The 71,870-nt window shown below is 42.4% G+C and overlaps 3 protein-coding genes across 4 annotated transcripts; 1 reads left to right on the top strand and 2 right to left on the bottom strand.

Annotated features, from left to right (window-relative positions):
- Window positions 1–23,410: 23,410 nt before the first annotated feature.
- Window positions 23,411–25,537, bottom strand: mcl1b (MCL1 apoptosis regulator, BCL2 family member b). The gene is made up of 3 exons (XM_085803028.1): window positions 24,891–25,537; window positions 23,970–24,220; window positions 23,411–23,745 (listed from the first exon to the last, which is right to left on the bottom strand). Exons 1-3 carry the CDS (start codon window positions 25,375–25,377, stop codon window positions 23,629–23,631), a joined length of 855 nt encoding a protein of 284 aa, XP_085659154.1. The 5' UTR covers window positions 25,378–25,537; the 3' UTR covers window positions 23,411–23,628.
- A 5,144-nt stretch (window positions 25,538–30,681) lies between these two features.
- On the bottom strand, window positions 30,682–38,455 carry ensab (endosulfine alpha b). The gene is made up of 3 exons (XM_085803029.1): window positions 38,258–38,455; window positions 35,673–35,795; window positions 30,682–30,953 (listed from the first exon to the last, which is right to left on the bottom strand). Exons 1-3 carry the CDS (start codon window positions 38,312–38,314, stop codon window positions 30,783–30,785), a joined length of 351 nt encoding a protein of 116 aa, XP_085659155.1. The 5' UTR covers window positions 38,315–38,455; the 3' UTR covers window positions 30,682–30,782.
- A 1,164-nt stretch (window positions 38,456–39,619) lies between these two features.
- hormad1 (HORMA domain containing 1) lies at window positions 39,620–51,079 on the top strand. Of its 2 annotated transcripts, none has more exons than XM_085803030.1 (15): window positions 39,620–39,716; window positions 40,374–40,518; window positions 40,610–40,673; window positions 41,154–41,190; window positions 41,291–41,311; window positions 41,450–41,476; window positions 41,587–41,654; window positions 42,733–42,881; window positions 44,058–44,215; window positions 45,927–45,992; window positions 46,303–46,363; window positions 48,581–48,633; window positions 49,236–49,319; window positions 50,359–50,406; window positions 50,858–51,079. In XM_085803030.1, the coding sequence occupies exons 1-15, from the start codon at window positions 39,684–39,686 to the stop codon at window positions 50,951–50,953; spliced, it is 1,110 nt and encodes a 369-aa protein (XP_085659156.1). In that variant the 5' UTR covers window positions 39,620–39,683; the 3' UTR covers window positions 50,954–51,079. The 2 variants fall into 2 exon arrangements, with proteins under 2 accessions (XP_085659156.1, XP_085659158.1); XM_085803032.1 differs by having other exon boundaries at window positions 39,621–39,716; window positions 50,356–50,406.
- Window positions 51,080–71,870: the final 20,791 nt, after the last annotated feature.

Consider the following 71,870-nt stretch of genomic DNA (forward strand, 5'->3'; position numbering starts at 1 on the left):
TCTTATTGCTTTTATATGCTTTTAATTTACTGTATTTTAACTTTCACTTTCTTTATTTTACTGTTTTGTATCTGTTGTGCAGCACTTTGGTAACTTGTGCTATACAAATAAAGTGGATTGGATTGGATTGGAGCAGTGATGTAAAAGTTTTGATCTCAGCTCTGGGTTTGATATTAGTTTGATATTAACAAGCTGCAGCACAAGAGAGACGTCAGACACACACACGCCCCCCAAGTTTGATTGACGGGATGTTTTGACACCATGGCGACGAGCCCTTGGAGACGGAGGCAAATGCAAAGATGCTTTTTATAGCCTTTTGTCATTATTAAAATAAGCTCATTTATCACTCCCTTCCTCTCTTTCTCTTTTATTCTCTTTATACTTTGACTTTACAGGAAGAGACACACCTCCGATAATCACCAGCCATTACACACGCGCACACACACACGCACACACACACACACGCACACACGCACACCAGCAGCAGCAGCAGCAGCAGCCGCCTCTTGGCCACAGCTGCTGCCGTTCTCAGTTGCATTCAGGCAAATTTATATCAGCAAACCGAGGTCAGGATAGGTCAGCGACTTTGCCTCAGGTTGCAGTTTTCTGTTCGTATACGTTTTTTTTTTTTTTTGTTAAATGACAGCAACTTTTAGGTACTTTCCTCCCCGCTGAAAAAAAACACAAAGCAGCTGATATGGGCCACTACACAGCCAGCGCTCCACCCCTTCAACTTGAGGTCGAAACTTATTCAATAGACCAAGAGACTGTAAGACAGAGCAGTGCAGGTTTTTAGATTTAATGCACTCGCTTTTTGCGCCTTTTCTTTTATAATCTTATATTTTACTCTTGCAAATAATGGAGAGATCAAAGGTCAAATGAAATTAAATGCGTCTATTGCATCTTTCTTCTCTCATCTTCATTAAGTCTGACGATCTGGATCTTTCTTTCTTTCTTTCTTTTTATTCATTCCAACCAAGGCAATTTCACAATTTGACAATATCATCACAACATTTCTGGTTTCAGGCATGGACGATCATCTTGTTTCCAAGGCGGCTTCGACCACAGATACAGTCACAGTAACAGATACAACATACGCAGAGGCTCTCATATACACACACACACACTGATCCAAAACCCTCCGTCCTCCGTATGCAGCAGAATTGTGTCAGACACAACTCTGCTGTGGTATTCACAAGTTTCTTTATGACATTAGTCATGCAATTAGCTTTAATTGGGCCCTAATTGCATTAATTGAGGCTTTAATTGGAAACCTCAGGTGTTTTCAGTACGGACTGTCTAACCTGTTTGATTAAATGCCCTTAAAATTGAGCAGGAGTTTCTCTGTTTTGCTGCAGAGTCTCAGCTCCAAGCCCTCAAATTAAACAGTCACAGTATTTTTTCTTCCAACGGCGGATTATGAGACTTGAGAAGATTAAAAAAAAAGAGTCAAAAGACGACAAACAACACTCTCTCTTGTACATTTTGTTTCTTTGTCTCTTTGTTCTGCGACGATCACGTCATGCAGGCGCTCAGGCCCAGAGGCGACCTCATCCCTCATCCCTCAATGTAAATAAACTGGTGCACTAAATGAATGAAGCGTCGGCCTTGTTGGTTGTTTTCCATGTTTTCTTTTACTGCTACGACTGAGGGAAGTTTGTTGTTTCATAGATCAAAACATCGTTAGAGTTGTTAACGCTGAGGAGAACAGGAGGAGGGGGCTGAATCTCCGACCATACGCTGACGATGCAGCGCTGTCTGTTACTGCACAACCCGGTGCACACACTTTGTTGTGATACAGCAGGGAGTCACCAGCTTCACGTCTGAGGTCATGGTGGGAAACCTCTGGCTGATATCGCTGCAGGCCCGTGTGAAGCTTTTACTAAAGATCTGAGAGTTTCGTCTTTAGTCAGAGTTTGGATTTAATAATTTCACAGGCAAGAACTCGTCATTGTGTGATCTCGCTTCTCAGCTACCAGACTCTTAGTCACTGGAGACAGTTATGTTACCAGCTCTAAGGGTAAAACATATGATAGAAATGTTGATGACGCTTGTATTGGCGAGGCTGTTAAGTTACACCCACATGTGCAGCGAGAAGTCACCGCTCCTGATGCACATTTTCTCAAGAAGTGGCAGAAACGGGCGGCGATGAAGTGTCGAACCAAATGCTGTGGTGATCAAAACCCCAAAAACCTCTTCCTACATGTTTATAGTTAAGTACATATTTTTTTAAATACAGTAGTTGCACAGTTCTGACTTCGGGTGAAGCTTCGCTGGAAAAACGTCACGTCGGTGCTTCTGTGTTTCACAACACAGCTGTGGCGGGTTTGTTTACTAATGTTGCACAGTTACTGTAAATGCAATCTACCTGATGATCTGATATGATGATGGTCTGAATAAATAATAATTATGACTGGTCCAAGCTTTCCTTGTTAACGCTGCTGGTATGAATCATGGAGATTTGAAACTTTGAAACAAACACAAAACACTTTCTTGAGAATCCGTTTATCCGGTTTATGAGGAACCGCCTGCACATCTGTCATTTCTCTTTAAGCCAGCTGTTTTCTGATGGTCAACTGAAATCATGAATAATTTCTTCATAGTTAAAGTTCAGCAATAAGATTCAGGCCTCTATGCAGACCTCAGGGTTTTCACCAATCACACACACATACACACACACAAACATGTGCGAACACTTGAACCACTCACATCCAAACACTATTAGACTTTAAAACTATACTCCATTACAAGGTGAAGTCCTGTGACTTGTTTTGCTCGCACCACAACTTTCCTGTTTTGCTTCACTCTCACTGCTCTCGTATAGCGACGTTTTCGGCGGCGCCAGCTGCTGTTTTTGAGAGAAAAAGAAAAAACAAACTTTACACAACCTGAGCCACAGAAACACAGTCAGACAGACAGACAGCAGACAGTGAACACAACACAAGACAGTGCAGCATTTAGCAGCAGAGGAGCCACATATTCCCCCTTTAGACGTGGGTGGAGACCAAAATCAGAGGTTAAAGAGAGGAGGAAGGGAGGGAGGGGGGGGGGCTATATTCATCAGGTGGACACAAACAAGTCTCTGTTGGTGTCGTCCAGTCATTTATAACTCGGTGGTCGGATCTTAAGATAAACAGGAAAGGGGAAAAACAACTTCTTCTGCACAACCTTCCTTTTTTAAAAGGCTTTTAACACTTAAACGTGCTGATTTTGTGTTATGTAGTTATTATTATGTTGCTGTTGCTGTTTCTGTCTTTCTAACTTTATTTTTTATTGTAAAGTACTTTGGTCACTCTTTTGGCTATAGGCTATAGAATCAACTTTGATTGATTGATTGATTGATTGATTGATTGATTGATTGATTGATTGATTGATTGATTGATTGATTGATTGAGCTATATTCTTTGAATATGGAAAGTTTTATATAGGAGTTTAGAGATGAAATGTCTCTTTTGGCGACTCTAATAACAACTCAGACGTCCAGAAGCCCGGCTACTGTAGCTACAGGCTGGCTCAGTCTGAACTGTTAGTGAAATGTAATACAGTCCTAATAAATGCACTTGTTGCCTCCGTCTTGCCCTTCAGCGGTGGTAAACATGTGGAGGTGTAGTTATATCTGGATGTCAACAGTCTGTCCTCTCTGAGCTGAGCTGCTGTTTGCCTTCAGTCAGCTGACGTTGTTTATCTCAGCGCTGCTCGCTCTTGCTTATGAAGCTCATTTTCCACAGTAATGCGTGGGAATAGTGAGCAGGCTGTTGCTTCACGTTGCACACGAATTACAGCTCACACACACACACACACACACACACACACTCATATAGCTACACACACACACACACCTTTGATGTGTACCCAAAACAAAAAGGAAAACTGACAACTGGAAAAACCAAAACTCTGGGTGACTCCGGTCGATGGGAGAACAGGTTGAGTCTTGACGAGACGCTAACGGCGGTTGGTTGCATCGGCAGCTGCTCGGTTGGATTTCTATTGTTTTTATTCAGGCCAGTGCGACAGAGTATACACCTCACTTATTGAAAGGGCTGAAAGGGCTGTAAAGAATCACAGCTGAGGTACAACAACAACAAAAAAAAGCTGCTTCAAACAGCCTCCACAAACAAACACACACACACACAATCGCTCTTTTCATTTCAACCTGGAGATCCAGTCGTGCGCTGCTATACACGCCCTCGTGAAAGTATATGAGTTACATTAGAACTCAATGTTCTCATTCCTCCTTTTTCCCTTTCTCCCCCCCTCCGGCTCTCTCTCTCTCTCTCTCTCTGAACCGACGACGCCCGCCTGTATCCTAATCCTCATTCCTCCCATTCCTCCCAAAACAACACAGCCACGAAACTCCTCTGTCTGTACTTTGTGAAACTTTTTGCAGCCTGTTATTGGAGACACTGTGCACTATAAGGTCAAGAAACTAAGGTGTTTTTTTAGAGAATGAAAGAATGAGCTAACATGCATTTACAGGTACTATATGACTTTACCTGAGACAAGCCTGCTCTTGTAAAGGTTTTTTGCCTTTCAAACGCATTCCCAAAGTAAATTTACTTTGGGAGGAAGCAAACACAGTCAGCTGACAGACAGAGGACATCCTGACACGTCGTGAAATGACATCAGGCAGTGTGTGTGTGTTTTTTTTAAGCACTTGAGGTTGAAATCAGAGGGAAAACGTGTCGTCTCTGGCTGTGTCTCTGTCATGAGTTTGGAAAAGCAGCTGATTGTGACAATGCACAAGCAAACAAACAGGAAGTCGTCAGCAATCATGGCAAAAAATGTAATGGGAAGTTGAAATTGTGAATTCTTGTTAAGTTTTGCTCTGAAGGAAACAGGAACAGGGAAGAGAAATGAAACTCAACGAGATGCGTCAGAGCTGCGGCGGCTTGGTCTTTTGGGGGGAGACTGCAGAGCTGAGAATCCAAAAATCTAAAAGAGATTAAAATTCAATCATGAGGTCAACCACTTCCTGTGGAGACTCACTGTCCGGCTGCATCATTCGGGATTCTCTTCTGCTGACTAATCTGATTTACCACCGGGAAGAGGGAGAGGGGGGGAGTGGGGGTTATAGAGGAATTTTAATTACTGTAAACAGGATACAGTTCACATGGACATCACCTGACTCATCAGCCGCGTGTTGAGGCCTTTAAAGTCGACCTTTACTCCACATTATAAAAAAAAAGTTGCTTGTTGGAACAGATTCCAATTTTTTTTTGTGTTTTTTTTTTTCTTCTATTTCTATTTTTTACAGTGTAATAAAAATCAAGCCAGAAAGTACAACCACTTGGGGCCCTCACAGGATAAAGGGGCCCATGATGGTGTCATATTGGCCCTTAAACCTCCAATCAAAGCCACTATATATACAGTGGAGCTCAAGTCCTGTATGTGAGGCGTTTAGGGGACATCTGTTAATTGGAGCGTCCACCATGGCCCCTGAAATCCCTATATGAATTGGTTCACCCACCCCTTCGCTCCTATTGGTCAGATCTGCTCCGTCCTAGTTCATTCATTGGCTGCTTGATGCTGCAAAGAAACAACCATCAAAACAACATATTGAACTTTTATATTTTCACCATGTTCGTGTTTTTTTCTTGACTTTTGTGCACAGTGTATCCAGTCCTTGTGCACATGACACATGAAGCTTTTTTCTTTTTTTCCTCTGACAGATTTTCCTCATTGCACACGCTCAGCAACTAAAAACTTAACTCTCAGCAGTCACTTTATGAGTCCAGAGGGAGTGAGCGTTGAAAAAACATGAAGTTAAACAGATTGATTTGGGGTGGAACCGCACTTTAACACAGCTGCTCTTATCAGCAAAGGCAAAAAGCCTTGTGTAGGAGTGTCGCTCTGTACTGTTGCTTTAAAGAGCGTGGGCGAGCGAAAGAATGTGAGGAGGAAGCAACACACACACACACACACACACACACGTACACACACATAACACACACCACACTGTCTGTATTGAATCGTGTTTTTCCCCCATCCACAGACTCCAGTGTCGAGCCCTTTAAATGTGCGTGGGAGGTAAAAACTTGGCCCGTGTTTCACCCAAAACACAGAAGGTGTGAGATTCTTTGCAGGTAAAATAGGGAACAGTCCCTGTGGGGGCCGATAGAGCAACACACAGAGCTGACAGAAAAAAAAACAACATGTTTTCTGGATATGACTCGAGGCCACGATGAGGAAATGGTTGAGACTTAAGACAAAATATGTTCAGGCAGGCGAAACGTCTTAAACGGGTTATATTTACATGCAAGCCCGAGACACATACCTAATGCTTGAGACACGGTTTGGATGCAGCCTCCCGTATCTGACGGCTGTTATCCACCAAGCCACAAGAAAGGTCTTTTTTTTTTTTTAAAAATCAGCAGAAACCAGGAAGGAAAAACACTTTTCTTCCAGAAAAACAAAGGGAACTTGTTTACATAGGGCTGTGTGTGCATGAAAACCTTTGCTTCTCCATACTTGGCAGATTTGAGGTATGCACTTTTGGCTCAGGTAGATTCTTTAATAAAAGGTGCAGCAATAAACCACAAACATATCAGGAAAAGAAAAACACCAGTGTCCCTGCTCTCTTTATGTAAGCTGCACAGCGTCTTCAGGGTCCAGTGAAGGGCTCTCTGCATTCCTTAGCGCTAAGCTCTTGTTTTTCCTGGACTCACAGGGGCACGGCTGGACGTCAGCGAAGCCTGAGAACGTCTCGGATCACCGAGCTAATGCAATGCAGGTCGTGCGCACTTTCAGGCAGCAGCTCTGCGGGCTGTGACCACCTGAGCTGCTCAGGTGAAATGCAGGCCACAGAGACCTGAGGTCGGACCCGCAGGGCCTGCATATATATATACTGCTTTGTTATTCTTATGGATCTGATTCTAGGAGATTTCTTTGTCCAGAGGAGTGAAATATCTGCACGGACTTGAATAACTTGCAACAAGCCTTAGATTTCTACATCAACACAAATAAAAGAAAGTAGATGGTAGCCTATTAAAATGCGAAGCTATACTGCGGTAACTGCTAAAGGAGGTTGTTGAGCAGCAACACAACAACTCTGTGAGGCTGCACTAGTTCAGATAAGGGCTGAATGCCAGCATGAGCAATGCAAAAAACAAACAACACTAATTTCAAAGGATGAATGTCATTAATTTTGCTAATGGCATGAAGTTGATGGCATGATATCAAAAGTGATAACAACTGAATTTCAGATATGATTGGCTTCTTGTGTCTCAGAGGTTATCAGAGGTTTGGGGTTGGGCCTTTACATCGGCTCGTTAATGATAAAAAATAAACAATAGCAGTTTCAATATTTGTCAAGATCAAGATTGAGATCTAGATCTAATATGTCAGGCCAACATCTGCAGCTTTATAATGCACCTGTGCTTAAAGCAGTTAGTTTACACTCTGTATAGGAGGATCTATATGCTTTTCTACAGGGATTATGAAGCATATACTGTTTACTCTCTGCACAACAACAAACAATATCAGCCTGAACAAACTCGTTCAGAGACCGGAGGAAACGGTCAACAAGAAAAACAGGTACAAGGTTGGTTTTGCAATGAGAACAGATATGTTTTCAGTGACTAGCTACATAAAGCAGCCTGCAGGAGTTCAGGGCTGCTCCTTGACTTTGTGTGGTCGACCTTGGTCGCCGGCCCTGGGAACAGACACTAATCTCTATTATTAATCAGCCCGTGTTGGATCGTGCGGTCACATGGGACGCTTCTCTCAGGAACTCTTCTTCCCATCTATCTCACGCCTATCAGGTTTCAACGACCGAACCCGATACAGTTTCAGTCGTCAACACCCATTTCCTCAAGTCATACTGTTCAACCTGGGTGTATTGGTTGCAGTGCTCACGGGCCTCGCTGACCTGCCTGTGCTGCAAGCTCCGACACAGAGGAGGAGATAAAAACAACCAATAAAATAAGGATGTTTGGGGGAAAAGTCAGAACTTTGATTGTCTAAAATCAATTGAGAACTTATCACAAAGACATTTCTAGGTGATAAACTATCAAAGAAAGGCCATGGCAGCGCGATAAGTTGGTGAACTTCGGACATGGTCACACCAGCTCCTGTGGAGATATGGTTCACATGTTTAACTGCATGGCCTCATGTTGCTTATTATAGGCTACTGTTTGGTGCATATCTTGAAAAACGTGACATTAAGACTAAATGAATGGATGAGATAAGTTACTGGCAAAGAAACAAGCACTGTGTCCACAGAAAATGTGATTATTCAAAGTTTCTGAGTCAGAAAGTAGCCTATTCTAAATCCAATTATTGCTATGATTCAATTGTTAAATTGTAAAATGCATTGCATGACATGGCACAAGTTGCACATCACCACTGTCAACACAACTCGGCTGCAGAGAGTTTCACTTTGAGGAATCTAAATGGGCTACTTCTTGTTCTTGTTGTGAGTCGATGGCAAAATTGTGGATCTTTTTAAGATCAGTTGTATGCAAGCTAGCTACAGTTAGCCTAGCATAGCCTACCCTACCACAGAACTTGAAACCAAATGAGCAACTATAAGCTGTTATGGATTGTTATGTTTCTTCTTGTTTTGGTATTCTCTTTTAAGGACATAATGTGCAATAGTAGAGCAAACCTGTGTTAGTTTTTGAGTTTGGCCAGTGCGACTCTGAGCTGACAGATGTAAACAAACTGCTCAACAAACTAGTGAAAAAGACCATGAGGGGAATGGAGGTGCTTTACGGCACTAAGGGGGATAATTATATGAATAGAGGTTTCGGTTTCTAGATTACGGCATTTCAGGCCTCATCTGCTGTACTGTAATTGTAAGCGAATTTAAAATGAAAACAGACAGGAAAGCAAGAGACAAGAATCAGCAGCCATTTTGCTCACTGAGGTGGGTTCAGATGGGGTCACAGGAAGTGGAGTCAATTCAGAGAATCAAAAAATGCACCTCGTAGCACAATCGAGATCAAACATGCAGCGAGAGCGGCAGTTTGCTCTCACAGAGGTCAGATAACCTATCAGTGATTTATCGCAGGGATCTGCTCTCAGTCAGCAACAACTCAAGTTTTTCAAAACGAAACACACAGTCAGTGAGAATAAAGTTCAAACCAATGCAACAGAGGTTTTTACAGCCCAATTGCATAAATTTGAGTCACAAAATGCTCAAATCATATAGAAATGTATAAGATTCTACAGTCCTAAAGGTTTGGTAGCTATCAAGACTCTAAACAGTTTCCGGCTTCATGGTCTGCACTTGTTTGTGGTCATAAAATTTTAAACTAGCTAGCTGAGTGGAGAAATGACATCACTCCCTTGTTAAGTGTGATATTGTCTTCCTGCGTCCTTGAACCCAGGTTTGTGTGTGTTTGTGTGTTCGATGGGTTGTGGGTAGGCTATACTATCCAAGCACAGTCATGTGTGGGCGGCTGTTGTTTACTTCTATTTCCGCCAGGTAAGGTAGTAAAGAAGTCAGTAAACATTTCAAGAATTCCCTTTGTCATTGTGGGGTAAGGGTTAATTTTAAGAGCAGATCTGCAGCAGCAACATTCCCCGATGGAAGATAGAAATGCTATGAGGTGTGTTTCCTTTTACCTCTGCAGCCCAGAGGGAGTAAACCCCAGCAGAGAGTATTGGTGGAGCATTTGATCTTCCCCCTGAAGGTGGCGAAGTAAAGTCAGAGCTCCAGTGTAATCACTGATAGGCTACCAGACAGCAAACATGGAGCTGGAGCCAACAGGTGGTTAGCCTAGCATAGCATAGCATACACAATAAGAATGAAATCTGAGGGAAAACAGCTCACCAGGCCATGTCCGAATGTAACCCTGCAGCACCACTGACAATCACTCAGCCACGGTATCTCCAAAGTGAAACAAAGCAAAACTTGTTGGTGACTTGATCCAGTCACCGCACTGGTCACTGCCAAAAAACAGTCTTACATGAAGCCAGAACTCAACATTTCTACACTTTCTGTACAATAAGTTGAAAGCTTTAAAGGGATAGTTAAACATTTTGGCAAATTGGCCCATTACCATAATCCCTAGTCTTACGAGTAAGTTTGTTACCTTTAATTGTCGTTGCAAGCTATTTTTAGAACGGCGGAGCAGAGCCGTGAGCTGCTCAGAGCTACGCTACGGAGGCTCATGGGATTTCTTGGTTTCTCTCATCAAACTCACCAAATACACAATCCAACGACTCCAAAACACTCTGGTGGACAAGTTGTGACCTGCACATTCACCACGCTATGAGATAATAACAGAACGTCATGAGACAGAGTTGTTTTAGAGGTAAACCACTGATGCGCATCAGGGGCAGTTTTGCGGCAAGCAGTCCCTGCATTTGCAGTTGTTGGATTGTGTATTTGATGAGTTTGATGAGGGAAACCAAGAAATCTAGAGCCTCTGTAGCGTTCTCCGCCGTTCTAAAAATAGCTTGCACTGACAATTAAATTTAACTAACCTACTCCTAAAACTATAGAGATTATGGCAATAGACCAATTTGCCAAAATGAACTATCCCTTTAAAGCTGCTAGTTGGTAGATATTTATTTACCTTTGCAAAGAAAGCTAGCTTTTTTGTCTTTTCCAATCTTTAAGCTAGGCTGAGCTAAGCTAATGTTCCATGTCTATTATCAGCAGTGCTTTTAGTCATATCATCTGATATCTCAAGTCTTCAGGATTCCTCAAAAAAAAGAAACCTTGTTGGTATGAGAACTACATGATAAAATCTGATGCCCGTAGGTTTAAGCAAGCCGAAAAACAGTCTTAGCCTACATATTGTATTGCATGTCCATTAAGCCAGAACTTGCCATTTCTAAACTTTGTTTTTTGTACAGAATACAAGATTTAAAGCTGCAAGTGGGTGGTTTCCCCTTGTTTCCAATCTTTAAGATAGGCTAAGCTAAGATAATGTTCTGGGTGCTTTTAGTCATACAGTATCATCATATACGACAGCCTTTAACACAGTTAAAAATTCCTCAAAACCAGCCCATATTGTTGGTATGAGAACAACATGATAAAATCTGATGCACGTAGATTTTCACCTACAAGTACAAGTAGTACTGTACAAGTCAAATCTCCACTGGCATGCAGACAGTCTTCGTCATCTGGCCATAGACAACGTCTCACAACCAACGTCATCTGAGGTTTAAGTTACTATCAAGCATCTCGACATGTAAAGTACAGACGTGGTGCTCAGTCTGATGCTCAATTATGATGAGTTATTCACTTTTCTGCTTCATATACCACAGCTAATGATCACCTCAACATCCCTCTCACACTTTGTTTGCACAGGAAATTAATTTGTGAGAGATCTGCTACCTGACCTGAGATAACTGGCTCTTTTTTTTTTAATCTTTGACTTCCTAGTTCCGCCGACAAGGAGACATGAACTCTGAGAACATCGAGTGCATAGCAATTACGCTAAATCACGTCAATGTACGTAGGTTAGAACAGAACATGCTCAGAACAATATTGGCACAGCTAGGGCTTTCTTCTGGTCAGCTGATTATGAAAACATGTGATGTGTATCTGAAGCTTTTGTACATGTATATATATATATTATTTTTGTGCAAATGCAGCTCCGCTCAGTCAAACAAACACAGAAATGCAAACAAGAGCTCCTGCACAAACAAGCTCAGATCAGATGACATGCTGTAGACTCTAGAGCTCATGGCAAACATCCTGCATGCATATGCACATTTCATGCTGCTGCTGCACACCTGGTGGATCAGGTGTTTTTTACAGCTTGGACATTATTGTTCATTAAGTAAATAAGTCATGAATCAATTAAATTTATGCGTGAGATGAACAGATCATCCACAAACCTTGACTCACAGATGTTAACGTCTTAAGTTAATATCCATTGCAAGAATCTGAATTAATTTTTCTGCATTTAAAATCATTTTCCAGATTAGTCTTCCTATCAACAGAGGAAAACAAAGACAACATAATAACCAAGACAAGCACTAATCTAGGCAGAATGTCAGTAATCTATTCAGTTAACATCATAATTACTTTAGATACCCTCAACATGATAATCCCACCACCTACACAGTCATTTCTCTGGGAGTTTTCCCCCCATACACGTGCCCTATTGATCTGATTTACTGCCCTGATAAGCCGCAGTTTCGTGGAGAAGAAATATTTCCGTATCTGATTCACGCCAACAGTTTCCGGTTAATACCATACCGAACATGTGGAAATGCAAATGTAACAAAAGTAATTACACCCTAGGCTGATTTATACTGTATGTTTTCAAATGGCATTCATTTATCATAAAATATACTCTCTGCTAATAACCACAGACTGCAGCTTGTGTTGAATCTGTTGTTCTGAAAGGGAACAGATACAAGGAAATTCACAGCATTGATCAATGTTGATGAATCATTAACTGTTGTTTTATCCATTTTTAACATCCTACAATTAACCAATAAAAACATCAAACTGTCAGTTATCAAGGCGGAAGTTGCAGATCTCCAGTGTTTACAAACAAGTTTAAATTAGTTTACCATTCAATAATACCTACCATACTGGTAATCATTTACATTTATATTTTTAGATTGTACATATAAACGAACATAATTATGTTGGCTTAACGCTGCTGTTTAAAAAAAAAAACTAGAATATTTTATTGTCACTTAACTTTCGGAGCCTGATGCCCATTGGTTGGACATTGGTTGCAAATCTTTAAGAATAGATAATTTATGGTTTAACTGTGCGTTCATGGCAGTGACGGAATCTGTCGACAATGAAGCTCTACGGCGAGGAGGAGTAAGATATCAGATTTAGTAAGAGATCAATACATCTCGTGTTTTGGTCTTTCCATGACATTTGTAAACAATAAAGATATTGCTGTCCATTTCCTTGAAGGTGTTGCTCAAAGGAACTTCAAACAAGACACAAGACTATTTATGGACACCCATGCCCTTTTACTAAAAGGCCAAACTGCTTTTCCTGGTTTATAGGAACTTTGATTGAATTCTACTGCAGGAGGATTTAGATGGTAAAACCGTGGATTAAGCCACTGGCAGACGGTGCAAAATATCACAATTATTTTTGTATAAATCCATCTGATCGGCATTCATGGCAGAAGTTGAGAGGATTATCTTTTCAAAGAGCAACACATTTAGCAACCTTTTCTTTGTTTCAGTGGAACGGCAGACTAACAACACAGGGATCAAGCTTTTACCAAACAGCCTTCTTTCTGGTAATATGAGGGCGACGGGCTGGAGCTGGCAGATCTCTTTGTGTCTTCGGTTATCAACCGAGCGCTTATTTTGTCTGTGCTGTAATCCTTCCAAACGTCATCCATGGGGGAGGATGAAAGACTTCAGCCCTGACCCAAATTCACAGAAAGACCCTGAGAGACAAAACAATAGCAAAGCTACAGAAAAGCCACTAATTACTGTTTTTTTTTAAAGGTGTACGAATACGCTATGTGGCATGCAACAGGGGAACGACTGCAACCAGTAATTTCATCTGCTTAGTAAAACATTTATCAGACCTGGCCTGGGAACAACGCCACCAGGTCATTGTCTGGAGATAATACTTGGCCGGGAACAGTTTGTGCCAAGGATCTGGTACATGAAATGTACCGGGTTTGGATCTGGAACAGCAGGATGTCAGATTCTGGACAGGGAACTGAACAAGTGGTGCTTTCCCTATTCATTACTACTGCTGAGGCGCCCCTAAGAGTGAAACCACACTTGAAGCCCCAGCTGACTGACAGCTGAGTGGCCAGTATCCAAAACTGTGGTTTACCTGGTGATAATGTAACTTCAAAAGGATTTGGATGATTTATACATTTTCCTGATGTACCATAGATACCTCATTGTTTAAACGGAGCTTGTAAATGTAACTCCAACCGACACTAACAAAACAGTGCTGTCATAAAGAGAAGGGTATTTATGTCAGGTAAGATAATAGTTGTAAAGTATGCTGCCAAAATGTACTCAGAGAAAACCATGGCAGACTGATTCTCATGTCACATATCTTCTCATGAAATTACAACACAGGGATTGGGTGTTTGTTTTGTTTTTCTTGGTTGAACTTCAGACACCAAAACCTATTGGGTATTAAGGTATATTGTTCTTTCACTGGAAATTCAGTCATGCTAATGAGATGCATTTAAGAGGAACTACACCTGTTTTAAACATTACAAAAGTTGACAGTAATGGAAAAAGTAATGGGGAAAAAAAGGCTGTCTGTCTCTAGTGTGATGATTATCCTCAGTGTTGTTAGCTGAATCAGTGCCAGTTGAGTCTGGAAACTTTATGTTCATGTCTGGGGGTGGAGAGTTCGATTTGATATATTGGTGGACTGGTGAAAGCCAGTGGGACTCGGAGAAACTACTGAAATATGCATCAGCCGGTGTTGATTCTCAGTGGGAACAGGGTTAGTAGTAGGGTTAGTGTCATTTCATTTCACATTGTGATAAACAAAAACATTTCTGAATAGAAGCTGTAATGGACCCTTAAAATGCAATCGCACCTAAAAACAGTACAACAGGAAACAACCTCATATAAACGATAAATGGTCCTTTTGTTTACTGAGATGAATTTCTAGGGGGTTAATACCGGTAAGTGTGAACCTAAGAAATAAAAACAGACGGAAACGAGTGGATCAAAGTCAACTCTTGGCCTGGCCCAGGTCACACCAAACAAAGTGGAGGTGTGATCACACCACGTTAAATTAAAACTTCCATGTGCTCAATGTGGTTATCAGCTGCTTCATCAGAATTAGAGCAATGGAAACAATTTTTGTTTTTAACCTTCGCTGTAGGGAGGTCACACAGAGTCTAAAGTGAGAATCCTTTCAACAACATTTCCTTGTGACTGTGATTAGATCAGGTTAAGAATTAAGCTAATGTTTTGATGCGCTTTGTCCCTCTTTAATGTGATCAATGAAGCAGCTTAGTAAATGTATCATTGATTAGACATTGTTTTCACAGTTACTGTTTGTATTTGAAACCATCAAACACTTTAGTTCATTAGCCTCATATAAACTCTATCTATATTTTATATGAGAGTATTGTAATGAACTTTTAAGCCTCACATAGAGATATTGATGATAATTGAAAATCCTTATTTGATTGTTTTTGTGTTGAATTCACTTTATTTCAAATGACCCGATTCTGGAACATAGATTTGGGCGTCGCTTCTTTTTTTGTTTGATCCTTTTTATCAGTTGATCTGTTTCGGTTAAGTTGTGGTTTCCCTATGGGCAATGCTAGGAAAGCCCCACAAATTCCTCTGGGCACATCAGTTCTTGTAAGTCATTGCGCCAAAAAAAAAAAAGAAAAGAAGATGTAAACACATGGTAAACCATTCTCATCGTTCATTTCAGCTGAAATCTGTGCAGCAACAGTAAAGACATGGGGAAAACCACACCAAGTGTTTGTCAAAGAATGGATGGAGAAACATGGCATTGCCTCAGGTCTTGTGAAAAGGTAGATGCTCTCCTCCCATCCTTCAGCTTTCCACCACTTGTCTACCACAGATCCCTCTGTGTCTGCTTTTAATAATCATTAACAACAACTAACAATGATTAGATCAATGCCGAAAAGTGCCAAACAACTAATGTCTGCAGGGAAGTCCGGTATCTCAAAGAAGTTAAGGTGCATTCCCATTTGTGCTTCCTCCTTTTTTTTGGAAGAACCGTGGTTGGTATATAGGTGCAAGTCTGGTCCCAGAGGTTTTTTTGTGTTGGGTTTTTCCACCAGTTGGACAATACAAGCCAATCAGACGTCTATCAAAGCCATAAAGATATGGAGAATAGATCCTCCTGAAATGTTCCTTCAATGGAAAGGGTCTTAATGATTTTACTTTACAACAACACAAGGAGCTGGGTTAGTGGGGGCATGTGACTTTAGTTACTGGTTACACAATGGAATATGATCCTTGTAGTCCTGTTTGAGTAACAAATTGCATGGTAAACAATCGACTTACAGCGGTCATGTAACAAAGTCATCCAACACATGTGACTGGCCACTGCAGCGTCTTAATGGAGTGCATCCTGTTGTCGAGCAGGACTCTTTGCAAAGGTTGAGTCGGCAGATGACCCTCTGCACACTGGCCCAGGTCAAATGAACCAAACAGCCTTTATCTTCCCGACCTCAACCTCCCAGCCTAGAATGGACTCTGTCTAACTCAGTCTCATCAGTGATGTGGTCCAGAATAGATCCAATTGAGATCTAACTATATTGCCATTGAGAGGAACCCTCCTTTGCTTGGCTTGTCAAAATCATCTACCTCCATTGATGGGCTTAAGGCGAAACAACAGTGCCCCCTATTCCGAATTAGTTCCTTTTACACCAAAATGTGAGGTGGAATAAAGGTGGAACATTCCTTTGTAAAACGGGCTATTATTAACATATCAGTCCTCCCTATAGCACTGATGCTTGCCTGGCTACCCATGGTCTCAGAAGTCTCTGTTCTTACTGTACTTTGTATTTTCTTTCTTTCTTTTTTTGCTGACCAAGTGGCAATCCCAGCCTCACAACAGGGGGTTTATAATTATCCAGCTCACGATGATATCATCCCTTCAACTTCTCCTCAAGTCATCCCCCAGCTGAAACAAGGATTTCAACACACTCCAATCCATTCAGTGAGTGCTGAGGCAGGAAAAGGCATGTGATCCCCGAGAAGCATGACTCCACGTTTGCTGTGGCGAAGCGATAATCGGTCATATGAATTACGTGCCGCCACAAGCTGAGCCACTCCAGATGACTACATAAATGGATGACTATCAGTTGTTTTTTCTCTTTTTTTTTGAAAACAGTGCTTCTCATTCAACTGAGGTCAATGGCCTTTGAACCACCACTGAGCTCCACAGATTATTGTGAGGAATGTTGGGAGGCTGCAGACGTCAACAAACCACCATCAATGCTCGGCAAACATGTAGCTTCCAAACAAAAGGTGAAGCCCGGGGGAGGTGGTGGCGGCAGCGGTGGGGGGGCAAGGGGGGTGGATGACAACTGTAACTGACACTGACCATTTGACCCTCCACCCACCTGATGGCTTATCCAGACATAACAATATCACACCTAGGAGCACTCAGGTCAGACAAGCCCGGACCTGCCACAGTTTGACCCCCTTCAAGAAAAGAAGTGAATGTAATGGGCTCCTCACAGCTCAAGTCATGATGCTTCTGCAAACACCACGGAAGGAGGAACCGGAGCGAACGCATACATACATATGCGACAGTTCATATGGGTTCAGTGGTTACCAAGGAAGTGGTTGACCTACTTCTCATATGTTTGTCACCTAGTTTCATTGTTAGGGATCTGTGTCAACCAAATGTTGCCCATCTCATCTCAGTTATAGAACTTATTTTTGACCACTGGTATATTGAATGGTCTCGGTTTTCGAAAAGCACCTACACTGTTTGCCGTAAAAAAAAACCATTCAAGTTCCCAAACTGGGACAGTTGTGACGCAAATTGGGGATGGTTGCATTTTTATCAAAAAACATGACGTTTCCTAGTTACTGTGAAGTCCACGGTTACATACAGCTGACTGGTCTTATCTGAGCCAGACATTAAGTTTAACCAAAGCAGGGGATGCTGTACGTATAAGGGGAAGTATATGCTTCATTTTGAATAGTTCAAATTTGAGATATTTCATATTTGTAGTTGGGAGCTGTTGCGGTTGAATATCTTTAAGTTTCTTTTTTTCTTAAGTTGTCTGTGATAAAGAATTATTGAATTTTACTTTCAGTTTTATTCTGATGTTTGACTTATTTACAGCTGCTAGTAATGATGTTGACACTGATGTTTCTCACCCCTGTGGTCTTCGCTGTGCACATGAAAACATGTAACAACCCCGTTAGAAACCATCGCTCTTTCTTCACTCAATTTATTCTCATTTGTTATTTTCTATGCTTTTATTTTATTGTTATTCCATCTCGTTTTACATTAATGTTTTTCACAAATGGCCCCAAATGGCCGCCTGAAGCTTTAGACTCACTACATCATTGAGAACATGCATTGAAGTGTGTATTGTGTTCATTAATTGTCAGTTGTGTCCTCATCAATGAAGTATTGGTTCTCTGCAGACTAGAATAAGATGTGTGTATAAAAAGAAAGAATGAAGAAGAAGAAGAAGACCGGCATGCCAAGACTTGATGGAGCAGAAAGATATCTGCATGTTCCAGTTTAGGAGAGTCATGCGTACACTGGCGGGGCCGGGTATTTATTCTTAGAGCAAATGTCCCTATTACTTCCTTCCCGTCTGTAATAAGCCGGGAATTTTGCTGGGAACGTCACGCCCCTCTTCGTAGATGGAACATTGGCCTCGTTACTAAACAGCTCTTTCCCTCTGTGTGAATAAAACAAAACATGGAAAGTCTCCAGTGACCGAACAGCGGGTCAGCGACCTCAGTCTGAGTACACAGTGTGCCGAGGACGAGACGCTTACAACAACTTCTGCTTGAGCAAGGAGAGGACACGTCTGTCGTCTCACAGCAGTGACAGTGAGATGGCAAAATAGCATAGACACGCATGGAAATTCATTAACACACAGTTATAAAACCCTGAATGAAAACACACCCTTAAAACAAAGTGACTCAAATGACTCCACAATGTCAACATCCCAAATGACCAACATTTCACCACCAGTACACTCAGCTACTGCAAGACTCCCTCAATCAATATACCCACCTCTTGATTCAATCATCACAACACATGACAGAGTGTAAAAGTTCAACTGATTGGTTGATTAATTGATCTGTAGAAAGTTAATCAGCAACTGTTTTAATCAATTATTGATCAATTTCTTCACTTCCCAAGTAAAAACGTCAGTTATATTGTGTAAACTGAGGCGACACGTATCAAACCTTCATCAACTCTCATCACTATGATGCTCTTCTTGAGCAAGGCCTTCAACTCCCCCTGCTCCACTGGTCAGCAGCTCACACTGTGGTTATAGTTGGATCCAGCTCAGAATATAACATAGCTGTGTGTATAGCCTACTTGTTTTTGAATATGTTTCCATATGCAAATATGTTGATTTTGCTGCTATGAGATATTTCTTTATTCTGAGGGTATTGGGGCATTTCATTATTTTTATTTATTTTATGCCATCTAAGAGGTATTATTATCTACCCATACATTATCTTTGTTTTTTCCTACTCCTATGTATATTACATTTCATATATTTTATTTCTTTTGGGAGCCCAGTAACAAAAGTTTTTCCCTTCAATGAAGTAATTGTGATTCTGATCAAAGCTTTCCTGCAATTGAGTTAATATAACCCCACTAATTATGTTAAAAACATCTAAAACAATCCGTTCTTTTTTTTTATCCAGGAGCTGGTTCATCATTTTATTACTTGCAATGAAGTCACTGATGCAGAAAGACTGAATGCAAACTGCTGGAAACTTTTGAGATAACGCAAGTACACAACTCAACACAATGTATAAAAAACATCTAGTCATTTTTAGAGTTTTTGATGCAAGCTAACCAACTTATTCCAGTTAGTAAGTTTGTTTTGGTGCCATTTGTAGCCTTGAACTTCTCCCGAGATGTTTTGACATTTGCATCAACATCATCGGCTTTCAGCGACAATCGTTTAATTGCAGAGTGTGAATCTAGGTTAACACATTTCCAGACGTTGATGTGTATGAGTATGGAGTCAGTCTGGCTGTTATGGCTGCGGCTTATCAAAACAAAATATGCTTTGGTGCCTTTAAAGGACATCAACAGGACCAATGAAAAATAACATTGTCTGCTTTACATTCAAATAAGATTAAACAGTGCAATATGTTGACATCCGATTGCTGATAATTGAAGGAATGAGTGAGAGGTTTGTGTGTAAACCCGCACAGTGTGGGGTTGTTTTTTTTTTTTTTTGCATTGTGCATGACGTTTATGGCGCCCGGCAACCAACAGGTGTTTCCAAGGAAAAGGGCTCATGCTGCAGCCAAAAGAGGCCATAGCTGGGCAGAAATTTTTCACAAGTGGTTTCTGGGTAGTGTAGTGCAGTGCAGTGCAGGAGCAGCAGCACAGCTCAGCACCAAACATGGGAATAAAAGCAGAGGGATATAAAGAGTCATTTACAGCTGTGCTCACAGTCAGTTCTGCTGATAAAGGAACACACAGGACTGAGCAGACGCCCTCAGGCCTCTGCACAAATACATAAACAGGTTCTGTATATTCAAAGAGCAGAGCACAGACTGCAGGCTAAGATTTAATTAAAGACTCTCTGAAGCTCTGAGACAAAATGCAAGTCTCTAATTCTTTGCCAGTGAAGCAGCTCTGAAGCTCTTTTGATGTTCACGTTCTTGCTCTTTTTTGTTTTGGTTTGGTTTTTCCCTCTCATGCACTTGAAAAAAACTCACTCAACTTTTTACTTTTTGACTTTGTATCAACTCCTACAACACTGCCTCACTCACAGCCTCGGCCTATCTCTGCAGCTCAGGGTCACAATTCTGAGTATTCATGACTTCTAACATGTAACTCCTCGGCTCAAAGATAAACTTGTGCGTCAGCTGACTTCCCAGAAACTGTTGCTTTTTTTAAATGTCGGGGGGGCGGGCTGTTGCTACGGGGAAGTGGAGAGGCCCAGCCAACCAATGGGCTGCCTTGTTGGCTTCAAAAAAGGGACGCTCCTCTGAGCTCAAGTTACAAAACTGCCAATACAAAGTGCAGAAGGAAGCCTCTGCATGAAGAAAAGTTTGGCAATAAACCACTTTGAAAAACTGTGGGCCATTATCCAACTTCTGAAATTAATCTAAACTATTTTGCAAAGTTTTCTAAAGAACTCTTGAACTGTGTTGAAATGGACTTTGGACTTATAAGAGCCACTAGAAAGTCCTACATCCTTGAAAAACCACTTGTTTTCCCTTAAAAACCAACAGAAACTTTCAATTCCATAAATTCTTCAAGCAAAGAAACGTTTCCTTTAAAGGTTAACACCATGCAAAAGTTGAGTCTAACCCCTGAGTAATAGGTAGGTACTCTTTGTTTCTTCCTGATTGGGTTGTACCTGGGCAGGAGGATCGAAACAATCAATCACCAGCACCTGAATGTGAAGTATGTGTGAAGTTAATTGTTTCCAACCGCTCCTTAAACCGATCCCACGACTGGAATGCGTCCACCTTATGAAGGTTTCTCTCAGCAGCAGCTCCTCTCTTAACCTTCGCCAGGTTAGCTCTACCACAACAGGTGATTTACATTATTTTTCTTTTTTTTAAAACAAAGGCAAAACGCTGCTACAGCTGAAAAAGGTGAAGTGCTTCTTGCATGGTTTTTTTTTCTCATCAGAGAAATAAAGTTTCTGAGAAGTCGGCCTATTTTTGTGCTGCAACAGATAAACTCACCACCACCACCACCTCTCCCCTAACCATAGTGAGCAGAAACCCACAGTGAGAATGTGTTGAAAACGTCTCTTAATAGCTCTATGGACACATTCAAAAGGCAACCGTTTCATTTTCAGTTTGACGAACTGCGGCCTTTGAAACGCTACTGTACAACATCATTTTTAAAAAAAGCTTTAGTTTCATCCATCCGGGCCAGTTCCTCAGAACTCCTGCAGCCCTGCTCCGATATGGCATCAGTCAGTCGGTGTGCGCAGCCAAGTTTCAGTTATCACATCCTCCTTCTGCTATTTGCATATCTTGACATAAAACTAACACGACTTCATGCACAAGGAATCCCTATCATAAAAACACAACACATACTGCTCTGGTGAAGTGGTTACCACCATCAAAGTTGTTCAGGGTCCTTGTGCACTTTGCATATTCACCCTCAGGACACTGCAGTGCCGTGTTGTGTTTTCTGTACACACACACATCCAATCCACTTGTGTATGATGAAAACTGCACTATGAAATTGCCTCATCTTCAATTCCCCATTGTGTAGCAGCCTGTTGTTCACACTTAAGTGTGCAGGGAGGAGGTGGGGTGGGGGTAACCAGGGTGGTGGCTAACATCATCAGCCCGCAGGAGAGGACTAGGGGAGGTCTGCTGTGGATCATCACCATGGAGAGAGCCTCTACTCCATTTCCTCCTAAGACCTTGGATGAGTGTTGTGTTTGTGCCCGTAACCCGAGACAACGAGGAGGATCTGAACAAACATGGGCGCAGCCACAAGAAAAAAACCATCACCGAGGATTTCCCTGTGCCTGAGGCTCGGTAACATTTATAAGATTTAAAGTTTAGGATGACGAGAAGCGCAAAAATGTTCTATAAGCAGCAGAGAAGGGTGGAGACGTTCCTTAGTCTAGTTGGCTCTACAAACCTCTCTGCCTTCAACAATAATCAGAGAGGTTTGTGGGTAAAAAAAAAGCCTCATGCTTTGAAACAAAGCCCTGAAAAAAAAGTACCTAACCTAAACCATTATATAACATGCAACTATCCAATGAATTGGCTCATATTTGATGAAGTCACCAGTTTCCAGGCAATTACAAAAAAAAATTGCAATCCAGGAAGTAGACAATGTTATGCAACTTGGAGGATGTTGTGAACTGTTTTTTACCCCAGTTTCACAACCCACCGATGCTGGTGCATCCTGCTGCTGTGCACCAGTCAGAAGCGCTTCTTTTTTTTTTTTCTTTTGCAGATTATCGACGCGCTACAAGTGCAGATGCAGCCGAGTGCGATGGAGGCGCTGCCGCAGCCCCGTCGAATTTCTAGGAACCGCCAGCCTATCGCTCTGGCCCTGGGTTGTGGTGTGAATAAAAGAAGATCAAAGGGTTGACAAGTGCGGAGGTGTTAAAACTTCAGTTTGTGAGAGGTGATTCATGTCAGCACAACAGAATTAGTGCAGAGTGTGAATGTAACCTCTGTCTGCTGAAAAAAGAAAAAGTCCCTCAACACAAAGACAGTATCAGAAAGGTCAAGTCATGTAAATTATATTTCTGTCATTTATTTTATATACACAAATGCGGTTTAGTTTACAACTGTGTCTAAACAGCATCATTGCTGATTTTTTCCACTGTCTTCTCTGGTGCAATCGAAGAGCCCAAGCTGCATCTTTCCACAAGACATGTACAGTCTTTGTTGTGCTTCTCCAACAGCTCCTGGTCTGTGCTAGTCTGCTGTGTGTGGTCGAAAGTCCTGTACGTATGTGGCTGCTCCTGAGTCCCAAAACATTTTCATATGGGAGGGAAATGGAGCTGCACGCATGCAAATCCACCCCTCCCCCATCTTGTGCATGGATAAACTTTCCATACAAACGATCCAAGCATTGTGAATGGGCTCTATGGAAATGGGCTTCATGTCTGCATGACAGCGGAAAAGATGCACTTTTTTCTCCTTCCTGCTTTGACCTGGACTTCGCAAAATACAAGCTCCCTGGCTCTGAGTTTGCTCGAGAAATCGCTTTAAAGTCACAGAAGAATTCAAAAGAAAAAACAAAACAAATCAGCTCAACTGAGAAACCAGGTACTTTTCTATTTTTCAATTTGCATAGTATGTATATATAAACAATGTTGTACATTATAAAAATAGATCTTTGTAAATTAAATAAAAAACCTAAATCAAACTTTTGTACACCAGAACAAAACCAGAGGAGGAAAAAAAAGTTCTTATTTCTGATTGTGCCAGAAGGGGAGGCCAGGAGCGATCCATCTTTCAGAGATGCAATTGCATTCCCCATCTTCCTTTGAGCCAGAATGAACCTCAATTGAGTCCATTTCAGAACTTCAATAAAAGTCCAATTCACCTGATCAACAGGGCCAGTGTGGCGCCGATTCCTGCAAATCCAGCAACAGCCATGAGTGTGTTCCTCACTGTCGATTCTGGGTCTACTACTCTGAAGAACTGCACAAACCCCTCCTGTAAAACAAGCAAACAAAAACTTTAACATCAGATCAAAGCGTTGCCGACAGATGGGATGATGATGATGATGGTGGTGGTGGTGACAAAGGTCTATGTTCACTGGACACATAAGCTTTTTTTTATTGCACAATGAAGGCAGTTATGCAATCAGTACAGTTTTTTTTTTAATGTTTGTTCCTCCACCCTGTCATTCAGCCATTACTCAGAGCTCATTAACTTACCCAAGAGTTATTCTTCACCAGCCATTCTCGCTGTTCTGTGAGCAGGTATTTGGAGATTTCCTCCCCCACAGACTCCACACAGTTCTCCCGGCCCGTGTCTTTCAAGTGCTGACACACCACCGCCCCGAAGGCCACCAGGCTGGCGATGCGGCCCCAGTTTGTGGTCCCGTCCCCGAACAGGCTCTTGGCTACGGAGCCCACAAACCTCACATCATCGCCTCTGTTGTCCAGTGACAGCTTCTTGACCATACCTGGGAAAAAAAATAAAAACCTGTCAGAAATCTATCTCTCTCCTTATGTAAGCATCAAAAAGTGACAATATGGCGACTTTACAGAGCAGCACACTTAGCTGAGCTGACTTATACATGTCTGATATGTGGGTTAAATTTCTATTTTATCCTTTATCTAAATTTATTTCACTTATTCTATTGTGTTCTCTATCTGTATTTTCAGGACTAATTGTTCCTCCATTGATTACGGTTTTATACTTTTATCCTGACTTTGTTTTATTTATCTCACTCAGATAAAAGTGTAAACGAAGATTAGGTTTTCTGTTTTTTAATGTTTTTGTTGACCATATTATTTTAACTTGTTCTGTAAAGCACTTTATAACTGTGTTTGGAAAGGTGCGACACAAATAAAGTTCATTACCTTTTATTTATCGCCCCTACTTCCTTGTCTACTCAGGATGAAATAAAGGCCTAGCGTTACAGCTCCAACTGACAAAAAAATAGTCGTAAAAATTCACATTTTAAATCCTGAGGAGTTAAATTAAATATAATAAGGGTTAAGGTTATATAATATACATACATAATACAATAAGAACCAGTAAGTTGTAGTATCTTTATGAGTTCAAGGCCCACTACTAGCCTCATGTCTCTTTGTAATAAACTCCAACAACATTTAGGCTACGTTACATACCGTTGTATGCGTATCTGTGTTTATCCAACACGTCGTTGACAACTCTCTTCATGGTTTGTAGTGCTTTGTGTTCCGTCCTCCTCGACACAGACCGCCCGGTAAAGTGAATCATGGCCTGGCTCATGAGCTGCCTCGTATCGGCCTCTAGCGCTTCGTCTCCGCTGTGGGACACGTCGCTGTCGCTGTCGGTCTCCATCTGCGGAGTACACGGCAGAGAACCGTCGTCCACGTCGCTGTCCTCCTGCTGCTGACTATTACTTTTCATTGCTGCAACAAAACCATTTGACTTGTTGACGTCCAGATTCTTCGGCCGTCGGGCAGTTTCGTTTGACATATTCCCGTTGCGAGAGTCTATTGTAGTGGCTGCTACGGAGATCTGCGGCAAAGAGTCCGCGGATTCATCCCAGACGACGCCATTTTGGCGACAGATGCAAAGGTTCGCGAAATCCAGAGCGGCTTTCTTCGGAATTGACTGAAAAAGACTCATGTTGAATTTACTTTAGTTGAAGCTTGTTTGTAATTAGTTCCGTTAGAGAAAAAAAATTTGCTTAAAACAGAGATTCAAAGCTAGCCCGTGTGTTAAAACAAAAAAGCTAGCCTGTTCCCTAACGTTCACTCATAGTCCATGACAGGGTGGCCAAGGAACGGAAGTGAAGAGCCTCCGATCCTCCGTTTATATTAAGAATTCTACGTAATCGGCATCCGCTTCCATATATGGCGTGCGTCATGATACGTCAGCACGCCTCCCTCCCCGCCCCCATTCCAAAACGAACGTCCATTCAAACCTGTATGTTTATTTGTTTGTTTTTAAAACAGCAAAAGAGAAGAACGAAAGTAGGAAAAATGAAAAGAGAAAAGAAAAAGAAAATTGAAAGGAGGAGGAGAGATGTCATGTAAAACAAATATATTATAAAGATTATGATTTCGATTCATTTGTGGTGTTTTTTTAATTTTATTTTTATTTTGAAGGCTATCTATGTTCCGACGAATTTTACAGAAGGAAATGATAAGGGCGTCATCAGTAATAACAAAAACGACAGTCATAATCTTATTATAGCATTTATGATGTGTTTTAATTTTGTTTATGAAATAAAATAGATTAACACATAGATTGTCACTTTTCTAATATATATATTTAAAATAAAAAACTCAATTTGTGGCATAAGTCAGTTGATATGTTCACATTTAGGCTAGACAAATAATGAAAATCTTTGATCCCACCGACATTGTTCCTATCATTGACTAACAAGGAAAAACAAACGAATGAAATGAAATTTTACTGCAGTATATTAAATAAAACGTCACTGCCACAACACATTGGCATCTAATAGTTTACGTTATCATGAGGCTTTATTGAATCATTTCCTCCGGTGTATGAATAACGGGTCTGTCATCATCATCCACATAGGTTGTAATATTTACGGCTGCGGTTTATTATACGCAAGTTGAAAAATTTCCATTCACTGTTGAAAATGCTGGAAATACCCGGAAGTTTCTGATCAATAGAGAGAAAGAGGAAGATAGCTTAGATATGATGGTTTGTGCTTCCCCCTCGTGGTCAGTAGGAGGTTGTACACCCTGAGACTTTGGTTAGGCATGGTTTCACCACACATACACACACTAGTGGTAGGCTAATGAAAAAAAAAAGACAAGGAAATGTTATTAATGTAAAAGTTTATTTCAAATACTGACAAAAATCCTTTCACCTACTCCCACACATCTGACACATTCCAAGTACTCCTGTACTTTCTGAATTGTTAAAATCATTCCTGTGTTCTCCAGTCATCCTCTTTTTCATGTAAACCCTTATTATTATTTTTTTTGTATTTTATTTTATTTTATTTATTTTGTTTCCTTGGAAGCAAGGGTGCCTCTGATTTCCCTGCAGTTATCATGGGCCAGGATCAAATATACTAATTATGCGATAAGAGAACACAAGAAAAACAAAAAAAAACAGAAACAAAACAAAACAAAACAAAACATTGATTTGCAAAACAACAAGAAAAACAGATTAAGGTAAAAGCAGCACAAAAGTACTTCAGAGCAAACAGCCTGTCATTTCTTTATACATTCTGGCACGTGTTTATAACATAGCTGAACGAGAGACACCCTGTGAGTTGGGTTTTCGAAACATATACCCTGCTATTTTTCCCTCTCGTTGAACTGCTCCGTGCAAAGCCAAAACATCAAGTAGCATTCAAGAACTCCTGTCCACTGTTGTTTTCATAGAACGTGTTGTAGCTTATTCGCCCATTTTCTTTTAACAATCTTGTTAAAAAAAACAGGAAACTGTGGGCTTTTTTGTTTTTCTTATAAACATAACAGGTTGATAAATGGTCCGTTCTGTGACATAAAGCATCCCAGACTTTTCTTTTAAGCTCTGGCCAGACTTTAAGTTGCATCAAATTGAAGGGTAGGATTGTTTTTTTTAATTCAACCACAGTCTGAAACTGCAATCGACTTTGCCACAGGAGCTGCAGGACTCTTCAACAGAGATTAGTCGGGTGGGAAGAAGAAGACGAGAGAGTGGGACAGGCGTTCTTTACAGGGTTATCATCTCTTTTTAGATTTGTCTTTGAATCAGCAGCATTTACATAATATTTTCATATGATACAGATTCACATGGCCTCTGCAATACACTAAGATAGAGCAGAAGTAGTGTTAAAACTGAAAAGGAGGAGAGGAACCATTGAATCAGAAACAGCTCAGGCTTTGAAAGAGTGAAAAGCGGTTGGAGGGGGGAAGAAAAAAATAAAACACACACACACACACAAAAAAAAAATCCCTTCCTGTTGAAAATCTATTTACAATGATGGCTGGAAAACAGAGAGAAGCAGCAGTGCATTCATACAACACCAGAAAAACAAGCACATACGCACACAGGTCGGTTCTCTTTCACCCACTGCAAAAAAATTTGACACATTTTTAAAAATGAGGTGGTTGAAGGATGTAACGGTGCATGCACCCTAAAAAAAAAAGAAAAAAGAAATGGCCTAAAGCCTATAGGTGGTGTGGAGTGTGCGTTTAGTTATTCATTTATTTAATATTAATAACGAAGGTTCCCTGAAGCTGTATTATTACACAAAGAGAGATCGTTGGCATCCAGTTTTATTTCATTTTTCTTTAGATTCCTAAATAATGTGCAGACAGAGCAGAGCACGTCGTCCAGACTCTGCAGATGATTTGCAGATCGGAGCTTCAGAGGCTGAACCACTTTCAACCATGTGTTATAAAAGCTCCCTCTGCTTTTTTTTGCCAAGTGTTAAGAGTGAGCACATCCCGCAGGCATGCAGTGTCCCACTTTAAGCCGACGACGTGCGACGACGATGACGACAACGACGACGACGACGACGCAGGGGGGAGCTCAGCTGGCCGGGGGGCCGACACCTGTGGTGAACAGGTTGCTCCTGCTGCTTGACACAGATCCATCCGTGGTGTAGTGTGTCAGTGTGGGAATTAAAAGGGACACCGACTGATCTAGGGAGCAGACGTCCGTGTTCGTCTACGGGTGGGGAAGTAGTGTTTGGATATCTAGGGAACCACTACTTCTGTGTCTGTGATATTTAATCTCAAAAGTGTTAAAACTACATAGTATATCTTCTCCCAGAAAATGAGAATATTAGGTTCATTTTTTCCTTTTTTTTAAGCTTCGACAAGCAGCAAGAATAAGTCATTCCCAAATGTCTGAAAACTATTTTTATATACTGCAACATGTGACACTGAGGGACACGACTGTGAAGGCTGATGATGATGATGATGATGATGATGGTGGTGGTGGTGGTGGTTGGTTGGGATACAGCAGTCATGTGACTCAACGCTATAACCTTTAAGCAGCAGCAGCGGGGTAAAAACGATGTGTCGTCTCGTCGGGAGGTCACATCATCGTCACTGCTCATATCGTCATGCAGAGTGCAAACACAGAGGGTGGGTGGAAGGGTGAGGGGGTAAAGGGAGGGGGGGTGAAGCCCTGCAGTCTGCCCCGTCCCACACACACAGCAGCACAAATGTGAGCCAGATGATTAGATAGATGGTAAGAGACACAATCGGAAAGACATGTGCATCCACAGCGTCTCTGTCTGCTGCTGCTGCTGCTGTATGAAATCTGGCTCAGTTGGTAAAAGCGTTAGAGTTTCCAAGCCAGAAATCCCAGGTTGTAAATCCCCCACCCCCCTCCCCGAAAAAAAAAAAAGCGAGTTGATTTAGCGTTTCTACCGTTTCTGTCAGGCTCGCTCGTTGGCTCCCGGTTCCTTTAAAGCGCTGAGCTCATCACCAATTACCTGCTTTTTTTTTTTCCTTTTTTGTGTGGATGGAGTATTATTTACAGAAGCATATATATATATACTCTATGTGGGGTGCTTCGTCCCCCCTATTTCCCCCCCACCCCGCCCCCCTCTCCATCCTCCACCACAAATCTTTTAGGCTCATAGTAAACACACATCTTGATGCAACTCAACGGCAACCAAACTAAGAATGAACTCAAGAGATTGGCGGGGTTCCCAGCCTTTACACAAAAAAAAAAAAAAAAAAATCAAACGAGGAAACACTCAGCTGGCTCCTGCCCCCCCCACCCTAATGCCCCCCCCCCCACCCTCATCCCCTGGGCTGCAAACAAGAGTGTGTGTGTACATGGATTGTCAAGACAGCAAAAAAAATAAGAAAATTAAATAAAAAAAAGGAAAGACGGAAGTGTGACGATGGACATTTCAGGGCCTCATGTAAGCAAATGTCCGCACAATTTCCTTTTTTTTTTTGTATGTTTGTTGTTTGTTACATGTTACAATCATGCAGCATATTTAGAGAGAGAGAGAGAGAGAGAGAGAGAAGAGGAGTGGAAAGGGAGTCGAGATTTAAAGCAACATGAGCATAGAGAGAGAGAGAGAGAGAAAGAGAAAAAGAGAGAAAGAGAGAGAGAGAAGTGACGTTTCATCATCTCTCCGTTTGGCTGAGCTGTGAGCACATGACCTCTGGTTTTTTTTGTTCGACGAAAGGTGACCGAAAGGATGAGATGAAAGGACAATGCCCCTCCGTTCATTTTTACCCCTCCAACATGGATGACTCGATCCCTCCCTCCCTCACCACAGATTTGGTATGCAAGCAATTATTCATATACATCCTCCTCCTCTTCCTCCTCCTCCTCCTTTTCCTCTTCTTCCTCCAGCCCCCAGCAGCCAGCCAGCCACCAGCGTAGGAAGGGAACATAAAGAAGAAGACCATAAAGAACGACGACGCGCTGCCATCATGGTTCCTCCTACAGTAACTCCCTCACTTACACACATTATTTTGGTGTCATTCATGATGCAAAAAAACAAGAAACCAACAAAAAAAACCATACTATACAGAATACAAAGTGCATTAACTCACCCCATCCATCCAGCCAACCCCCTGCCTGCCTGCCTGTCTGATGATGATGACACACACACCTAACTGTGATGCATCTTGGGAAGAGACAGAAACCCCCAAGACATGGCGGTAGAGCAGAGTGGTACAGATGAGGGGTGGAGGGGGGAGAGGGAGAGGGAGAGGGAGGGGGGGCAGAGCTGTGCGTGGCGGGAAGAAGAAGGCAGAGACCGGCCGCAACCTCGTGGGGCCGTTAAAAAACCTCCCACCCCCACACCCACACCCACAGACAAGCAAATGGAGTTACATTTATACAACTCTGCCCGATATGTTAAAGCCAGTGGTGTCTGGGGAGGATGAGGAGGAGGAGGAAGAGGGAGGGAGGGGTGAGGGAAGGAGGGAGGGGTTGACATATCAGAGAGACAGGTGAGGTGAGGAGGAAGAAGAGGAGGAGGAGGAGGAGGAGGAGGAAGGACCTTTGCCCTGAACCCCAGGGAGGACAGAGGGGTGTGGTGGTGGTGGTAGCGGTGGTGGTGGTGATGGTGATGATGAAGGCTAGCCGGCTAGCTTGCTGGTCACCAAGGAGGACTTCCTCTGGGGCAGGTCCTGCGGCGTGGGAATGTGGTCGCCGGTCACCAGGTTCTTGTCGGGCCCCGCCACGGGAAGCTGCTTGTTCTTCATCTTGGCCTTGGCCATGTTGTAGTCGCCCGAGTCAAAGTACTTTTGCTGTGGGAGGGGGAGAGAGAAGAGAGAAGAGGACAGGGGCATCGCAATGAATGAGAAGATCATGGAAAAGTTCATTTATTTCAGTTTAGTTCAATTCAAATAGTGAAATATTTCAGGTCTTTACTCCCTTTAAAGAGGAACTATGCAGGATTTTTACCTTAACTATGCTACATTTTCACCTCAATTAAACAGCTTCGGAGTTATTGTGATGGTTAAATAAATGACTTTGAACTCGGAGAGTGTCTGCCTGCCGTCTAGCTTTTCTTGGCTGAAAACCAACCAACAAACGCGCCCGGCAACCCATAATCTCTTGTTTATGACAGATAAGACTACACAAATATACACATCGTAGATGATATATAATGTTATGCACCGCTCTACTGGTTGATTTCTCACCGGCTTGGTTAAAAACAAATGCACATGGCCGAGAGGAGGGTTAGTAACACAGAAGAAAAGCAACTAGACTTACATAGTTTCGCTTTAACTTTAATGATTTTGTCTTACATCTAATGAAAACCCCAAATTCAGTATCTCAAAACATTTGAATTACGTTAAAAAGTTCAGTATTGTAACCTAATTGTGTCACATTGTGATTTCCTGAGCCTTTAAAGGCAGGGCTCCAGACTAACTTTATTTACAAGGAGCACAGTGGCCGCCTAACTTTAAATTTTAGGGGCGCACACTGTAAATTGACGTAAATCAAAACAAATATTCACATTTTCTTTTTATTCATGACCCTCACACAGATTGGTCTGACACCTGAAATGGCCAGTTTCTTTGAATTTCCTCTTCCATGTTTCACAACAAAACAAAACGGCCAATTTACTGGTTGCACATGCACAAGTAGACGAAAAATGTACTTAATGCCTCCATTTAGGGGCAGTCTGCAGCCCTGAAAGGGGAAGTCTGGTCTCTTGGATAACGTTATTTATCATCTACCATGTTACCATGTGTATATTTTTCTAGTCTTATCTGTCATAAACAAGAGATTACGGGTTACGGGGTGTGTTACGTTTGTGTGGCGTTGCCGCAGAGACGAGAGCTGGGACACCGGGTCGGAGGCTCTGATCTTACAAGGTTGGTTTTCAGCCAAGAGACGCTAGGTGGAAGGCAGAGAGCCTCCATTCTCCCTAGAACTAGCTACAAGTCATTGATTTAACCAGAACTAGGACTCTGGAGCTGGTTAATTAAGGAAAGAATGAAGCATAGTTTAGGTAAAAATCCTGCATAGCTCATCTTTAAATTGTCTCTTAGTCTGGTTCAGTATCATTTATTGAGATGCACCTGTACATACATGCAGTTACGTGTGCAATAAAAGAGTTACAGGTTCATGTAACTGCTCCTGTTGTGAATACTGTGCAGGACATGGAGGATAAACCCAGTACTTGAGTTCATATAAGGCTTCTGCTGTTCTGAATTTGACCCTTTTGCATGTTTCTCCTGCAGGAGCCTCGTGCACAGTCAGTCACACACCCCATAATAAAGGGCCAAACTCTGAAATTTAGTATGAAATTTCCTGCAATGCAAAACATCAATCTGCACGGACCAGATTTCATCCAGTCCATCGCTTCAACTTGAATCACATTAGAAACAGATCCTCTGACAGCCAGAACAGGAAGAGTTATCACAGTCAGAAGATAAAACAGGAAACGGATGAAAAAGATTAATTTAGATTTGATCATCTTTTGACTTTAGCACACACAGACACACACACACACAAAAATAAAATAAAATAAAAGAAGGAAAGTCCGCTCTCAGATTCTCTCGCTGTCGCTGTGCTTGATATCATCATCATTCTCCGGTGAGGTCTCTTGTGATAAAGTGCTGCAATTTACTTGTTGGCTTTCCCCTGCAGCTTCTCCTCGGCTACTCCTACTCCTAAGCCAGTGATTTCCCAGAAGGACTTTCAACCAGTCTCTCTAGAGGTGCAGCTTCTCTGTAGCATACACAGTACAGTTGCGTGTAGGTGGGGAGAGCAACAGTTTTTCCAGTAGAGGAAAAGTGAGAAAGGAAAGAGAGTGAGTGATGATATTTCTTTGGTGCTCTGCCCTGCTGTTCACATCTGAAATAAATAAAATACAAAAAAAAAACAGTCGGCTGTTGTATTTTATATGTATGACCGTGGCTGAACCTGTCCGCTGATGTTGGATCCTGGGAAATAAATGTGTTCTGTGCATCAATGGATATCACACCTATAGGACTGAGTATAAAGCTCATGGACGTGAGGGACACATACTGTTTTAGATGTGACAGAGACATCAGAACATGTACTAGTGCTGCCAGAACGAACTTCGCTATTCAAACAGAATTCAAATTATTTAAAAAATGAAAACATTTGAAGGTGGATTAACGTTGTGCGTCGCAATGTTCGGGAAGTTTTATATCTTGTTTAATATCTTGGTTGCCCTATATTTATAAATATCTATATTTATATTTTTTTACCAGTCCACCACACTGTGCACGGCATGTGTGAATGTGTTTGTTTGTATGTACTGCTGCTGTAACCTTGCGAATTTCCCCGTCGTGGGATGAATAAAGGCATACTTTACTTTACTTTACTAAACATATTGATAAAACAAACTATTTTGTTGTTATTGTGCGCAATGTAGAGCTGCAGTTTCAAATATACGAGCAGAGTTTTTTTAATTGCCCGTTTATTTCCTTTTTTTTATCGATCGATCCGTGCACTATTTGCGTACTGATCACGGATCAACTGTGATCCGTTGCACCACTACTTATAATATTTCGATTTCTCTTCTTGAAGTTTTATATTAATGCTGCGTTCACATGGAGTCTAGCAGACGGCAGACGGTAAAGGGCAAATGCCGCTGGACGGAACGGTAAAAAACAAACAAACTGTCTGACGGCACGGCACAACGGCAAGACACGTCACCAAACTCGTACTCATACGTCACGTTCGGTTGAGGATACCATCGCGGCAGACGGCAAAAGTTAAAATATTTGAACTCAGTATTTTTTGCTGGCTTCCCCCAAGTTTTACCGTCGTTCTCTGGTCCACTAACATGACATCCGGCTTGCCGTTTGCTGTCTGCTGGACTGCATGTGAATGCATGTGAATGCAGCATAAGTGTGTTGCAAATGTTACATAACAGATTTGGCTGGAATGCCCTTTAGTGGATGTGGGATGTAATAATAAGCTGGTATAGGTGGATATAATGAGCTAAAAAAAAAAACATTAAAGGGACAATGAGGAGTTTCTATTTGGTTATAAAAAAGTCTCATTTTAATGTGGATGAATCTACGCTACCCACACTTGTTAAAGGACAATTCCGGGCGAATTCAACTCTGGGGTGTATTTTCATATCATTTTAGGTCTAAAAGAATGAATCTGAAGATTTTCAGTTTAATCGCTCCTGTTTTGCGGTAGTTGCATCTGTCCCCGCGTCCCCACGGCAGCAATGAATGGGAGTGGATGTAAGTTCCGCTGTTTAGGCTGTTTCCAGCCCTCAAAGCCGCAATTTTTTTCCACAATATCAACTCTTTACTTGCTTGAAGTGTACATTTTTTTCCACAGACAGCGTCAGGTGGCTACTCAAACATGCGCCGAGAAGTTTTTTTTACTTGAAGCAAGTAAAGAGTTGATATTCCTGTGTTTATGACACAAACGGTAGCTTTTCCCACTGCATGTGAACACACCGCGCACGGCAACTGGGTCTCGCGCGAGACTCCGGGAGACTTTGAGTTAGATCTAGTTTTACAAACATGTCGGCTTGCTTGAAGTAAATAAACTTCTCGGTGCATGTTTGAGTAGCCATCTGACGCTGTCTGTGGAAAAAAATTGCGGCTTTGAGGGCTGGAAACAGCCTAAACAGCGGAACTTACATCCACTCCCATTCATTGCTGCCGTGGCGATGCGGGGACAGACGCAACTACCGCAAAACAGGAGCGATTAAACTGAAAATCTTCAGATTCATTCTTTTAGACCTAAAATGATATGAAAATACACCCCTGAGTTGAATTCGCCCGGAATTGTCCTTTAATGGGCCCATTTTCGATAAATATATCGTTTTGTCTCTATCGTTATTTTGTTACTATTAGTGGTGGAAGAAATGCTGGTCGAGCTGACCAGCGTTTCTTTACTTTCAGTTTCGTGGCGAGTCATGAGAATAACCCCGCTGAATCGCCGTTTATGGTCGGGACTACAACGGTATGTGATCGTCTTCGAACCTCTGACTTTAATTCTTCTTGATGAATGAAAACATGAGTCTGTCTTGCGCCGGTCAAAGAATTTCACGGTGCGCGCGGAGGCTCATAAATGTAGTGTGAAAACGCTTCGCTTTTCCAAAACTCCTCGTTGTCCCTTTAACATTTGAATATTAAACATAAGAAGCATTAGAAATTTAAATCTGATTTGTGGGGAAGTTTGGCAGCCCTAACATGTACTGTAACACGGTCCATTTTCTACAGGGTCATGAAAAGTACAAAACAAGCCAGAGGACACAGCAAACTAAAATGCGAGTTATGTCGCCTGCAGCTGTGTTTCGGCTTCACAAAAGGATTCTTCAGTGACAGCAGAAGCACTAGTGGAGAGATCCACTGATGACAGGTGCAGAAACATCACCTGGACCAGACAGCTGAGACATTTTTGGGGGTTATTTCTGTGTACGGGCCCGGCAGGGATGGGATGGGATGGGATGGGATGAGAGGTTCACTGACGGATCGCATCTATGACGACTCTGTCCCCGACCGTTCACCTACCCCTTTCTGTAGTCTCTTCATGAGGAAGTCTGAACCGCCGGGCTTCTGGCCCAGGCCGGGGTATTTGGCCTTCAGCTTGGCCTCCTCCGCCTTCACCGGGTTCGCATTCTTCTCCTGGGAGTCCTGTGGAGACAAGAACAAAACCGACATAAATGAATAGTCTTGTTTTTGCAAGAAACACAGAGGCCCTGGATGGCTGGACCTTCAGAAAAAAAAAAAGTTTTCAAGCGCAACTGGTTTAGTGGAACAGCTGGTTGTCTGTCTGACAGCCGCTCATTAACAGTCGCCCTACGACTCCGACAACAGAACAACACCAGAGCTCCAGGGCCGCTTCACTCTTCAAATACACTACAAAAAAAAAACAACAACTCTGAGACCTACGACAATGACTAGTGGGAAGTGGAGCTGCTTCGTGGTAGCATGAGTCACAGCATGGACGTTCTTCTGTTACAGCCTCTCATATCACCACCATCCTGCCTGAGAGGAAACGATTCAAGAAGAGGACAGAGCTCGGCACAGATACACATCCAAAACAGAGCTCACGTTGATAACTGACATCTGAAAGCTCATAAATTCACTACTTGTTAATACAAAGCCACATTAAATGTGATGTTAATTACTTAACAAGTTCTTACATGCTGTTATTTTCAGTCAATGTTGACATAACGATGCTTGGGGGGTTCATGCTTTGACTTCCATACATTGCAATTTTACAGTAAACCTCATGATCTGCTGTTAATTGTTTTGTTTTTTTTAAGGGAATTGAGGTCATGTTTACAACACTTTCTCGTTGGCATGACAGCAGCAGCAGCAGGCAGGGACAGATACAGACGCCTGATGTGGCAAGTAAGTTTGCAAAGACAACGCATGAGTTACTGTTGCTGCTGACAAACTCCGGTCAAACTGGTCAGATACCTGTCAATCAGGTCGCTGTCAGGAGAAGTGCAAGTGAACTGGGCCATCAGACACACTCTCTGTGTATACAGCGTGGATCAAGTGTTATGAATACACGCTGGAACGACACCAGGCAATAATAATAATAGCTGAAAAGTACATGCAGAACTATTTATGCATAAATTCCAAAGGGCCCTTTATACACTCCCTGCACGTACACCTGAAGTGCGCTGGCTGCACAGACCTACTTCCACTATGCAGACAAGATATTGCACTCAGCCTGCAAAGCTTGCTGGGGCAGGGATAAAATGTGACTCAGGACACAGAAGCCGATGAACAGAATCCCCGAGGAGGAGGGGAGGGGAGGGAGGACGTGTGGCACCGAGAGCGCTGCTGCTGCTGCTGCTGCTGCTGCTGCTGCTGATTCACTTGGGTCCATGACGAGAAATTTATGAGCTACTATATTCAGCCCCGATGCAGGGAAACTGCAAATCCAACTGCACATTCTTAGTGCAACCTCCACAACGGAGTTTAAACTGGTATGCAGAGCTGTAAAAAGAAAAAGAAAAAAAGAAAAAAGAAATCCCCTTAGGGAGGTTCAAAGTTTGACTTCACATTGCTACCGCACTATATCTGCATGTTCCAGTGCCACCACACTTAAAACTAATGGAGTATTCAATATGCTAAAATCCTAGATGGAAAAACTTTCCACAATAAATTGTTTGAGTGATTTCAGTTTGTCAGATAAAAACTGCACATAATTACCAGTCGGTGCATGTTTATGGCAAGAATTATGCATTTAAGCCAATATAGGTGTGTCGACATCTGAGTTGGAGACAATGAACCAAGTGTTCAGTAAACCAGTTATCAACTTTGATATTTTATTGGATAATACAGGTTATAAGTTATTTTCTCCCTACATTTCCATCTATAATATAGATATTGTGCTTTATTATCGCCATAAAAGTTGTGTCAGCTGGCAATGTAAACACAAACTCGAGCAGGAGACTCAGCCAAAACAAATGTGACCCACATGATGCAGTGTAGTAGTTATCTTTGGTGCACAAAAACAACACACATACGTTTGTATAACTGCAAAAATACTAAAGCACTGACACACAAACACACACACATACTGCAGTTGTTGTCACTCACAGGAAATCACAACACGTGTGTAACTCAGGGGGGGAGAGGTAGTTTGGTTGGCAGGTGTGTGTGTGTGTGTGTTTTTATTTTACTGGGATCAGACTGTTCCACGTTATGTCTTTATTTGGAGACTAATCGGCACTCAGTGACACGTTTGGAGACCCCCACACCCCCCTACACCCCCACCCTCCTGCAGGACAGACCAATGAGGCCCGAGCTGCTGTGCACTCGGCAGCCAATGACACACAAGGCAAGAGACAAAACAAAGTGACACACTGGCAAAATACAAGGTAGCCTCTCTGTGTGCGTTTGTGACAGCTGATATAGCCGATATATAATCAATAATCCAGGGAAGTGGACACATTTTTATCACGGCTCTATCTTCCAGGACCCCCCTTCCTCCACCTCTTCCCACTCCTCCTCCTCCTCCTCTCTCTCTCTGGGGGGGGGTTAGCCACTTACTGCTAACTAGCATGCTAGCTAGGTGGTTAGCCCACAACAACATCCAAACAAGACAGACAGTCAAGTCAGACATTAAAACCCACCTGTTTTTCGTCCTCGTAGTCCACCTGAGTGTCCGAGTCCAGGTTTTCTGACGACATTGTGTGTGTTGTGTGGTGGTGGACAGACAAGCAGCAGGTGTCCCCGTTTGTTACACGGTGCCGTTTTAAATAATATGTGTACCTGTGTGCTGAATCTAATCCTCCTTCTCTGAACACGACTGCTACTGCTGCTCCCCAACAAAAATGGCGTAACGAGATGTGACGTCATCGGAGGCAGCGAGCGAGCGGGGCGTATTACGTTTGATTGACACGATACAGTAGCCAATGGGAGAGCGGGATTAGTCCACAAGGAGCCAATGGCGTGTCGTCAATGGCGTCGCTCCGTTTGATTGACAGCCGCTCCGTCCAATGAGGTTACAAGAAAGAGTAGTGAAGGGGGTGGGCGGGCGATGCGGGGCCGCACTGCATCAACGCAAATCACCAGGGCAACACAAACGATGTACAATCAATCAGTTAAACATTTTAATGAAAACCGTCTTATTATATTAATGATTGAACGGGAGAAAAGTGGTTTAACTGGAGGGTCAAGAGCCGTGATTGCCGTTGCACTCAACTGCTCTGTTGGTGATCCTGTTGTTGCCCCGTAAATCAAACAGTAAGCAGGAATGGCTGTTTTTTTTCTTTTCTTTCTTTCTTTCTTTTTAATTTTTCCTATTTATTTATATTTAATGTGACCAGCTGGTTTAACTCCTGACCAGTTTTATTTTTTTTTTATTTTACTCACGTTTGAATGACATATACAGTAGCCAATAGAAAAGCAGGATTAGTCCACAAGGAGCCAATGGTGTGTAGTTAAAGGCGTCACCCTGTTTGATTGACACCCGCTCCGTCCAATGAGATTACAAAGTGGAGAGTAAAGGGGGTGGGGCGATGCGCGGCCACACTGCTGTTGCATCAACATACAGAACATGTACAAACCTTACAAACGGAAACATTTTTCATAAACACCGTGTGGTAATTAATGAATGAACGTACGAAAAAGTGATTTAACGAGAGGATCAACAGTCGTGATTGCCGTTAATGTTTTGTTTTAGCACCAAGCTAACTGCTCTGTGATTGGCTACTTGTTGGTGACTCTGTTGCTACCCCGTCAATCAAATAATTAGCGGGAACGGCCGTGCTTCACGCAGTTTGCTCTTCAAAATCGATTATACTCGATTGTTTTCGGTGAAACGTACTTTTGTCGTTGCCATGTAAGTACAAACTCATTAATGACAGAAAGTAGAGTTCAATCAAAGAGTTGTAAGTTGCTGACTGAGATGTACACTAACCGATATAACTAGCTAGTGGTCGGTTGTAGTAGTGCAGCCATGTTCAGGTGCTCAGCTAGCTAATGCTAAATCAATCTGGTTGACCACCTGCTTTGTTTTCTTTGCAGCTTAATTATTCGTCAATCCTCTCCAAAACGATGGCGTGTGTACAAAAAGTGAAAACTCCACAGGTAAAATTAATTAAAACTGACTGAAGTTATTGTTTTTACATTCAGTAGCTAGTTAATTACAGTGCAAGGACACGTTTTCTGTTTAAATATAGCAGTGATTGTAAGGAGACTGTGTACACTTTCAACCACAGCTTCCATTTTAAGCTACTTTATAGTTTTGTGTTTAAATGAGAGCTTTAATTCGGTTTTTTTTTTTTTTTACTAAATGATGTGACTCATGTGTCCTCACAGCTACATCTGAGACCACTTGGTGTCTGATGAGTGTTTACATAATCATCTTCAAGTTGCATCTCAGGGGTATAATAAGGGCTTTAACACCAGCACTATAGTATTTTGTGAAATACTTAATCCTGCTTTTTAAATCCATAATAACTGTATTTTGTTAAAGTATGATCCACACCAATAGTTTAGTCCATGAATTTCATAAGAGACATATTATTACATGGATTAGTAACAGTATTAATGTTTATGCTCATATATTTTATTATCCTAGACTTCAAATATATATATGTATTGCAGATTGTATTGTGCAGCTTGCTCATTCAATGTTGCTGTTGGTTGTCTTGATTTCTAGTGTTTGTTTTATTAGTAATTTATTAGTTGATGGTGATGAATAGGCTGCACTCATTTGTGATTAACTGGGTTTCACTCCTGCAGCACATCCAGATGTTGCCTAATCAGGTTTCTACTGAGCAACAGTCCTTGGTGGTTATCAAGAAGCTTCTGGCCATCGCAGTGTCTGGCATCACCTACCTCCGAGGCCTTTTCCCAGAGAAAGCCTACGGGGACAAATATGTTGAAGGTTAGATCATCTGTGGAAACCTTTATCTCTCTGCACGTCATTTAAATAAATGTGGAAAATATTAACCTTTCCCTTTTTATTCTTCTTACAGAGCAGAAAGTGATGATCCTGAGAGAGGAGCGCAGCTGTCCGGGCGCCAGTCAGATTGTTCAGTGGTAAATAACTTGACACGAGCTGATCAAAGCTGATAATTTGAATGTTCTCTACTTTTTTTTCTCTAACATTAAAATTCCTGTTGAAACTGAAAGTCTGTGGGAGTCATAACAAATACTGAACTGAGTGATAAAGACCAAAACCAGTATCACAACACCTCTCATGATAAATGTCAAGATACTGAATTGGGAAAGTGTTATAATGATATCGTATTTGTTGTTGTGATTGATTACAGAGAAATATTAAGACGATAAGATTGTGAAAACTTAAATGCAAACTGTATAATGATGCTACACTGAGCAGCTGCTAGTTTAAAATGATGGCTATGTTATTTAAATTGGAGCATAGTCTCATCTTAATATTTTGCAAACATGTTAAAGTGAATTTTCTAGCTGTCATGTCATTATTTTATGATAAAGTTGAATAGTTTATGTCTACAGCCAGTTTACTGTGTCACATTACTGTGTGTTTCTAACTTCCAGGATGCAGGGCTGTTTTGAGGCCATCCAAAATAAATATGTAAGTCACATTAAATCTTTCCAGGAGAATTGATTCACAATTTTTTTTTTAACTTGTGTCTCACATGGTTAAACTTATTGTCATTTTTTCCCACCACCAGCTCCGCACAGTCATTATGTCTGTGAGTATTTTCAGAGTACATCTTTGATTTCCATTATTTGGTCCATTTTTTTTTTATGTTTATGTGAGATAAACACATCAGAGTGATGAGTGCTTTGGGAATATTCATTGACTTGATGTTTTGCTCCTTTTCTCATAGATCTACACTGACCCTGAGAATCCACAGGTAACAGGCTGTTGGTGTTGAATACTGTTAAGTGTGGATGTGCAGATCAATAGCTGATGATATGAGTGTGATATTGTGTGTAACAGCTCTGCTCTCGTCTTGTCTTTCAGAAAGTGACAGAGTTTTACCAGTTCAGGATCGTCTACACTGCCAAAGGAGCACAGATGGACTTTGAGAGGTGGGTGGCTGGTTCATGCCTGACAGTTAAGATAACATGTATGAATCATATCTAAGTTTGCTTTTCACACACACACACATATCAGGAAGTGACTCCTTTTGTTAACTTTTTTTTTTCCTGTGCAAATATCACAAGGTGATTGCATGTAACCTTTTGAGCTCCATCAGTTCCTTAAATTCATGAACTCACTGCTTTAAAGTGGGAATTAGTTTCCTTTACTGTGAGAATTTATGCATGTTTGTATATGTCTTTATATATTTCTATGCCTACAGAGAGATAAACATTAGTGAGAATATATTAGTATAAATCCAGCTAAATTAATTTATAAATTAATATATTGTATAGATTATAATGACAAGGAAGCTTGATAGTTAATTTATGAATAGTGGGTGGGAGTAAATAAGTTTCACTTCTTCCCACACCTTTTCGGATATGAAAAATCAAATTACGGTATTTTAATTTTCAGTTATTTTTTATTTTTCATGTGTTGTTTTTGTAAAGTATTTATTTGTTATGTCTGTCCATTACTGTATCATTTCTTATTTTCTTTTAACATGTCTGAAATAAACTGAAACTAACTAACTAAAAACTAGAACTGGAGCGACATTAGACTTACATAGGAGTGAAACAGTTACACCCAAACTGTCATTTTAACACCGCATTGTTGCATCATGTGGAAAAAATAATGAAAATGATTGAGCATACTTTATGTATGTGTGGAAACTTAAACATGAAGACTGTAATTTTTCAAATAAATAGATGTTCTTTTTGATGATATCTGGCTGAGCACTGTGGCTTGTAAAGGTAAAACATTTGATGTCTGTGTAAAAGGCAAAAATCGCACACGAGGCAGGTTTATACTGGTTTTGTCTGGTTCAGTGTAAATCAGCATCAGTGGCACAATCAGAGCATTATCAGCAGCGAAACAGCGGTATCCCTCTTTTAAATGAGCCTGTCTGTCCAATAAACCGGCCTCTAACGACGCCTGGAAATGACCGTTCAGATGTTTTCCACAGAACATGTTAAACACAACACAACGTCATCATTGTTCCTCCTCTCTCTCTCTCTCTCTTAACAGCAACAACAACAACAAGGTGTCGACAGTGTCGTGCAACACCAAGAAGGCGAGCATCCTGCTGGTGAGGAAGCTCTACACGCTGATGCAGAACCTGGGGCCTCTGCCCAACAACGTCTGCCTCAACATGAAGCTGGCCTACTACGACGATGGTAGAGCACCTAACCACTGAACACACTCATCATGGTTGTTTTATTCGCCAGTGGAGGAAAGAGGCACATTTACAGTAATATTCCCACAGTTGGATTAGTTAGTTAAACTCTGGGCACTGAGCTGTACGACTTGAACTCTTTTGTAGGTTTTTAATTTCATTGCATCACATTTTAACCATTTAGTTTGTATGTAAAGATACTGAGTCTTGTGTAAGGGCAGTTTTGTCAGGGCGTGTGGGGAAAGCAGTTTCAGAAATTTCTCAAAAAAAGTTTTCAGAATTACACAATAGAGGAATACACAGTGTTTAAAGGGATAGTTCAACATTTTGGCAAATTGGCCCATTGCCAGAATCCCTACAGTCATAGCAGTAGGTGTGTTACCTTCAATTGTCGGTGCAAGCTATTTTTAGAACAGCGGAGCAGAGCCACGAGCTGCTCAGAGCTACGCTACGGAGGCTCATGGGATTTCTTAGTTTCAAACTCATCAAATACACAATCCAACAACTCCAAAACGCTCTGGTGGACAAGTTGTGACCTGCACATTCACCACGCTATGAGATAATAACAGAACGTTACCAGACAGAGTTGTTTTAGAGGAAATTCATGCAAAACAGCTGATGAACGTTGCCTTCAGGGACAGTTTTTCATCAAGCAGTCTCTGCATTTCCCTCTAAAACAACTCTGTCTGGTAACGTTGTGTTTATTATCTCATAGCGTGGTGAATGTGCAGGTCACAACTTGTCCATCAGAGCGTTGTGGAGTTGTTGGATTGTGTATTTGATGAGTTTGATGAGGGAAACCAAGAAATCCCATGAGCATCCGTAGCGTAGCTCTGAGCAGCTCACGGCTCTGCTCCACCGTTCTAAAAACAGCTTGCACCGACAAATAAAGGTAACGAATGTACTCCTAAAACTATAGGGATTATGGCAATGGGCCAATCTGCCAAAATATTGAACTATCCCTTTAAAGACATATAGATTTGTACAGTGTCCAAATCGATAGTGTTTTGCAACTGTAGCCAATTTTGAAAGTGTAAGAAGAAGTGTTTTTTTCTCAATGTGGGAAGATTTTCTTCTGTTCACTGGATATGAAATATTTAATAATAATAATAATATTTTGTTTCTGAACCTTGATGTAAAAACTCTCTCTCTCTCTCTCTCTGTGTGTGTGGTCCAGTCACCCCTCAGGACTACCAGCCGCCGGGCTTCAAGGAGGCCGACGGCGACACCATGGAGTTTGAGAGGGAGCCGGTCAAGCTGACCATGGGCGAGGTGGCCACGCCCTTCCACACGCTGAAGCTGGACATGGCCACGGAGAGACAGAGACTGGAGCAGGTGAGACCACAATGCACTGCAGCCTCAGAGGAAAAAAAAAATACCAACACTGCAGATTCAACACAACACAACACAGCTGACGTGTTTCCTGTGGAGGTGGGGGGAGCACCGTGAAGGCAGAGTCTTAACCACAGCGGCTCAGGTTTGATTCCAACCTGTGACCCACATTGTCTGCTCTCTCTCTCTCTACCAGACTTTCCTGTCTTATCTCTCTCTCTCTGTGTCTCAGAATTGAGGCAAAAAGTGTTGAATCTGCTGTGACACACTTGTTATTCACTGCTTTCAACTTCAAAAGTCCCAGTCGGGCTTTGAACAACAAGTCTCAGTCTCAGGTTCATCATTTTTTTTGTGTGTGTGTGTGTGTGTCCTCTGGAAACATTTCCTTTGTGTTGTGTGAATCTGCAGCACCAGCGTTGTCAGATTGATCTAGGTGTTTTCTGAACTTGCAGCACATTTGCGTCTTTCCGTGTGTTTTCTTAAGTAGCAACAGGTCGAAGTGCAGAGAGATAGAAAAAGGCATCAAATGTTTTTTTTCTACATGCTTCAGTGACAGTGCTGAAGTTTTTTAGCTCCCTCTTTCTCTGCACACTGTAGGGAAAATAAGTATTGAACATGAACAACACAAGGCTGTGAAGGTCTTGCGGGAACTCTTTACTTTGACTCATCATGAGACGCTTCTTGTGTGACTCCTTAGACATAAGAAATCATCAATTTAGGACTAAAGCAGCTGATATTAACTGTCACTGATAGTGGACAGGATAACTTTCTAAACACTAACATATTCCAGCTGACATTTTTTGGAGTTTAGTTTAGTTTATATGATTAGCATAACCCCCCGTCCCCCTTTTTCAACAGATGAGATTTACTTCCAAAATAAACAAAATACAATAAGTAGGGATGCACATTTTGGATTTTTGACCGATAACCGATAAAATATGTCTGTGTAGGCTACATTTATTGTCTGACCTTCCCTCACGGAGACTGAGCTGCACAACTGGCGCATACCGTCAGTCCTCCTGTGTAACTTTTTGCTGCTTTATGCACAGCTCCACTACTTCCTGAACTTAAACCAGTTCTTTTATTTCCTGTCTTAGATTATTGGACCAACCGATGAATCCAGGTGTGTCTGACTCTGACCTCAGTACTAGTCACAGCAATGGTCAGACACACCTGGATTAATCAGTTTGTAACTAACCGATAGTATTAATCGGTCAAAGTTCTTGTTATTGGTTAACGGTTAAACGGTTAATCATGTGCATCCCTAACAATGAGGAATGGAGCTGATCGAAAGGGTGTAGACTGGAACTTGTGCTTATCATACCTATACCCTTTTTGACAACAAAAAAGAAGAGGAGAGAGAAAAGAACACACGCTTTCTTGTGTTTCCATTCCTCTCTGCACCTCCTTCTTTTCTTCGTGTGTTCGATACTTATTCCCTGTGTCATTTCACTTAATTTATGGACTTAACATGCTTTTGATTTCTCTCTGTGTGCATTACTTGGGTTGTTACAGACGTCTGGTGAACGTTTCATGTCAATAGCCCCTTGAGAAATATATTTATTGAGACAAATGTTGATGCGTTCAGTACGTATTTTCCTAAATGTTGCTATAATGATATTATTCGCTGTCATGATTCGACCTGTCCCCCCCAGTCAGTGAGTCAGCGCTTTCTGGGAGCTGATACAGCATTTTTTTTTGTAAACGTCTACAGGTGGAGGAGAGTGTGACGAAGGAGAAGTGGCTCCTGAGGATCGAGGATGACGGCGTCCTCTCACAGGTCAGAGCACAAACAGCTGACACGTTAACAACAAACAGCCTATAGTCAATTATAAACACTATAAATCCATGTAGGACAGAAACATCTTGAAGATCAGGATGGTTATTCTCATTACACACCTCACTGACTGACACATTTCATCTCACACGAATGACGACACAGTTTGAAATGTAAACGAGGCCACAGGTCAGATGTGTGAGTCAGTGTGTTTTATCAGCAGCTCCATGTTGTTGTGGTCAGTGTGTTGAAACAGTTCGATCCCAGAGTTCAGATAGCAACGTATTGTTTTTTTTGTTTTTTTTATCTGCAGAGCCATGTGATTGAAGACGTGGAGAAGCCCGACACTCAGAACACAGACCTGGACAACACTGGTAAATCCTCACACACCAAACATTTACCTTCACCTGAGCTCAGAGGAACTTTGACATGTCTCCATATTATAAGTAACAGGAGGCGTCAGGTTGTCTTATTGTTACAGTCACACTGTGAGTGGGTATTAGTGAGTGAAGGTTTCACTTGGAGATACTTATGACTTTAGCCCCTCCTACCTGCTACCTGGTACTTCTCTGGTAACGTCTCAGCCCGAGTTCCGGGCGAGTCGAGGCGATACTAAAACGTGACGTCAGGGTTAGGGTTTAAGTTTAAAACTCACAGCGGCAGCAGCAGCGACCACTGATCTGTACGAGACTGTTGTTATTCTGTTACCTGAGTTAAATGTCTGCTGTGAGGAAAACTACACTGTGGTCCGTTATCGAGGCGCAGACACATGAGTTATATATATATTTTTATATTTCAATGAATCATGTTAATCGCAGCTATATAGATTACCGTAAATTCCGGACTATTAAGCGCACCTGAATATAAGCCGCACCAGCTAAATTTTAAAATAAAATAGATTTTGTACATATATAGGCCGCACCTGAATATAAGCCGCGGGTTTTTCGTGTTGTAACATGAGATATTTACACAGAAAGACAGTAGGCTACACGGAAGAATATGTGTGGAACTATACAAGTCCGCTCGCTTTTCCGCTGTTTTGGTTACGCTCCTAGCCATGTGCATTTGTTGACAATGAAGCCATGTGCATTTGTTGACATCGAAGCTGTCGAAAAATCAAAAAATGGAGCGGTGGATAACGTTACATAACATAAGTTGTTACGGCGTGTGTGTTTGTGTAGTCTTAACCGTCATGAACAAAAGATTATGGGTTATGGAGCGCGTTTGTGTTGCGGTGCAGGAGAGACGAGAGCTGGGACACGGGGCAGCGACCTATGGCAGCGACCAGGTGCTGTAGTGATGTTGCAAGGTGAAGACAGAGAGCCTCCGTTCTCACTCGTAACAAGTCATGTAGCGAGTTAAACCATCACAATTACTCCGGAGGCACCAACACAGCATCAACACAGCACCAACAGACAGTAACATGCCTGGTTAGAAAATAAAACACTGCACCAACACTCAAAACTAGTGTCTTCTTCGGCGCATAATCTTTCCCCACATGTCTGTCTCACTTGTGCTTCCTGCTAGAGCGCCTCCCGGAGGCCGTTAGCCAGTAAAAGTCTATAAATTAGCCGCATCGTTGTACAGGCCGCAGGGTTCAAAGCGTGAGAAAAAAGTAGCGGCTTATAGTCTGGAAATTACGGTATATATATACATATTTTTTTTTACAATTCAGAGAATCATGTCCAACCCTGTAACTATGTAAATGTACTTTTTCTGTTATCTACTGGTCCTCCGTCTTTATGGACTTTTATGTTAATTGTTGTATTGTTTTGGGGACTACGGATGCAATTTAGCACATGTGCTAAATCCGGTATATTTACTGTGGGTACTCTAGCACTCACTGTTCATTAATATGCATTGTCCCGACTAAATAAACAAATAAAGTAAAAGTAAAAGTTTGGAGCTGACGAGAGGATCGAAAAAAGAGAGAGAGATGATGCGACCGTAGCCGCTGTGATATGACGACCCCGCCCCCGCTGAGAAGGAGCTATGAAGAACTCAGCTGAAATGGAAAAGTAGAGTCGAGCCGAGCTGTAACTGTGTAGTGGAAAAGGGCCGATAGTCAACATTAAACTCAGCTGTAAATGTCTTTGATGTTGAGTTCGCTGGCTTTTACTTTAAGTTCATGATGTTTCATTTGAACATTAAACATCATGAAAATGTTGAGTTTTATTTCTCCTTTGATGCTGCGACTCTTACAGATAATGGAATAATGATTAAAAACAAAACATCAAACATTATCGCTACAACTGTAACTGTTTATTTTTTATTTCCCATTATTTATTTATTTATTTATTTTTACCATTACTCATGTAAGAGAGTGCTGTGATGAAGTAGAGAAGAGGTGCTTTGTTATAATTTGATTCTTTTGTACGTTTTTCTCAGTCTCTTTTTCTTATTTTTCTCTGGTTTGATGATAAGACTGGTAACATGAACACAAAATTGAAAATAACATGTATAAGCTGTTTTTTTGCTGTTGTACTTTTCAAATAAAAAGTTGAATAACACAACAAAAACAAAACTTCTATCAGATATTGAACTATATGAAACATCTTTACATCTTTTTGTCGTTGTTGTTGCTGTTTCAGAAATTGAAGTGAGCTGTCAGGAGAAGATGGAGAGCTGTGAGGAGGTCGTAGAGGTAGGTGTGACGTTAACTCCACCAACACTGAGCCTGAGGTTCGTGCTCCGAGCTGCAGAGGGCAAAACCTTCACGTTCAAAATTCACTAATCCAATTAGCCTGCTTTATGGCCGCTCAAGTGGAAATTGGTCACGAAGAATCAAACGAGCAAAGGAAAAGCTTTTCTCAATTACAGGCGAGTAAATGAGCCATATGGTGAAAATATGTAGGGTATGAAAAAAAGAACAGAATAATACTTTTATTAAAAGCCTGATATTTTACATCAGGGACGACGGGATTGATTCGTTCTATTTAAGAGTAGAAATACTGTGAACAGTCAGAGAATCGACTGCATTCATTTTGTAACGTGTGGTAGAAACTGAAACATGTTTGGAATTTAAAGAAAATCTTTTAATAGCTGCTTTTAGCTATTGATCTAAAGACAAATGCCTCTCAACACAAAGCGTCACGGTTACTTTAACAGACAGAGAGGGTTTGTCAGCAGTGAGAATCTGCAGAATGATCACAGGCTCCCCGTGCAAACCATAAAAAAAAAACAAAGGGCCACTTGGAGAGCGCGTGGGGCCCGGTGGCATTACGCACCATCTGTCCCCCCTCTCAGATGGACACTCTGGTGGAGAGGACCTCTGACATGGAGGTGGGATTGAAGAGGACCAGGAGTGGACGGATCATCAGGTCCTCGACGGTCAGTCAGACACTTTAACAGATTTAACAGCCGCCTCTTGTCTCACAGCTAGACCACGTTCACCAGAGGATAAAACCACATCAGTTAAACATACAGTGATTTACACAAGGATGCTGAACTTTATGAAACAACAGAACAGATAGATATCCTTTTAAAAAAAGCACTAAAGAAACCTTCTTTGATAAATATATATATCATATTTATTCATAAGATCATGATAGACTCAGAGTTGTCTTGTCTTGTCAAATGTAATATGTAGTTATCGTTTTGTCAGTTATTGTTTAAACATGCATGCATTGTTTCATGTTGTTTCAGTGTGTGTGTGTGTGTGTGTGTGTGTGTGTGTGTGTGTGTGTGTTGTCTAGTCTATAGTGTAAATGTGTTTTCTTTTATTGTCACCATGTAACGTGTTTGGACCCCAGGAAGAATAGCAGATGCTATGCAGGAGCTAATGGAGATCTTAACAAACAAACAGACAGCTAGACCACCTAAGAAATCTCTTAGTGCCAGAGTTTACAGCTTTTTTCAAAGTTTTATACTTTGCAACTGAGTCTCTTTGCTTGCTTAATTGACAGCCAGTCAACAATATTAGGGGATGCACGATAACTATCACAGATAAGTCTGAAAATATCTGTTGTTGAATTTTCTACAACTAGACTACAACAGTGGTGGTATATTATTTTGTTAAGTCCAAGGCAGAGATAGTTAAATTCATCCTTACTCACTACATCTCTGCCTTTCTTTACCTCAGGTGTTTATATAAAATATTAAAAAATGTCATCAGCATCGGCATCGGTTATGAGAAGCAGGAAGTTGTCGTTTATCGGTATCAGTATCAGTATCGGTGAGGAAAAGAAGTTATCATGCATCCCTAAACAATATGTCATCTCTATGATTGGCAAGTAGGTTAGTTAAATGTTACCCATAATGCTCCTCTGACAGCCGGAAAATAATATTAGTTACATGTTTTTGTGCAGTAGAAATAATGATTTTATTATTGGTATAAACCAGACATCTGTTTGTGTGTGTGTGATAGCAGACAAACACGACTGTGGACATCAAGGCGACACCAATGAAGGACAAAATGGTGAGAAACGTTTCCGATCTTATTTTTATATAAATTATTTGATATAAATGCATCTAGTAACAGGTTCTGTGAGTGTTATTTGACACATTTAAGAGGAACCACCTGCATTAAACATGCAGCATTTGTTTATATGTCATTTTAGTCTGGAAAATGTTTTACAACTTTAAGGCTTCAGAACAATGCAGAGCCATTAAAAATGTAACCGTGGGTGGGAAAATGTTACGCATGTCACACAATCTGGAAAAACAACTCACCATTTTTTGACGGAGGCCGATGAAACGGCTGAACTTTCATCATAAAAAAAAAAACATCTGTGTGTCAGATCTGGAAAAACACGTAGGAAAGCTGTTTGTTTGTCAGATGACTCATCACTTTGGTTTCACACAAGTCGTATCATATGAAAAGAAAACACACTGTGGTTGAGTCTTTTCTGTCAACCGTGCGTTTTCAGGTCTCTCAGTACGACATCGCCAGCAGCCAGGAAACGCCGTCCACCTCTGCGCCCAGGAAGAGACGCAAATTCAGCGAGCCCAAAGAGCGCTATTGACTTCACACCCCGCTGCTCACACAGCTGCACGGCTGTATTGATTTACACTGATGTTTTTTAAATTCACAAGTTATGTAGTCATGTTTGTATGTGTGAATGCGTGTGTGTGGGTTTTTTTTTCTTTTTTTTAAAAAAAGGGGGGGTTACACTTGTTTTTGAGAAACATTTTAGCAGCACGTTGAGGTTGTTGCATAACAGTCAGCGTCTGGTTTATTTGACTAGATGCAGGTAGAAAATATGTTGTTGCAAACATGGATATAGTTCATCTGTGACGCTGGAATAATTTACAAAACAAAAAAAAAGTTGTTTATTTCACCTTTGAATGGAGATGTTTGTTTTACTGGTACCGTTCTGTTCTGGTGCTTAAAGCAAGACTGTAAAACTTCAATAAAATATTTGTTGTTTCCATTGCATCTTTTTTTTTTTTCTTTTGTAAAACATAAGTGTGAATCATCTGAGTTTCCATTGAGGTTTTGTCTCTGTGATATTACTGCATTTAAACAGGTGATACCGGAATACAACCTCATGCGTGCACTTATTTTCCACAATTTCAGATTATTTTAATTTCATGTATTTCGACTTTTCATTCACAGGATGCAGCTTAATGGAAAAAAACCAACATATTATTTCCATTAGTTGTTTCTTTATGTGACACTTGGCTATGAAGTCTGAAAAAGCAGGTACAGGTGGAAGGAGGAAAGGACTTTTATTCTTTCCAAATGCATTTATTAGGGTAAATGTCTGTAAAAGCTGTTGCATGCACAGATTGTTTAGATAGTTTGTCCATAAGCAGCGAGGTTCAATGTCTTGGTCATCAGTTTTTAAACAAACCAAACGGGTGGTAGAGATGAATCCATGACGCCGATGGCAACATGGTTTTTAAAATAGATTTCACACGTGAACATTTGTTTAGGTCTTGCTGTGTTCTCTCCCGTGTGTGCGCCGAAACAACGGTGGAGGTATAAAAAGAGCAGTGTGCAGCAGAGATTACAGTCGGAGCAGGAGAGCGCTGTGGTGCGTGCCAGGATTTTATGACTCATATTTTTATTAGATGTATAAGGCAGGCGAGGGAGAAGAAGATGCCTTGCACAGGTTGTGTAAGTGTAGAGTAGTGCACAGAAGAAGCCAAAGCTTTTTCTCCAACTCCCACCAACAACTACACACGTTCAGAGTCGACTGTATTTCTAGATTTTTTAGCTTATACGTGCAGTCATCTTATTTATTAGTGTTGCTGCTCTAGCTCCATTGGTATTCAGACACCGTCAGTCAGTCAGTCAGTCAGTCACCTGTGCTTGTTTTCTTGGTTTGGGGAAAAGGAAATGCAGCCGTCTTGCTCATCCCAGAGGCCTTTAACCAAAAAAAAAAAAAAACTACTTCACCTGCTTCTCGAAAAACAAACCTGCATCTTTGAATAGACCTCCAAATGCCACCATTTGCATGTGAGGTGCCTTAAATGAAGCTGTTAAGTGAAAGTGGATTATATCTGTACACAGTGACCTTTGGGCCCAGATAAGGGCCCATCAGCAGCCTCCCGCCCCGGCAAGCTGTGTGTTTTTAATCTCCCATTGTTTTTCCCAGAGAGAGGGACATTTGCTGATAGACTGCCTTAACCCACTGCGGATCAATACTGCAGGAAGCCTTTGTGATGCATATCCAAGCAGCCCACTCCCCCCTCAACCCCAACCCATCCCATCCCATCCCTCCCTCTCTCTGTGTGTCTGCAGCAGGCCAGAGGGGGGGAAGAGAAAGAGAGAGAGACTCCATCAAATCAGCCCTCACTTCCTAACACTGGCATTGTCTTGACCACCACTTTTATTTCATTGTCTGTGTTTTTTTTATGGGGGTATTTGTGATAACGGAGGCATAAAGCAGAATGGACTGGGGGAAATCCACAGTGGACAATACCCACACATTGGTGCAGCAGCATTCAACGCTATTTATGAGCTGTGAAATTAATCAGGGTTACCTAACCTCACACAGCCCCAACTCTGGTGGCATTTTTCAACAGTTTTTTTTATTATTTTGACAGCAGGGGGGTGGGGGCGTACTATGGATATTGATAAGTGATGAAATGCAATGGCGGTAAAGGCACCTTCACAGGTTCCACTCATGTAATGTAGATAACCAATATCTCTAGCTGTATAGACATTACAACAACGCTATATCGCAGAAATGAAGCGATAGATGGATAGATAGATGGCGCCCAAAAGGCAAAATGTGTCCAATGACATGGAAAATAATAATAATAATAAAAAAAAGAAGGATTGGAAAATAAACATGTTGAGAGAGATTGTCACGTCTAGCGCCCAAAGGAGTCTCGGCGCTTGGAGCTCAGACACTTGAATGCACAAAGAGTTGAATATGGACTTCCATCAATCACATCTTCAGCTGAACATGAAGCAACAACATAAGAAACATGTTTTAGGGGGTATAGACCGTTGTTCCTGTCGAGCACACTCCAAATATCTATAGAGGGAGAAAAGGAATCTAAATTGTGATTTTATTTCACCTCCACCCCTGATCCTCTGTCGGATCCTGGGACTCTACATCATTTCTGTACACACACGTCTCCCAGAAATGAATTCTGAAATTAAATTCAGGGACACACGTCCAGCGGCTAGTGTTAACAGATCAATCAGCTGGTCAAACAGCAGGAGGGGCCCACCGGACGCCTCTGCAGACCAATCAGAAATCTGGGTCCGGTCTGTCTGAGTCGATAGCTTAGGTCCAGGGCCGCCTGTGTACGGTCAAGGCGAGACCCCCTGACAGACTGATGGACAGACAGCCGCAGTCCATCCCAGGGCTCCATATAGATTAAAGCCAGCTTCTGTGAGCCTATAGTCGCGGTGCGGTGATTGTGCCTGCAGGGCCTATAGGCCCCAAGGGGGGGCCCGGGCTTTACAGCAGGAGGGGGAGGAGCGAGGGATGGAGTGGACATCCAGCCCAGGGACCGTGACCCCTTTGACCTTGCCAGAAGGGCAGCAAATGTTTCCGAGCTGATTAGCGCTTCCCCAGCAGAGTAACCCGCTCACTGCAGAGGCGTTGGAGGAAGTCCAGAAAATATGTCATTCACTTATTTTCTAGAAAAAAACAAAGAGGAAAAACATACAGTACAGAGGAGAACAAAGATTTCATAAATTCAGATTTTTTAAAAATACATATACATGCCTTAAAGGACTGAACATTCAGATAGTGTTACATAATATAGAAACACACTGTGTGTTACCAGAGGTCAAACATTACTACATTTATTTATTGAAGTACAGCTATAATGAAGTTTTACTACTTTAGAGGGAGAATATTGCACTTTTTTGTTTCACCGCATATGATTACTACACTACATACACATGAGGCTTTGACTCGCACAATAACATCACCTTATAGAAAGTGAGAAGCATTGTTTAAGTTGTATAAGTAACTCCATTTGAATCCGCTTCAACACCAAGATGATACCAAAGATGTTTTGGACTGTGCACCAACAATGTTTATCTAATGATATACTGTAATAACTCAAGTACATTCTGCTATTGAGGAAAGACAAGTACTGTATATTTACTGTCTTCCAATAGCAAGCCAATTCCAAGTCCTAAGATTCAGAAAACATTAAGACTAGATACAAAGCAATGACTCTGACTCAGGTTAGATGCAGTTGCCCACTGTATTGTGGGGTTGGTGGTTCGATCTTCAGCTCCACCTATGCACGTGGGCAAGACACAGAAGCTTTTATATTGCTTTGAATTGAGCATTTCTCCAGCTGAGGGAATGTAAATCTACAAAGTGGCATGTAAGGATGTAAAAAAAAGTGTAAAACAGAATAGAAGATGTGTTTTATAGGTCAATAAAAACGCAGTGCAGGTCAAGTTTAATTTGATAAAAAGCATTGGAAGCAAGTAAAGTTTCAAGTATGGATTCAACAGAACTGAGAGAAGGAGCAGACTTGTAATACTTCTGCTTCAACCTGTAGTGGGATATGTTTACATTGCCCCTGTTATCCTAGTAGGGATCTGAGTACTTTGTCCATTGTTGTTGAACATTACAGTAACAACAGGGGATGAATTCTGAAGCAGGGGTGAAATATCCACCAACGACCACCGGGGGGCGATAAGTAGCCATGGAAGGAGCTGCAGCTCGGAGGCGCCCACAGATAACTCCTGCTGCCCTGTGTCGTGACAGAAAAGCATCTCCTTTCTCATGCATGCCTTAATCAGCTCGTACAGTTGGCCTCCACACTGTACACAATTTAAAAAGCATGCGATCCTACTCAACACAGCCCGACACGAGGCTATTCAACTTGTCTTTTGAGAGACACTGCGGTGGAGTCAACGGTATTGATCCGAATAAGGAATGATAAAAGGAGGGGAGGCTGAGAGCAGGTGGTAGTGGGCCAGCAGATTCAGGGATTTAGTCGCTCACCGGGTATTTATGGTCAGCGCTGCCGAGTGGCGAGGGGGACCAGTACCTACTCGAAGCAGATGCTCAAAGCAATGGGATGTGCCCCCATTGTGATCAGAGTGGACAGCTGAATTGTTTACCACCAAAGGGCCCTTTTCTTCGGTGGCAGGCCTGCGCACAATGGGGCCCCCGCCACACTGACACACTGAGGATTTCTGCAGGGGGAAGCAGGGGAGGGTGTATGCGTGTGGTGGTTGTGGTGGTGAAGGGAAGGGGGGGGGGGGGGTGTACATGTGCATCGAGGGATAGGGGGTTTATAGGGTGAGCCTCTGTCCGGACCCCCTTTTTTCTTTCTCTGTGCTCAGATGGACCTCCCTGGGCCCCCCCAGCTCCTCCACAAAGCCCCCCTAAAGCTACCGGAGGGCAGGGGTTTAAATGTCACGCTTGGCCATCAGAGCGCCCAGCCCCCGGCTCGTGTCTCCTGGGGGAAGCACGCCAAGAGACAGGGAGTGGGACAGAGGAAAGCTGAGGGGAGGGAGACACTTGCCCTTGCCCTATTGTCCATTACGATAGGCATGAGCTGCTAACTGACTCCAAATCAAGTGTATCCTCTCGCCACGCGCCCCGGCCTTGTCCTGCTCTTGCTCAAACACAAAGGCCCTCTGTGTTTTTTTTATTTTTTTCAACCATCCATAGGTGAATAGCAGCTTTGGTCATGGTATGTTTGACAGAGCAGCTTAAAGCAGAGCTGCGGAGTCTAACTTCAGCTGGCCACTGGGCTGAATGATAAACACGGTTTGTCATCCAGAGACGATCGAGATCCGTCCACATTGCACTCCGGTGAGCTCTTACATGACAAAAATCAATGCTAACTTTTTGCGTTCAGTCACATAAGAGGGACCTCAAAACGTTAAAGCACGTAGAAAGGGGGGAGGAAGAGAGAGAGAGATAGAGAGAGAGAGAGAGAGTGAGGAAGGTGTAGGGTGGCAAAGTGTCAAACTGAAATACAAGTACAGGACGAAATATACGAGCTGCCGGCCAACTTTATCCCAGCCCAAGGTCCTGGCCCATACTTTACCCACCCACAAGATTGAGTGTTTTATGTATCTATTTGTTCTAAATAGTGGCACACTTGACCTTGAGGCAAGATGTGTGTGCTTGCAGCCTGGCCCGGGAATCATCCCTCCTGTCAGGCGCAGAAGGGAGTGACCTTGAACCGCTGAGGCGCAGGCGTAGCTGAGTGCACAAACTCATTTAACTCCCGGGTTTGTTATCGACATGCTGTAATCGTTAACATTATGGATGATGAATAACTACTGACTGCCGTATACCTTGCGCAATATGTCGCCGTGCCACGTAGACTTGGGCCGGCCATGGGCCCCGACGATGGCAGACGCGCCGCTGCTGACGGTCAGGTGACTGGAGGGCCACATCACTTAGACTTGTTTTTCCACCCAATCACAGCGACAACTCATCACAAATGCCAGCAAAGCTCACTGAGGTGCTTAAGGACATAGATCACTTCTGTGCTTTACGCTTTCTTTCTTTTTTTTCTTTTTTTTCTTGCACACATACCTCTGCGTATACTCAGGAACACTTAACCTCCAGCATCAGCTGTTCAGGCATCTGCAGTGGATGACTAGGTATTGATCACTGTAGATGAGAGAATTTCCTGTAGTTCCTGAAAAAACGCAGAAAAAAAGGAGGAATAAATTATTATAGTCAACTTTGCCAGAGCTGGAGGCATGGATTTAAAATTTTAGTTTTTTTTTTTGTTTTTTTTTGAGAGACTGGAATAGTGGTTAAGTATTCATGAAGTACTTTGTGAGAGGGGCACAGAAAAATCTGAAAAAAGTTGGGACATAAGGTTGCGCTCAAAATCTTTCGTTTATTCAAAATTAAGCAACATCTTATCAGTTTTCCTCAAGTTTATGTTTTATTAGTTTCTTATTCAGATGGAGTGGAGAACACCGTTTTGATCAAATACTCTCAGGAACTAAAAAGTTGCTTTGTACATTTTTGTTTGTCTTCAACAATATACAATGCTTCAAACATGAGTTATTTGAACTGCAAAATTTTGGAAGTAAAATACATTTAAATATATGCAGAGGAGGAATGACCATTAAGAAGTATTCATATTCAATTTTACAATCTAGTGTCTTTAACCCTAATTATTAAAGTGGTGTGACAAATAATCAATAATGCGATGTCATGATGAGTTCTCCTGTGATAAGGTATTGATAATCTGCTGCATCCCACGTGACACTAAGATGGAGTTATTTTACTTTAACTAAATCCAAAACTTGACTTTTAACCTTTATGTAACATTAATTATAAGTTTGAATAAGCAACTGATTTAAAATGAGAAAATTACTTGATAAAAGTTCAGCGTTCTACTTCAGTAGCACTGGGTGATTTTGAGTTTGTGAGTTTGATCAGACTTGACCTCTCTGTCTTCGGCAGCACAAACAAACAACCCAATAAATATCTTCACGTTTAATTTCACGTTCTCAGACACTGACAGACTGTAGAACCGCCAAGATCTGGTTGGTGAGTGTAGATACCTGACCTTACATTTTCCCAACACTATCCCAGCTTTTATAGCAGGAATCAGATTTTATAAGAAGAAAAAAAGTAAGTGACTTCCTTTTAATAAATAAAGTCTCAGCTGTCTGTAAAGCATGTGGGATTGAAAGGTGGAAATAAAAATAGTTTATGATAGATCTTCTTCCGGTATCCAAACATTTCACACATTTTATTGATTTTTCATATGACGGACTCAGCTATATGCAAATCATTCTTATCACTTGCAAAATATTGTCATATTACCACATTTTGTGAGAAATGTGATTACCAGGCCAATCAATTCCTCCAAGTTAGTTTTAAGATTTACATAACATGCATCTCGCACACAGAGTAGAGTATCCAACATTTAATAATTAACTTAAACAGAACCAAAACTTAAAGAGTACCACACTGTAGGGAAAACCTGAGGGAGAAGTGTGTGTCAGACTCGACATGCAGTGAAACACCAAACCAGAATCCAGTAACTGCTGTTTAGCAGCCTTTGCCCAGAAATTTGCAGCCGAGCTGAATGTACATCTCATATATAGCAAGTTTAGAGTTTCCACAGCAGGTCTGCAGCTTGACCACATACATAATCTGCCGGAGGGGAGAAGAAAAAGTTTGCTAGGTTTCCCTCTCTCTTTCTCTTTCGCTCTCTCTCTCTGTCTCTCAGACGGCCTAGGGAGTTTGACTTCTGCCCTGCCAATGTTTTCTTCCTCTCCGGGCTTTTAGGGCTTTTCATCTCGCTTAGGTGCAAGGGCAGCCACTTCTCTCCTCTTCCAGCCCCTTCCTCCCATCCAGCATGCACATACACATGTGGATTTCCATTTCAGCTATAGCGCGAGATTAGCTGCTCGACTACCCCAAGGCTGGCTTAAGACAGGAGGGCAGACATCCAGCAGTGTTGGTGGGATGCATGTGGAGGAGAGGATCCCCCAAGACGTGTTTGAGGCCACAGTGGATTCTGTGGATGAATTCTCAGAACATGCGCTTGTCTAGGATGAGCTGTGTAGTGAAGTGTCAGCTTGATGGCCCCACATTAGCCCTCCACTGCAAGGGAAAGAGACATAATTAAGTGGCCACTGTATACTCACAGATTTATGTTGGAGGAAGCCATTTAATCTGATGGATTGTCTTGTTTTCTCCTCTATACGTGAAGCAACACAGCTGTCCAGTTTAATTGCACAAATGGTTAGGCTATAGTCGTTTTGCTTGGATCTTGAATCTTGAATCCAATGCTTCCCGTCGGCTTGTGCCATAGTACCCAATATATTGTTATTTCAAAGAAAGATGAACTGACTTAGAAATGCCTTTATTTGGCATTTGATAGGGGCTTTTTATCACCTCACTTCACCCACGTCTGTAAACAGAACCTGCTTAAAACTAAATGCACTGATTTCATTTGTTCTGGTGGCTAAGTTTTAAAATGATCTGCTCTGGTTTCTGCCTTTACTCTGATATAGAAGGAGGTGGATCTAATTTGATTTGTGGTGCTCAAAGCACTGAAAAATTACATTTAAAAAATTCATCAGCAACATGTCCTCCCAGTTTACCGTTTCACTGGATAACCAGCGGAACGTGCTGTCGTCACTCTTAATGGGGACTGTTCCTTTGAGTAGACAGTATTTCCAATAAAAAACAGTGCAATGTTTCTGCATTTTAGTTTTTTAAATGTATGATCTTCAGTCTTTTTTAACACCACAAACAGGATTTCTTCTACCTGTGCAGTTGGGCTGCTGAAAATATCTTCAGCCATCAGCAAATAAAGTTTAGTTATTGGGCGAACTAACCTTTCCAGTCACTTTTGCTTCTTACCTTTTACACCAAGACAGAAAAACAGATGTGTTTGTTTGAAATTGTTGCTGCTCTGCAGAGCTCAACAGGCTTACATGCAAGCCTTCATTAGCCTGACCACAATGACCGGACCGCAAACCTCCAACAAGCCCATCTGACAGATCAGGCATTCAGTGGCAATAGCGCCCGTTACAACTGACCCGTAACATGTGGCCCAACTACAACTAAATTGTGGCTGAATTATTGATACAGTGGCGTCAGCCGCTTTGCAAGTGGGGGCATGAAAGGGAGCCAACATGGGAATGGTCTGCTAATTTTATATGGGAGCCTCAGGGCACATTCCTCCCAGTGAAGACCAAACATATTGACATATGTGTGTAGGGGGAGAGACTGTATATAATATCAGCCCTGGTGCTGAAGCAGAAAAATGGACAATGTGACTCTCCATGCAGACTCGACCTCAGTCTACACATGTTGTGTCCTCCATATACCTGTAAATATGGCTATAAAATCGGAGGGTTTGACCGCGAGGATGATGCATGTATGGAGAACTTGGCAGGTTTGAGTAAAAATGTATGCAATATCCTTTTCGCTTTTGCTCTCCTGCTTCTTTCGATTGCTCCCCTGGAATCATTACAGCTGTACTGTTTGTTTCACATTCATTTGTCAGTGTAATATCAATACTGTATGGAGAAATGGTAAGACGAATGGTGATGTATGGGATCAAGTCGTTTAGGGGGGTATAGGAGGGGGTTGGGGCGGTTTGTAGCTAAGCCAAGGTTGTTGACCATCAGTGAGCTAGCTGACTAATTTCTCCAGAAGTGTCCAAAAGCCTTTGTGTCCTCAGTGCACTTTTATTTCCACCTCTCTTGGAATTGTGATGACCGTGCCTCGGGGCGACAAAGACACCTTGAGGAGCGCCCACCTTTAAATCCGCTGCTCCATGACTTCAACCATGACCCCTCGCTGGAGGGATCCCTCAGGCGAGATTTAAACGAGCTCCCCCAGGTCTGCAGCGGCTCCTCTATTCACCGTCACATTTTTAAAGACATGAATTGGCCATCTCTGATGGCTGATTGTGAAAATGTATTTGAATAAAAAAAAGAGATTTGGATAAATTGATATAAAAAACGTACATATGAGGATTAATGTGCCGTGACAGTGTGTGTAAACAGTATGCCAGGGAGGACAAAAAGGCAGATTTTGGAGTGACTGACAGAAAGAAAGACATGGGAATGCTGAGGCCCCTGCAACCCACTCTTTATTTTTTTCTTTTTGTCTTTTTATTTATTTTTGCCCTTCTTTCCATCATTAGTGATAAAACAGGACGGAATCCCCGCAGTGCTCCACAGACAAAAACACATTTACTGTATTTACATGTCATCAGCCTCCAGGCCTTCTCCTTTTTAATTTCATCACCTCAATTTTTTTCCTATCCTCTTTTTTTTTCACATGCAATACTATCGCTTACATTTTTACAATTCTTTTCTCTCCCCCTCTTTTTTTTTGCTATTATGGAGGACGAGTGGCGAGAAAAGCATACAATATACAGGCTATTGATCCACGCCCATCACTGCAGAAAAAAAGTCGGTTCAGGGGGTGGGGGAAAGGAGGGGGACTGGACACAGCGATCGATAACCTACTCTATCAGCCGTTTCCATGGCAACCGGCCGAGCAAGGACAGAGGGCTGCCATGCATTTTGCACCTGTCTATTTCATATACCTATTGTGATAATGAAAGTGTCAGGGAAACGAATGCAAAGGTGACGTGGGGCTCCAGCCCAGCGTCAACTTCCACAATTAAAGAAATTACATAAAGGTTAATAGCTTGCTGGAAGAGAGAGGTGAAAAATGGGTTTTTCGGTGACCTCCTCCTCTCCGTGATGTGGGTTGAAGGACGCTTGAAGGCAAAGTAGGTTGCAGCGAGTCGGGTGCAAATCTGGGCGCCTGGGTTCTGGGTTGTTTTTCCGACTAACATGCACAGATGACAGTTTGAAATCGGCAGTTGTTTCCTGACATTGGAGATGGGGCCTCTTTTGTGGTTGACCCCAATTTGGAGGTCGAGCAAGCATGATCAATGTGCTGGCCATTAGCTCACCATGAGCAACTGTAGGCACAAGAGCAGAGGAAATATAGCCAGATAGATACAGAAAAGGAGTGAGGCACGAAGGCAGGTGGGAGGGAGGGAGGGAGCGGCGCTGTTGGTCGAGGTTAGCCGAAGCTTTCTGCAGATCAAAACCCAGTAGGCTGAGCCAGACAGACTGTCAGGAGAACTTGACACCCAGACGACCACTGAATCGCCGTCTGTCTGACCGTGGTGGGCATTGAACTTCTAGCCCCCTTTGAACCGGGGGTCTCGTTGGCTCCAGAGCCATGGCGCTGAGCCGGGTCGCCTCTAAGTGAAGGGGATGGATATCATGATCTGAGGCCTGTGTTGATCATGTGCCATATTGATCTCCAATCGAAACTACTGCTGAAAATGCAGGATTGAGAGGGAGAGAGCCGGAGAGAGAGTGGGAGGGAAAGGCAATCAGCTGTGGCTTGCTGGCTACGGTCAGTGGCATCGTATCAGGCTGCTGTGGTTTGCCGACGTTGCTGCAGAGGAGGAAACGGTGGTTTTCGGAGAGTATCGCACACCACGGGTGAAACACGTCTAGCTTACATGCATTTCTTTGAGGGTTCCCCTCGGTATTGGTGTGTTCTCGTGTATTTTCATTGATGCAGTCATGAATGACAAATCACAGACCACAATGGATTTTCTTGAATGCCAGCAGAGTGAAACTCGAGCATGAACGCAGCATGTCGGCGAGTGGGAAGCTGCACCACAGAGGAAGACACAGCGGTCGTCCTCGAGCACCAGAGGCGCTCTGTGTTTTGTGAGCTGTGACAGTGAGCTATTGACGGGCACGTGGCTCTGCAGTGTTGTTCAGGGGCCACTGGCCACTGCACTGACCTTTGACACCCCAACCATGCTCCTGCTTCATTGTTAGGGGAAGAGGAGGAGCAGGAGGAAGAGATGGAGTGGGGCGGGGGGGTTAGATGACCCTTGAGCTCCTTGGATTCTCCCTCCCCCATAGCCTCACCCCTCCCATCCCAACACCTCCATCCATCCCTCCCCCCTTCTCTTACCCCCTCTCCCTCCACACACACACACACTCCACCTTATGCCGATCAATGACAGTTTCATGTGGCTTCTCTGGGCCTGCAGTGACGTGTGTCCTATTGATTTATCGACATTACTCCAGGCAAGCGAACCCAGAAGCCCCCTCTCTCAGTAGGCAGCCAGGCTCCAGTCCAGCAGAGGTTTACCTCCCCCTGCGCCGGGTGGGCCCATGCCAAGTCATCCAACTGTACCCAGCTCTCCGGAAACAGCAGCGCATTAGCCGCACACAACCGAACAGTACTTTTGTGTGGATGCATGTGTGTGTATGTCACTGAGAATGCTTTTAGACATCGGCCCCTCCCTCTGCCCATCGAGTTTCAGCCTGTCCCCCCCTCTTTTTCCCCTGCACTCCATGGGACATGTAATGGGGACAATGAGTGAGACACCCTGGCACTCACAAACACATTTACTGTCGCCTCCGATTTCCAGAGGCGACTATTCCACTTTTATGGTTAAAAGGTTCTTTTCTTTCGTCTGTGTCAATGTCATGCCTCTGTGGCCATGGCTCATCCTTGTGGCTATTACTCTCATCTGCCCCTTTTCCTCTCTTTTACTGGGGTGTGTTTGTGGTGGTGGTGGGGGGGGGTTGAGCAACCCATCCTTTTACACTCTGCCCCCACCCCCTCGGGGTCTCCTGTGTCCAGTGAAAGGCCAGTGGATTCAGATAGGGAGGAGAAGAGGGCAGCTGGACACTCCCCGTGGCCTGACTAGCCACTGATTTGGGGGGTCGTAGAGGGGAGTGGGGAGGGGGGTGATCCAACACCATTAGGATAGCGCTGCTGCGATGGCAGCTGGCTCTCAAAAAGGGAGAAGTTGAGGGGGGGTCAGGGGCGGCTCAGAGATCAGTGACCTGGCCACAGTGTCCAGCTGGGGCATCATTTCACGGCCCACCTCCAGCCACGTGCTGGATGACCATCTGGGGATCTGGCAAACCCCACAAGAGCATCATCTTCTTAGTTGCAGGCATGGACAACAACAAAAGTCAAGAAATCTGTCAGCCTAATCTAGAGAGAGGTGGGAGGGGGCACTGCAGCTGCCTGTTGTGGTTTGGCATCAAGTGTGGTGCGCATCTGCTGTTTAATGCAATGCAGTGCAGCATTTGTTCCTCAAAGGTGCTTTGAAATTTTGCTAAATTTCTAATATATGCAGGCTCTCTCTTTTAGTTAATAGTTTAATTAGTTGTTGCCTGTAATTATTATCTATAAAATGGCTTTTTTTTAATCCAATCAACTGTCCATCCTCTGAGGCTTTTTATTTTACAAGGATTTAAAACGGACAAACAGGAAAACCTGTTTTTAGAATATAGTTGAGATTTTTTGCTTGATAAATGACTTTACTGATTCATTGATTATGAAAATGGTTGTTTTTCTCACTCCCACGCAAATTTGATTGATTGGTTAACTGATGAGTCGTTGAGACACCGCATCTGATTCTGCTTTCCGTAAGTAAATAAGACAACCCTAGTTTAAATATCTGCTGGACTGCAGTACTGAAGTGGTGTCCCACGAAGGTTAAAGGTGATTTTAAATAGATTTCCTCCTCTAAAGTGCAGAGTAGCACAGGAAGGTGTGGGTGGTGGTGGGGTGTGGGTGGGGGGTCACTCAGCAGCCCAGATGGACCAGCAGATTCTCCTCTAGATGAGCCGTTCAGTTTGATGGCTCTGATCGGAGAACAGATTAGCACTGGTTTGTTGTCAGTGCTAACGTCACCCCTCCACCTCCTCCCTTTCTTTCTTCCCCCTCCTCCTCTGTCCTCCCCCATCCTTTCATCATTCTCTCCTTCTCCCTGAGCCTTCTGTCTTAAACTGTTTAAGGTGATCGAATTTTGCCCATCCTCCCAATGTGGTCGGAGGGGATCAAAGGTGCTGACCCCCAGCCTGATTGTAAAGGTTGCGGCGGGGGAACCTCCATAATAAATAGAGGTCCCGCTAAACAGATCTGACCTTCAAGATATTTCTATGAGCTTAAAAAATTTCTGCCTTTTATTTTTGGGAATCCTGTAATCCCCTTAACAATTTATCATTGTTCTGCTAATGAAAGTGATCTTTGCGTTCATGTCTGATAGGTTTCTAATTAGATTCACATAGACCCATGTGGAAATGATCCAAAGGATGAGCCAGGGGAGGAATGGAGTGGTGGAGTTATTGCTCTCAGAAACACTGGAGTGCTCCAATGTGCTGAAAGAAATTCATAAATGTGGTGGAAGGGTGGGGTGGGCTGCAATCGTGCACCAGTGTAATCTTTGGTCAGCACTTCTTCATGGCCGATACAGCAATAGGAAAGAAATCCTCTTCTGAAATTTGATTAATTGCTGTCTCTCCGCCTCTCAATCCAAACATTGGTGGAAATGGAGGCCAGTTGACAGGACAGATACATCAGCCTCGAGAGCCGCGAGCCCCTGGCAAGCAGAGGCATTTCTTATCCTGTAACAGGATATCCACGTACAGCGAGGTGTGGAAAAGTGAGAACTGCATCGTCTTCATTTGGCCATAACAAGGGAGAGGGGGAGGAGGAGTGTAAGACGGGGGAGGGATGAGGAGGCGAGGGGGGAGTCAGCCAGCCAGTCAGCCAGCCAGCCAGCCAGGCAGGCAGCTCGCTAGGTTGGGCCGAGGAGTATCGATTGATTTCCCAATAGCCTCTGGTCCATGAGCGGCGAACCCTGGCCCCGGTTGCTAGGTGACCACACCATCCAAGATGGAGAGCAGGGTGATGAAGGGTGACAGCAGCTTTGAGGGTCAGTGGGGCCACTGGTCATTCTGCGGCCCCTCTGGGACGCTCCGGACATGCAGATAATACAATGAAACTGGACCTCAGCTCGGAGGCGAAGCAGGAATATAGAAAGACAATCTCACAGAGTGTTGTCCACCATCTTTGTTTGAGGCTGTGCATCGCCGTGTGTATGTTTATGACGAACATTATGGAGAAATGAAATTGGAAAGCAGCTGTTGGATCGGTTTTATGGAGATCATGTTTGGTTTCAGGTTTCCTGTTGTGGAATATTCTGCAAAAAATAGATTCCCCTGAAAAATATTTATGACACCCGAGTGATTCCACAGGAGCCGTTGACCGTATATGAAAATATTGATTTGACAAACAAAGGGCTATTCAAATAGTCATTGTCCAAAACATATTGCCTAAATTTGAGGATGTGGGGATATTGTCTTTTCACAATCACAGTAAAAAACACACCGCAGTTCTCATTACAGGGGCCAAAGCAATTTACTGAAATGTGCAATTTAATAAATCACAGACGAGATCCAGGAAATTTACTGTCATAGTTCTGTCAAAGTAAATATGCAGCACTCAGTTTTTAAAGTCAATAGCAGAGGGAGCGAAAGAGTTCTGCGACCACGCTGTAAAATTAAATGCAATGTATGAAATACCGTGTCCTCCTAATGAGATATCTACACACTTATAAAAATGACACACTGGATTCCAAACTGATTACAGCCACACATTTTTACAGCATTTTACTCAAGTATGACTCATGACAAGACCTTAGCTCGTAAAAATATAAATATATATATATTTTTATTGTTTTAACTGAGCAGTGGGTGAAACCCTTCAATCTAAAAGCAGAATAAAATAAATGCTCAGTGACTTCTCACCAACCGTCCGTGATCTGAACAGTACAAAAGAAAAATACTGTAAACATGAACTGGCCATAATCTATATCACATATTCCACAATGATACATGATACCGTAGCGCTTTTCTACATATCGATTGCTCCACTGTGCGAGTGAAAAATGATACGGAGGGCAAAAGAGAAGAAGAAAAAGCAGGAGGAGGAGGAGGAGGTGGTGGAGGAGGAAAAGGAGAAGAGGGGTGGTGGTGATAGTGGTGGTGGTGGGGGGTGGATATAAACTGGGAGACAAATGTAAAAGGATCTACATCACACTAAGCTCTGCACAGAGAGACAGAAGTTACCAGAAGGCAAAAAAAAAAAAAAAAAGAAGCAGCACAGGAGGGGGTGTGAGGTTTGTGTGTGTGTTGGGTTGAGGGTCATGGGGAGAAACCCATCCAGTCAGCCCTGAAAGGCCACCTTGCATTCGGGCTGTTGCTTGTGTTCTTCCTGTATGAAGGATTTCCCTTCATCCCGTGCCATGCCTCTCATGTCCTCCTCAGAAGGAGCCTGAGCGTTTTCATGTCTGTTGGAGTTCCATATCCTGAGGAGGGAGGACTTATGTGTCTCTGTGTGTGCGCTTGTGTGTTTTCCTCCCTCCTATCTATTAATAATATTGGGGAGAGCGAGACAGGGAGATAGAAGTGGATGTTTGCTTTGGTACAAGGCGAGATGTTTCTCTGTTTGCAGCCCTAAGCTGTGCGAGTATTCAGCTCTTAAATATTCCCTTCCCCTGTGACTCCAAACTATCTCTTGCCCTAAAGGGCTGCATGGACCTCCCTGGCCAAATATCCACATACCTTTAACAGCAACTGAAAGCGCAGAGGAAGGGAGAAGGAAAAGAGCCAAAGTATAAAAACCGAGTCAAGTCCCACGCGTTTGGGAAATGGTCCTTTTCTTATAACGAATTGTCATCTTTGGCGCTCAAGAACATTGCAAGAAGTAAAAACCATCCAGAAAGCCAAAAATCTTGGTGTCATTTTTGATCTCAGCTTTGAGAAGCAAATCAATTTGACACTTCGATCCAGCTGTGGATTATTTCCAAAAAATCAAGCTTTTTCCTTTGGCCCCGTAATCTGGAGAAAGTTACCCACTCCTTTATGTCTCGACTGTTGCATCTCCTTCAATATTAGTCACTCGTCCTTGTCCCAGATGCCGTGAAAAAAGACCAATTCGGCCCGCGAGCCTGCCGTCATTGACGTCCAGTGAGGCATAGAATTGATTTTAAAATCTTACTTTTTGTTTTAAAGGCTAAATGGCCTCTTCTTACATCTCTGACCTTTCAAACCCTCAAATCCAAACCAATCCTCCAGGTCTCTCAAGTCTTTAGTGACCTAAAAGCTGGTGGCTGCTTCGCATTCTCATCTGAAACCGACGAGTCCTCCAAAGTAAATGACAAACTTTAGTTTCTCCCACTTACCTGCAAGACAAAAATATCTGTTATCATCAGACACCAAAGAGGCCAGAACTGATAGAAAGCAAAAAGACAAAGCCTGTCTTGGTCATTGTCTCGCACTTTTCTGACCCAGTTGTCCACCCAAAATTCGTCCCTGCAATGGCTTTGCAGCGATATGCTGTATGTGCTACTTGAACACATAGCTGCAGTTAGCATGGCCACAAGAGGTCCTTGTCTAGGTAACAAGGTCTTTGTAGGGATTTGAGTGACCAGTGCTGTTGACGACAGTCAGGGCAGAGGGAGACAAGGCTTTACTGCACCTTTGTTGCACCTGAACAGGGGAAGGCCTCCTTCTTAGGAGTGCCCACACAGTTGAAAGCTTAAAGTCCTTCTTCATTGGTCATTTTTATTCCTTGATATTTGGCCTTGCATCTCAATCTAACCCAATCCGTCTACTATCTGTGTTGCAGATTTTTATCCTCGCCTTGGAAATTGATAAAAAACCATGCAGTGCTCTGGTCAACTTGTTGTTTTTAAATGAGCTTTCTGAATAAAGTCATTCGACTAAATTACAGCGAAGGGCCTCTGCACCCAGGACGGTGCTCTAGCTGTGTGTTTGTGTGTGTGTTCCTCTGTGTGTGTGTGTGTTTTGCAGTGGAGAGCGAGGGGGAGGTGGATGGAGATGGTATCAATCGCCAAGCCAGGCCATTGAATGTATTGATTAGTTACCTTTCTTATTAACATGCTGATTAAAGAGAGAAGGGAGAGAGAGAGAGAGAGGGAGAGGGAGTGAAAGAGAGGCGGACGAGGCTGCACACACGCACACACTCCTCGCCTAGCCTCGGACGGACGGACGGCTGGAGAGGAAGCAGCAGCCGCAGCCGAGGAAGAGAAAAGGATGCAGAGTGGATTTAACAGCCGAGCGGGGAAGGAAAATCAGAGAACAACTGGGAAGAGGAGGAGAGAGGGGAAGCAAGGAGCCGGATGCAAAGAAAGAGGAGGAGGAGGATGAGGAAGAGGAAGAGGAGGAAGAGGAGGAGGGGGGTTGGATGCAAAGAAGAGGAGGGGAGGGGGAGGTGAGGAGGAGGATGAGGGGGGGGCAACCTGACTGGAAAACCAAGGAGGGGAAAAGAGAGAAACCCTGCTGCCTTTGATCCCCCACCGAGTTGCACTGGCTAACTGGCTGGAGAGACTGACACACACTTTTGCGCTGTGAGACACACACATTTACACCCACGCAAGCTCACACTTACATACACAACACACACACACACCTGCACCCACACTCAGCTCAGGGCTGGCGGGCCGAGGCTATAAAAGCATGCATTACGGTTGCAGAAAATAGCTCAGCGTGCATGCGTTTGTGATTGACTGATCGATATGCAGATGCTTTTTAAACGATATTTTTATCAGTGGGTGACTGACTACGTTAAGCTGTGTGTTAGTGTGTGTCTGTGTGTGTGTGTCTGTGTGTGTGTGTGTGTGTGTGTGTGTGGCGCCGAGGGATTTCTTAAGATGCACGCCAAGGTTTTCCGAGAATGGCTCTTTTTTCTTTTTTTTTCTTCTTATTCCGAGAGGGACCGGAAGGTGTTGAGGGCAAGAAGATGGAGGGAGGGAGAGAGAGAGAAGGAGGAAGGAGGGAGGGAGGGATGGATGGAGGGTGAGGATGCAGGAAGACGACGCAGACTTGTTTATTTGTATGTTAGTTGTTTGGATGCGCTTGTTTGGAGTGGGTGTGTCTGCATGTTTTACTGGAGGAGGAGGAGGATGTTGGATATTTCACCAGGCAACAGCAGCTGACATATTGTTTGTATATATTCATATGGAGTCTGATGGGTGCAAAGAAAAAACAAAAAGAGGGAACACATTATAAGCAGCTGGTACAGTTTTGTTGTGTTGTTTAGTGGCTCCTGCTGTGTTTAATGTGAGTAACCTGCAGTGACAACACCACAGGCCCTCATGCGCGTGCGCGTGTGTGTGTGTTTGTGTGCTCTTATGTGTATATTTACATTTTAAAAACATGTATGGTGTGTTTATGTTGTGTGAACGCTATGTATTTAAGTTGGCTCATGATTTTGCGGTCTAAAATTAGAAAACAGGAAGAAAACAACTCAATGTTAGTTATTCTAAATGTGATCATAAATTCATTGTTCTCTTTTATTTTATTGCTTAAGCTCTTTTATTGTAATGCCACATTAATAATCTTAAAAAGAAAGAAAAAAAACCCTGTTAAAATGACTTCTATATTAGAATTATGCAAATTATATTCATGGTGCTGACATGGCATCTCATTGAACTCCCAGAAGAAAAAAAAAATAGACTAGATTAATTGCAATAAATAACTAAAGTTTGGGATTTAATAAATCAAAATTAATGTAAAGAGTATGTTAAAGATCAAAAATGTAAATGCAGAAATTTAAATTTAGAAAAAAGCTGTGTTAATGTGAGCTGCTGGTTCAACAAACAGGAAATGTTGCTGTGAGGAACTGACAGCTGGACTTTTAAATTAAAACTTAAAATAAAATAAATAATAAAAAGCAGTTGTATTACTAATGATGGAGACCACTAATTGTTAAACTTTTAAAGAAAAAAAAACTTCTATTGAGCTCTGACTCAGAACTTCAACTAAAAAAAACCTTTAAAAAAACAACACAAACAAAAGTGAAAGAGAAAAGAAATAAACTCAGACAAGTTGAAACTTATCGACCTTTTCACCCCCTTGAGCTTCATTTTGCATAAATTAAACACTTTTCCTTCCCTCCCCGCGCGCCCCTATGCCTGCCCGGGCCACCTGATAATTTCATTTGCATAAAGAATGTGGAGCCAATTACACAGGAACATATTTACATTTTATATGAAAAAATAGTTGTAGGGCAAATAGGAGGGTGTTTAAAAATTCATGGATCGATACTGACTGACTGGGGCGCGCTCGCGTTGGACACACACACTTACACACACACACACACACATACACACGCACACACATTATCCAAGTCTAATTGCAGAAGTTTACAAAAATAAAAGCTTTTATTTTTTGCAAAGAATAAAATATCCCTGCAGCGAAATTTGGGAGAGTTTCATTAATTTTATTCTAAAGAAAACTTTTATAATTTAGTAATAAAAGTAAAAAAACAAAAACAAAAAACTAACAGTCACGTGTATTTAATATTTATTTATAATTAAGATAACCATGCTGTTCTGCAGGTGAAACCAGTTTTTTTTTTTTTGCCTAATGATTGGCTTCACGTGCACAGGAGGCACATCCGGTGAATTAAAAAGAGCAGAATTTGCATCAAAGGAAGAAATGATCGATAATAACATTATTCACGCTGCGAAGTCAAAGTTCCACATCATGGCCTATAGGCTACGCGCGCACACACACACACACACACACACACACACACACACACACACAACACACAAACACACACACACACACACACACACACACGGTCATTATTGCAAACTCAACCTGCAAATAATGGAGGAAAAACAACGTGATTATCATTCACTCACCTGCTCAAAGTTTTTTTTTTTTTTTTTTCCCAGCAGTGTTTTACATGTTCGACCTGATGGAGGCAGATGGACTCCTGGGTTTTATTTAATGCATCTATTTATTTCATTTTTACTTTTTTATTTTATTTTATTTTTTTAGTCACAACACTTTGCATTTTACTCTGATGTCACCACTTATGGATACAGAGTGGCATATATAATCTATAATCCACTGTAGGATTATTCATGTAGCCTATTATGATATAAAATAAGCTTTTTCTCTATTTATAAAAGTGTAGTAATTAATCAGCAGTGAGTTCGTAGGTGTGTGTGAGTGTGTGTGAGTGTGTGTTTGTGCAGCAGGCCACACGCTGCTAATGCAGATCAACTGTACAGGCCTGCACTATGTACGTGGACAAACATTTACCTGCAGGTTGTGTGTGTGTGTGTGTGTGTGTGTGTGTGTGTGTGTGTGTGTGTGTGTGTGTG

The sequence above is a fragment of the Trachurus japonicus genome, chromosome 16, assembly GCF_045865225.1.
Source record: "Trachurus japonicus isolate A0001 chromosome 16, Traja_1.0".
In the NCBI taxonomy this organism is placed as follows: Eukaryota; Metazoa; Chordata; class Actinopteri; order Carangiformes; family Carangidae; genus Trachurus; species Trachurus japonicus.

What these genes read in the sequence shown, in the direction of transcription:
- ensab (XM_085803029.1), bottom strand. Translation starts at nt 38,314, where the DNA reads ATGTCGTCAGAAAACCTGGACTCGGACACTCAGGTGGACTACGAGGAC. An exon ending in ACTACGAGGACGAAAAACAG is followed by an intron (nt 35,796 to 38,257) that starts GTGGGTTTTAAT and finishes TTGTCTCCACAG; the next exon opens with GACTCCCAGGAGAAGAATGC. An exon ending in TGAAGAGACTACAGAAAGGG is followed by an intron (nt 30,954 to 35,672) that starts GTAGGTGAACGG and finishes CCCCTCCCACAG; the next exon opens with CAAAAGTACTTTGACTCGGG.
- mcl1b (XM_085803028.1), bottom strand. Translation starts at nt 25,377, where the DNA reads ATGAGTCTTTTTCAGTCAATTCCGAAGAAAGCCGCTCTGGATTTCGCG. An exon ending in ACACAGATACGCATACAACG is followed by an intron (nt 24,221 to 24,890) that starts GTATGTAACGTA and finishes TTTTTTTCCCAG; the next exon opens with GTATGGTCAAGAAGCTGTCA. An exon ending in TGGTGAAGAATAACTCTTGG is followed by an intron (nt 23,746 to 23,969) that starts GTAAGTTAATGA and finishes CTTGTTTTACAG; the next exon opens with GAGGGGTTTGTGCAGTTCTT.
- hormad1 (XM_085803032.1), top strand. Translation starts at nt 39,684, where the DNA reads ATGGCGTGTGTACAAAAAGTGAAAACTCCACAG. An exon ending in CGGGGACAAATATGTTGAAG is followed by an intron (nt 40,519 to 40,609) that starts GTTAGATCATCT and finishes TTCTTCTTACAG; the next exon opens with AGCAGAAAGTGATGATCCTG. An exon ending in CTGACCCTGAGAATCCACAG is followed by an intron (nt 41,477 to 41,586) that starts GTAACAGGCTGT and finishes CTTGTCTTTCAG; the next exon opens with AAAGTGACAGAGTTTTACCA.